Genomic DNA, 70,531 nt, shown 5'->3' on the forward strand with positions numbered 1-70,531 from the left:
CCTGGCACCTTTTCCCTGGGAGGAGTCTTCATTGGTCTGGAATTCTGGGCTGTAAAATGGCACTTTCTGGGACCAGCACGTGGCACGCACTGTCATGCTTTGCGCCCAGGGAAAAGGAGGCAACGTCTGGCTCTCAGATGCCAATGACGGGCCCCCATTAACACTAGAAATGGAACAATTGCTTTCTGTCCTGGGAGCTTTTTCCCTGGGAGGAGTCGTCATCCGTCTGAAATCCTGGGCTGAAAAAAGCAGTTTCTCTGACCTGCACGTGGCAGGAACCATCTAGTTTGCGCCCAGGGAAAAAGTGGCAGCCTTGGGTTCTCAGGTGCAAATGATGGGTCCCCGTTAACACTAGAAAAATAACAATCGCTTTCTGTCCTGGCACCTTTTCCCTGGAAGGAATTTTCGTCCGTCTGGAATTCTGGACTGAAAAACGGCACTTCCCTGGACCTGCAAGTAGAACGCACCGTCGAGCTTTGTGCCCAGGCAAAAGGTGGCAGCCTTGGGCTCTCAGGTGCCAATGATGGGGCCCCATTACCCCTACAAAAGGCACAATGGCTTTCTGTCCTGGCACCTTTTCCAAGGGAGGAATTTTCCTCCGTCTGGAATTCTGGACTGAAAAACGGCACTTCCCCGGGCCTGCAAGTGGAACGCACCGTCGAGCTTTGTGCCCAGACAAAAGATGGCCGCCTTGGGCTCTCAGGTGCCAATGATGGGGCCCCATTACCCCTAGAAAAAGAACAATCGCTTTCTGTCCTGGCACCTTTTCCCTGGGAGGAATCTTCATTGGTCTGGAATTCTGGGCTGAAAAGGGCTCTTTCCCTTACCCGCATGTGGCACGCACCGTCGAGCTTTGCGCCCAGGGAAAAGGTGGCAGCCCTGGGCTCTCAGCTGCCAATTTTGGGGCCCCATTAAGCCTAGAAAAGGCACAATCGCTTTCTGTCCTGGCACCTTTTCCCAGGGAGAAATCTTCGCTGGCCTGGAATTCTGGGATGAGAAACGGCACATTCCTGGACTTGCAAGTGGCACGCGCCGTCGACATTTGCTCCCAGGGTATAGGAGGCAGCCTTGGGCTCTCAGGTGCCAAAGATGGGGCCCCATTAATCCTTGAAAAGGCACAATGGCTTTCTCTCCTGACACCTTTTCCCAGAGAGGAATCGACTTCTGTCTGGAATTCTGGGCTGAAAAACGGCCCTTTCCCGGACCCGCACAGGGTATGCACCGTCGAGCTTTGCGCCCAGGGAAAAGGTGGCAGCCTTGGGCTCTCAAGTGTCCATTTTGGGGCCCCATTAACCCTAGAAAAGGCACAATTGCTTTCTTTCCAGGCACCTTTTCCCTGGGAGAAATCTTCATCGGCCTCGAATTCTGGGATGAGAAACAGCACATTCCTGGACCCGCAAGTGGCACCCACCGTCGAGCTTTGCGCTCAGGGAAAATGTTGCAGCCTTTAGCTCTCAGGTGTCAATGATGGAGACCCATTAACCCTAGAAAAGGAACAATCGCTTTCTGTCCTGACACCTTTTCCCAGGGAGGAATCTTCATCGGTCTGGAATTCTGGAAAGAGAAACGGCAATTTCCCGGACCCTCACGTAGCACGCATGGCCGAGCTTTGCGCCCAGGGTATAGGAGGCAACCTTGGGCTCTCAGGTGCCAATGATGGAGCCCGATTAACCCTAGAAATGGAACAATCGCTTTCTTTCCTGGGAGCCTCTTCCCTGTGAGGAGTCTTCATCCGTCTGGAATTGAGGGCTGAAAAACGGCACTTTCCCGGACAAGAAAGTGGTACGTGCCGTTGATGTTTGCGCCCACGGAAAAGGTGGCAGCCTTGAACTCTCAGGTGCCAATGATGGGGCACCATTGACCCTAGAAAAGGACAATTCGATTTCTGACCTGGCACCTTTTCCCTGGGAGGAGTCGTCATCCGTCTGGAAACCTGGGCTGAACAAAGCACTTTCTCTGACCTGCACGTGGCAGGCACCATCTAGCTTTGCGCCCAGGGAAAAGGTGGCAGCCTTGGGCTCTCAGGTGCCAATGATGGGGCCCCGTTAACACTAGAAAAATAACACTTGCTTTCTGTCCTGGCACCTTTTCCCAGGGAGGAGTCGTCATCCGTCTGGAATCCTGGGCTGAACAAAGCACTTTCTCTGACCTGCACGTGGCAGGCACCATCTAGCTTTGCGCCCAGGGAAAAGGTGGCAGCCTTGGGCTCTCAGGTGCCAATGATGGGGCCCCGTTAACACTAGAAAAATAACACTTGCTTTCTGTCCTGGCACCTTTTCCCAGGGAGGAATCTTCGTCCATCTGGAAATCTGGGTTCAAAAATGGCACTGCCCCAAACCCGCACAAGGTACACACCGTCGAGCTTTGCGCCCAGGGAAAAGGGGGCAGCCTTGGGCTCTCAGGTGCCAATGATGGTGCCCCATTACCCCTACAAAAGGCACAATGGCTTTCTGTCCTGGCACCTTTTCCCAGGGAGGAATCTTCATCGGTTTGGAATTCTGCTCTGAGAATCGGCACTTTTCTGGACCCGCAAGTGGAACGCACCATCGAGCTTTGCGTCCAGGGGAAAGGTGGCAGTCTTGGGTTCTAAGGTGCCAATGATGGGACCCCATTACCTTTACAAAAAGCACAATGGCTTTCTGTCCTGGCATCTTTTCCCTGGGAGGAGTCTTCATTGGTCTGGAATTCTGGGCTGTAAAATGGCACTTTCTGGGACCAGCACGTGGCACGCACTGTCATGCTTTGCGCCCAGGGAAAAGGAGGCAACCTCTGGCTCTCAGATGCCAATGACGGGCCCCCATTAACACTAGAAATGGAACAATCGCTTTCTGTCCTGGGAGCCTTTTCCCTGGGAGGAGTCGTCAGCCGTCTGGAATCCTGGGCTGAACAAAGCACTTTCTCTGACCCTCACGTGGCAGGCACCATCTAGCTTTGCGCCCAGGGAAGAGGTGACAGCCTTGGGCTCTCAGGGGCCAATGATGGGTCCACGTTAACACTAGATAAATAACAATCGCTTTCTGTCCTGACACCTTTTCCCAGGGAGGAATTTTCGTCCCTCTGGAATTCTGGACTGAAAAACGGCACTTCCCCGGACCTGCAAGTGGAACGCACTGTCGAGCTTTGTGCCCAGGCAAAAGGTGGCAGCCTTGGGCTCTCAGGTGCCAATGATGGGGCCCCATTACCCCTAGAAAAAGAACAATCGCTTTCTGTCCTGGCGCCTTTTTCCCAGGGAGGAATCTTCATTGGTCTGGAATTCTTGGCTGAAAAGTGCTCTTTCCCTTACCCGCATGTGGCACGCACCATCGACATTGGCGCCCAGGGAAAAGGTGGCAGCCCTGGTCTCTCAGCTGCCAATTTTGGGGCCCCATTAAGCCTAGAAAAGGCACAATCGCTTTCTGTCCTGGCACCTTTTCCCAGGGAAAAATCTTCGCTGGCCTGGAATTCTGGGATGTGAAACGGCACATTCCCGGACTTGCAAGTGGCACGCGCTGTCGACATTTGCGCCCAGGGAGAAGGTGGCAGCCTTGGGCTATCAGGTGCTAAAGATGGGGCCCCATTACCCCTAGAAAAGGCACAATGGCTTTCTGTCCTGACACCTTTTCCCAGAGAGGAATCGACTTCTGTCTGGAATTCTGGGCTGAAAAACGGCCCTTTCCCGGACCCGCACAGGGTATGCACCGTCGAGCTTTGCACCCAGGGAAAAGGTGGCAGCCTTGGGCTCACAGGTGTCAATGATGGGGCCCAATTAGCATTACAAAATACACAATGGCTTTGTCTCCTGGTACCTTTTCCTTCTGAGGAATCTTCATAGGTCTGGAATTCTGGGCTGAAAAATGGCACTTTCCCGGACCCGCACGTGGAACGCTCCGTCGAGCTTTGCGCCCAGGCAAAAGGTGGCAGCCTTGGGCTCTCAGGTGTCAATTTTGGGGCCCCATTAACCCTAGAAAAGGCACAATTGCTTTCCGTCCTGGCACCTTTTCCCTGGGAGAAATCTTCATCGGCCTCGATTTCTGGGATGAGAAACAGCACATTCCTGGACCCGCAAGTGGCACGCACCGTCGAGCTTTGCGCTCAGGGAAAAGGTTGCAGCCTTGGGCTCTCAGGTGTCAATGATGGAGCCCCATTAACCCTAAAAAAGGAACAATCGCTTTCTGTCCTGACACCTTTTCCCAGGGAGGAATCTTCATCGGTCTGGAATTCTGGAATGAGAAAGGGCAATTTCCCGGACCCTCACGTAGCACGCATGGTCGAGCTTTGCGCCCAGGGTATAGGAGGCAACCTTGGGCTCTCAGGTGCCTATTATGGGGCCCGATTAACCCTAGAAATGGAAGAATCGCTTTCTGTCCTGGGAGCCTCTTCCCTGTGAGGAGTCTTCATCCGTCTGGAATTGAGGGCTGAAAAACGGCACTTTCCCGGACAAGAAAGTGGTACGCGCCGTTGATGTTTGCGCCCACGGAAAAGGTGGCAGCCTTGAAGTCTGAGGTGCCAATGATTGGGCACCATTGACCCTAGAAAAGGACAATTCGATTTCTGATTTGGCACCTTTTCCCTGGGAGGTGTCTTCGTCCGTCTGGAATTCTGGGCAGAAAAATGGCACTTCCCCGGACCCGCAAGTGGCACGCGCCGTCGACATTTGCGCCCAGGCAAAAGGTGGCAGCTTTGGGCTCTCAGGTGCCAATGATGGGGCCCCGTTAACATTAGAAAAATAACACTTGCTTTCTGTCCTGGCACCTTTTCCCAGAGAGGAATCTTCGTCCGTCTGGAATTCTGGGTTCAAAAATGGCACTGCCCCAAACCCGCACAAGGTACACACTGTAGAGCTTTGCGCCCAGGGAAAAGGGGGCTTCCTTGGGCTCTCAGGTGCCAATGATGGTGCCCCATTACCCCTACAAAAGGCACAATGGCTTTCTGTCCTGGCACCCTGTCCCAGGGAGGAATCTTCATCGGTTTGGATTTCTGGTCTGAGAATCGGCACTTTCCTGGACCCGCAAGTGGAACGCACCATCGAGCTTTGCGTCCAGGGGAAAGGTGGCAGTCTTGGGTTCTCAGGTGCCAATGATGGGACCCCATTACCTTTACAGAAAGCACAATGGCTTTCTGTCCTGGCACCTTTTCCCTGGGAGGAGTCTTCATTGGTCTGGAATTCTGGGCTGTAAAATGGCACTTTCTGGGACCAGCACGTGGCACGCACTGTCGTGCTTTGCGCCCAGGGAAAAGGAGGCAACCTCTGGCTCTCAGATGCCAATGACGGGCCCCCATTAACACTAGAAATGGAACAATCGCTTTCTGTCCTGGGAGCCTTTTCCCTGGGAGGAGACGTCATCCGTCTGGAATCCTGGGCTGAACAAAGCACTTTCTCTGACCTGCACGTGGCAGGCACCATCTAGCTTTGCGCCCAGGGAAAAGGTGGCAGCCTTGGGCTCTCAGGTGCCAATGATGGGTCCCCGTTAACACTAGATAAATAACAATCGCTTTCTGTCCTGGCACCTTTTCCCAGGGAGGAATTTTCGTCCGTCTGGAATTCTGGGCTGAAAAACGGCACTTCCCCGGACCTGCAAGTGGAACGCACTGTCGAGCTTTGTGCCCAGGCAAAAGGTGGTAGCCTTGGGCTCTCAGGTGCCAATGATGGGGCCCCATTACCCCTAGAAAAAGAACAATCGCTTTCTGTCCTGGCGCCTTTTTCCCAGGGAGGAATCTTCATTGGTCTGGAATTCTGGGCTGAAAACGGCTCTTTCCCTTACCCGCATGTGGCACGCACCGTCGACATTGGCGCCCAGGGAAAAGGTGGCAGCCCTGGGCTCTCAGCTGCCAATTTTGGGGCCCCATTAAGCCTAGAAAAGGCACAATCGCTTTCTGTCCTGGCCCCTTTTCCCAGGGAGAAATCTTCGCTGGCCTGGAATTCTGGGATGAGAAACGGCACATTCCCGGACTTGCAAGTGGCACGCGCCGTCGACATTTGCGCCCAGGGAAAAGGTGGCAGCCTTGGGCTCTCAGGTGCCAAAGATGGGGCCCCATTACCCCTAGAAAAGGCACAATGGCTTTCTGTCCTGACACCTATTCCCAGAGAGGAATCGACTTTAGTATGGAATTCTGGGCTGAAAAACGGCAATTTCCCCGACCCGCACAGGGTATGCACCGTCGAGCTTTGCACCCAGGGAAAAGGTGGCAGCCTTGGGCTCTCAGGGGCCAATGATGGGTCCTCGTTAACACTAGATAAATAACAATCGCTTTCTGTCCTGACACCTTTTCCCTGGGAGGAATTTTCGTCCCTCTGGAATTCTGGGCTGAAAAACGGCACTTCCCCGGACCTGCAAGTGGAACGCACTGTCGAGCTTTGTGCCCAGGCAAAAGGTGGCAGCCTTGGGCTGTCAGGTGCCAATGATGGGGCCCCATTACCCCTACAAAAGGTACAATGGCTTTCAGTCCTGGCACCTTTTCCCAGGGAGGAATCTTCATCGGTTTGGAATTCTGGTCTGAGAACCGGCACTTTCCTGGACCCGCAAGTGGAACGCACCATCGAGCTTTGCGTCCAGGGGAAAGGTGGCAGTCTTGGGTTCTAAGGTGCCAATGATGGGACCCCATTACCTTTACAGAAAGCACAATGGCTTTCTGTCCTGGCACCTTTTCCCTGGGAGGAGTCTTCATTGGTCTGGAATTCTGGGCTGTAAAATGGCACTTTCTGGGACAAGCACGTGGCACGCACTGTCGTGCTTTGCGCCCAGGGAAAAGGAGGCAACCTCTGGCTCTCAGATGCCAATGACGGGCCCCCATTAACACTAGAAATGGAACAATCGCTTTCTGTCCTGGGAGCCTTTTCCCTGGGAGGAGACGTCATCCGTCTGGAATCCTGGGCTGAACAAAGCACTTTCTCTGACCTGCACGTGGCAGGCACCATCTAGCTTTGCGCCCAGGGAAAAGGTGGCAGCCTTGGGCTCTCAGGTGCCAATGATGGGTCCCCTTTAACACTAGATAAATAACAATCGCTTTCTGTCCTGGCACCTTTTCCCTGGGAGGAATTTTCGTCCGTCTGGAATTCTGGGCTGAAAAACGGCACTTCCCCGGACCTGCAAGTGGAACGCACTGTCGAGCTTTGTGCCCAGGCAAAAGGTGGTAGCCTTGGGCTCTCAGGTGCCAATGATGGGGCCCCATTACCCCTAGAAAAAGAACAATCGCTTTCTGTCCTGGCACCTTTTTCCCAGGGAGGAATCTTCATTGGTCTGGAATTCTGGGCTGAAAACGGCTCTTTCCCTTTCCTGCATGTGGCACGCACCCTCGAGCCTTGCGCCCAGGGAAAAGGTGGCAGCCCTGGGCTCTCAGCTGCCAATTGTGGGGCCCCATTAAGCCTAGAAAAGGCACAATGGCTTTCTGTCCTGGCCCCTTTTCCCAGGGAGAAATATTCGCTGGCCTGGAATTCTGGGATGAGAAACGGCACATTCCCGGACTTGCAAGTGGCACGCGCCGTCGACATTTGCGCCCAGGGAAAAGGTGGCAGCCTTGGGCTCTCAGGTGACAAAGATGGGGCCCCATTACCCCTAGAAAAGGCACAATGGCTTTCTGTCCTGACACCTTTTCCCAGAGAGGAATCGACTTCTGTCTGGAATTCTGGGCGGAAAAATGGCAATTTCCCCGACCCGCACAGGGTATGCACCGTCGAGCTTTGCACCCAGGGAAAAGGTGGCAGCCTTGGGCTCTCAGGTGCCAATGATGGGGCCCAATTAGCATTACAAAATACACAATGGCTTTGTCTCCTGGTACCTTTTCCCTCTGAGGAATCTTCATAGGTCTGGAATTCTGGGCTGAAAAATGGCACTTTCCCGGACCCGCACGTGGAACGCTCCGTCGAGCTTTGCGCCCAGGCAAAAGGTGGCAGCCTTGGGCTCTCAGGTGTCCATTTTGGGGCCCCATTAACCCTAGAAAAGGCACAGTTGCTTTCTGTCCAGGCACCTTTTCCCTGGGAGAAATCTTCATCGGCCTCGAATTCTGGGATGAGAAACAGCACATTCCTGGACCCGCAAGTGGCACGCACCGTCGAGCTTTGCGCTCAGGGAAAAGGTTGCAGCCTTCGGCTCTCAGGTGTCAATGATGGAGCCCCATTAACCCTAGAAAAGGAACAATCGCTTTCTGTCCTGACACCTTTTCCCAGGGAGGAATCTTCATCGGTCTGGAATTCTGGAATGAGAAATGGCAATTTCCCGGACCCTCACGTAGCACGCATGGTCGAGCTTTGCGCCCAGGGTATAGGAGGCAACCTTGGGCTCTCAGGTGCCAATGATGGAGCCCAATTAACCCTAGAAATGGAAGAATCGCTTTCTTTCCTGGGAGCCTCTTCCCTGTGAGGAGTCTTCATCCGTCTGGAATTGAGGGCTGAAAAACGGCACTTTCCCGGACAAGAAAGTGGTACGCGCCGTTGATGTTTGCGCCCACGGAAAAGGTGGCAGCCTTGAACTCTGAGGTGCCAATGATGGGGCACCATTGACCCTAGAAAAGGACAATTCGATTTCTGACCTGGCACCATTTCCCTGGGAGGTGTCTTCGTCCGTCTGGAATTCTGGGCTGAAAAATGGCACTTCCTCGGACCCGCAAGTGGCACGCGCCGTCGACATTTGCGCCCAGGCAAAAGGTGGCAGCCTTGGGCTCTCAGGTGCCAATGATGGGGCCCCATTAACATTAGAAAAATAACACTTGCTTTCTGTCCTGGCACCTTTTCCCTGGGAGGAGTCGTCATCCGTCTGGAATCCTGGGCTGAACAAAGCACTTTCTCTGACCTGCACGTGGCAGGCACCATCTAGCTTTGCGCCCAGGGAAAAGGTGGCAGCCTTGGGCTCTCAGGTGCCAATGATGGGGCCCCGTTAACACTAGAAAAATAACACTTGCTTTCTGTCCTGACACCTTTTCCCAGGGAGGAATCTTCGTCTGTCTGGAAATCTGGGTTCAAAAATGGCACTGCCCCAAACCCGCACAAGGTACACACCGTCGAGCTTTGCGCCCAGGGAAAAGGGGGCAGCCTTGGGCTCTCAGGTGCCAATGATGGTGCCCCATTACCCCTACAAAAGGCACAATGGCTTTCTGTCCTGGCACCTTTTCCCAGGGAGGAATCTTCATCGGTTTGGAATTCTGCTCTGAGAATCGGCACTTTTCTGGACCCGCAAGTGGAACGCACCATCGAGCTTTGCGTCCAGGGGAAAGGTGGCAGTCTTGGGTTCTAAGGTGCCAATGATGGGACCCCATTACCTTTACAAAAAGCACAATGGCTTTCTGTCCTGGCATCTTTTCTCTGGGAGGAGTCTTCATTGGTCTGGAATTCTGGGCTGTAAAATGGCACTTTCTGGGACCAGCACGTGGCACGCACTGTCATGCTTTGCGCCCAGGGAAAAGGAGGAAACCCCTGGCTCTCAGATGCCAATGACGGGCCCCCATTAACACTAGAAATGGAACAATCGCTTTCTGTCCTGGGAGCCTTTTTCCTGGGAGAAGTCGTCAGCCGTCTGGAATCCGGGGCTGAACAAAGCACTTTCTCTGACCTGCACGTGGCAGGCACCATCTAGCTTTGCGCCCAGGGAAGAGGTGACAGCCTTGAGCTCTCAGGGGCCAATGATGGGTCCTCGTTAACACTAGATAAATAACAATCGCTTTCTGTCCTGACACCTTTTCCCAGGGAGGAATTTTCGTCCGTCTGGAATTCTGGACTGAAAAACGGCACTTCCCCGGACCTGCAAGTGGAACGCACCGTCGAGCTTTGTGCCCAGGCAAAAGGTGGCAGCCTTGGGCTCTCAGGTGCCAATGATGGGGCCCCATTACCCCTAGAAAAAGAACAATCGCTTTCTGTCCTGGCGCCTTTTTCCCAGGGAGGAATCTTCATTGGTCTGGAATTCTGGGCTGAAAACGGCTCTTTCCCTTACCCGCATGTGGCACGCACCGTCGACATTGGCGCCCAGGGAAAAGGTGGCAGCCCTGGGCTCTCAGCTGCCAATTTTGGGGCCCCATTAAGCCTAGAAAAGGCACAATCGCTTTCTGTCCTGGCACCTTTTCCCAGGGAAAAATCTTCGCTGGCCTGGAATTCTGGGATGTGAAACGGCACATTCCCGGACTTGCAAGTGGCACGCGCTGTCGACATTTGCGCCCAGGGAGAAGGTGGCAGCCTTGGGCTCTCAGGTGCTAAAGATGGGGCCCCATTACCCCTCGAAAAGGCACAATGGCTTTCTGTCCTGACACCTTTTCCCAGAGAGGAATCGACTTCTGTCTGGAATTCTGGGCTGAAAAACGGCCCTTTCCCGGACCCGCACAGGGTATGCACCGTCGAGCTTTGCACCCAGGGAAAAGGTGGCAGCCTTGGGCTCACAGGTGTCAATGATGGGGCCCAATTAGCATTACAAAATACACAATGGCTTTGTCTCCTGGTACCTTTTCCTTCTGAGGAATCTTCATAGGTCTGGAATTCTGGGCTGAAAAATGGCACTTTCCCGGACCCACACGTGGAACGCTCCGTCGAGCTTTGCGCCCAGGGAAAAGGTTGCAGCCTTGGGCTCTCAGGTGTCAATTTTGGGGCCCCATTAACCCTAGAAAAGGCACAATTGCTTTCTGTCCTGGCACCTTTTCCCTGGGAGAAATCTTCATCGGCCTCGAATTCTGGGATGAGAAACAGCACATTCCTGGACCCGCAAGTGGCACGCACCGTCAAGCTTTGCGCTCAGGGAAAAGGTTGCAGCCTTCGGCTCTCAGGTGTCAATGATGGAGCCCCATTAACCCTAGAAAAGGAATAATCGCTTTCTGTCCTGACACCTTTTCCCAGGGAGGAATCTTCATCGGTCTGGAATTCTGGAATGAGAAATGGCAATTTCCCGGACCCTCACATAGCACGCATGGTCCAGCTTTGCGCCCAGGGTATAGGGGGCAACCTTGGGCTCTCAGGTGCCAATGATGGAGCCCGATTAACCCTAGAAATGGAACAATCGCTTTCTTTCCTGGGAGCCTCTTCCCTGTGAGGAGTCTTCATCCGTCTGGAATTGAGGGCTGAAAAACGGCACTTTCCCGGACAAGAAAGTGGTACGCGCCGTTGATGTTTGCGCCCACGGAAAAGGTGGCAGCCTTGAACTCTGAGGTGCCAATGATGGGGCACCATTGACCCTAGAAAAGGACAATTCGATTTCTGACCTGGCACCTTTTCCCTGGGAGGTGTCTTCGTCCGTCTGGAATTCTGGGCTGAAAAATGGCACTTCCCCGGACCCGTAAGTGGCACGCGCCGTCGACATTTGCGCCCAGGCAAAAGGTGGCAGCCTTGGGCTCTCAGGTGCCAATGAAGGGGCCCCGTTAACACTAGAAAAATAACACTTGCTTTCTGTCCTGGCACCTTTTCCCAGAGAGGAATCTTCGTCCGTCTGGAATTCTGGGTTCAAAAATGGCACTGCCCCAAACCCGCACAAGGTACACACCATCGAGCTTTGCACCCAGGGAAAAGGGGGCAGCCTTGGGCTCTCAGGTGCCAATGATGGGGCCCCATTACCTTTACAAAAAGCACAATGGCTTTCTGTCCTTCTACCTTTTCCCTGGGAGGAGTCTTCATTGGTCTGGAATTCTGGGCTGTAAAATGGCACTTTCTGGGACCAGCACATGGCACGCACTGTCGTGCTCTGCGCCCAGGGAAAAGGAGGCAACTTCTGGCTCTCAGATGCCAATGACGGGCCCCCATTAACACTAGAAATGGAACAATCGCATTCTGTCCTGGGAGCCTTTTCCCTGGGAGGAGACGTCATCCGTCTGGAATCCTGGGCTAAACAAAGGTCTTTCTCTGACCTGCACGTGGCAGGCACCATCTAGCTTTGCACCCAGGGAAGTGGTGGCAGCCTTGGGCTTTCAGGTGCCAACTATGGGTCCCCGTTAACACTAGATAAATAACAATCGCTTTCTGTCCTGGCACCTTTTCCCAGGGAGGAATTTTCCTCCGTCTGGAATTCTGGACTGAAAAACGGCACTTCCCCGGACCTGCAAGTGGAACGCACAGTCGAGCTTTGTGCCCAGGCAAAAGATGGCAGCCTTGGGCTCTCAGGTTCCAATGATGGTGCCCCATTACCCCTAGAAAAAGAACAATCGCTTTCTGTCCTGGCACCTTTTCCCTGGGAGGAATCTTCATTGGTCTGGAATTCTGGGCTGAAAAGGGCTCTTTCCCTTACCCGCATGTGGCACACACCGTCGAGCTTTGCGCCCAGGGAAAAGGTGGCAGCCCTGGGCTCTCAGCTGCCAATTTTGGGGCCCCATTAACCCTAGAAAAGGCACAAGCGCTTTCTGTCCTGGCACCTTTTCCCAGGGAGAAATCTTCGCTGGCCTGGAATTCTGGGATGAGAAACGGCACATTCCCGGACTTGCAAGTTGTATGCGCCGTCGACATTTGCGCCCAGGAAAAAGGTGGCAGCCTTGGGCTCTCAGGTGCTAAAGATGGGGCCCCATTACCCCTAGAAAAGGCACAATGGCTTTCTGTCCTGACACCTTTTCCCAGAGAGGAATCGACTTCCGTCTGGAATTCTGGGCTGAAAAACCGCCCTTTCCCGGACCCTCACAGGGTATGCACCGTCGAGCTTTGCAACCAGGGAAAAGGTGGCAGCCTTGGGCTCACAGGTGCCAATGATGGGGCCCAATTAGCATTACAAAATACACAATGGCTTTGTCTCCTGGTACCTTTTCCCTCTGAGGAATCTTCATAGGTCTGGAATTCTGGGCTGAAAAATGGCACTTTCCCGGACCCGCACGTGGAACGCTCCGTCAAGCTTTGCGCCCAGTGAAAAGGTGGCAGCCTTGGGCTCTCAGGTGTTCATTTTGGGGCCCCATTAACCCTGGAAAAGGCACAATTGCTTTCTGTCCTGGCACCTTTTCCCTGGGAGAAATCTTCATCGGCCTCGAATTCTGTGATGAGAAACAGCACATTCCCTTACCCGCAAGTGGCACGCACCATCGAGCTTTGCGCTCAGGGAAAAGGTTGCAGCCTTAGGCTCTCAGGTGTCAATGATGGAGCCCCATTAACCCTAGAAAAGGCACAATCGCTTTCTGTCCTGGCACCTTTTCCCAGGGAGAAATCTTCGCTGGCCTGGAATTCTGGGATGAGAAACGGCACATTCCCGGACTTGCAAGTGGCACGCGCCGTTGACATTTGCGCCCAGGAAAAAGGTGGCAGCCTTGGGCTCTCAGGTGACAAAGATGGGGCCCCATTACCCCTAGAAAAGGCACAATGACTTTCTGTCCTGACACCTTTTCCCAGAGAGAAATCGACTTCCGTCTGGAATTCTGGGCTGAAAAACGGCCCTTTCCCGGACCCGCACAGGGTATGCACCGTCGAGCTTTGCACCCAGGGAAAAGGTGGCAGCCTTGGGCTCTTAGGTGCCAATGATGGGGCCCAATTAGCATTACAAAATACACAATGACTTTGTCTCCTGGTACCTTTTCCCTCTGAGGAATCTTCATAGGTCTGGAATTCTGGGCTGAAAAATGGCACTTTCCCGGACCGGCACGTGGAATGCTACATCGAGTTTTGTGCCCAGGGAAAAGGTGGCAGCCTTGGGCTCTCAGGTGCCAATGACGGTGCCCCGTTAACACTAGAAAAATAACACTTGCTTTCTGTCCTGGCACCTTTTCCCTGGGAGGAATTTTCGTCCGTCTGGAATTCTGGGCTGAAAAACGGCACTTCCCCGGAACTGCAAGTGGAACGCACTGTCGAGCTTTGTGCCCAGGCAAAAGGTGGCAGCCTTGGGCTCTCAGGTGCCAATGATGGGGCCCCATTACCCCTAGAAAAAGAACAATCGCTTTCTGTCCTGGCACCTTTTCCCTGGGAGGAATCTTCATTGGTCTGGAATTCTGGGCTGAAAAGGGCTCTTTCCCTTACCCGCATGTGGCACGCACCGTCGAGCTTTGCGCCCAGGGAAAAGGTGGCAGCCCTGGGCTCTCAGCTGCCAATTTTGGGGCCCCATTAACCCTAGAAAAGGCACAAGCGCTTTCTGTCCTGGCACCTTTTCCCAGGGAGAAATCTTCGCTGGCCTGGAATTCTGGGATGAGAAACGGCACATTCCCGGACTTGCAAGTGGCACGCGCCGTCGACATTTGCGCCCAGGGAAAAGGTGGCAGCCTTGGGCTCTCAGGTGCCAAAGATGAGGTCCCATTACCCCTAGAATAGGCACAATGTCTTTCTGTCCTGGCACCTTTTCCCTGGGACAAATCTTCATCAGCCACGAATTCTGGGATGAGAAACAGCTCATTCCTGGACCCGCACAGGGCATGCACCGTCGAGCTTTGCACTCCGGGAAAAGGTTGCAGCCTTCGGCTCTCAGGTGTCAATGATGGGTCCCCATTACTCCTAGAAAAGGAAAAATCCATTCCTGTCCTGGCACCTTTTCCCAGGGAGAAATCTTCGCTGGCCTGGAATTCTGGCATGAGAAACGGCACATTCCCGGACTTGCAAGTGGCACGCGCCGTCGACATTTGCGCCCAGGGTAAAGGTGGCAGCCTTGGGCTCTCAGGTGCCAAAGATGGGGCCACATTACCCCTAGAAAAGGCACAATGGCTTTCTGTCCTGACACCTTTTCCCAGAGGGGAATCGACTTCCGTCTGGAATTCTGGGCTGAAAAACGGCCCTTTCCCGGACCCGCACAGGGTATGCACCGTCGAGCTTTGCACCCAGGGAAAAGGTGGCAGCCTTGGGCTCTCAGGTGCCAATGATGGGGCCCAATTAGCATTACAAAATACACAATGGCTTTGTCTCCTGGTACCTTTTCCTTCTGAGGAATCTTCATAGGTCTGGAATTCTGGGCTGAAAAATGGCACTTTCCCGGACCCGCACGTGGAACGCTCCGTCGAGCTTTGCGCCCAGGGAAAAGGTGGCAGCCTTGGGCTCTCAGGTGTCAATTTTGGGGCCCCATTACCCTTACAAAAGGCACAATTGCTTTCTGCCCTGGCACCTTTTCCCTTGGAGAAATCTTCATCGGCCTCAAATTCTGGGATGAGAAACAGCACATTCCTGGACCCGCAAGTGGCACGCACCGTCGAGCTTTGCGCTCAGGGAAAAGGTGGCAGTTTTGGGCTCTCAGGTGTCAATGATGGAGCCCCATTAACCCTAGAAAAGAAACAATCGCTTTCTGTCCTGACACCTTTTCCCAGGGAGGAATCTTCATCGGTCTGGAATTCTGGAATGAGAAAGGGCAATTTCCCGGACCCTCACGTAGCACGCATGGTCGAGCTTTGAGCCCAGGGTATAGGAGGCAACCTTGGGCTCTCAGGTGCCAATGATGGGGCCCGATTAACCCTAGAAATGGAACAATCGCTTTCTGTCCTGGGAGCCTCTTCCCTGTGAGGAGTCTTCATCCGTCTGGAATTGAGGGCTTAAAAACGGCACTTTCCCGGACAAGAAAGTGGTACGCGCCGTTGATGTTTGCGCCCACGGAAAAGGTGGCAGCCTTGAAGTCTGAGGTGCCAATGATGGGGCACCATTGACCCTAGAAAAGGACAATTCGATTTCTGACCTGGCACCTTTTCCCTGGGAGGTGTCTTCGTCCATCTGGAATTCTGGGCTGAAAAATGGCACTTCCCCGGACCCGCAAGTGGCACGCGCCGTCGACATTTGCACCCAGGCAAAAGGTGGCAGCCTTGGGCTCTCAGGTGCCAATGATGGGGCCCCGTTAACACTAGAAAAATAACACTTGCTTTCTGTCCTGCCACCTTTTCCCAGGGAGGAATCTTCGTCCGTCTGGAAATCTGGGTTGAAAAATGGCACTGCCCCAAACCCGCACAAGGTACACACTGTCGAGCTTTGCGCCCAGGGAAAAGGGGGCAGCCTTGGGCTCTCAGGTGCCAATGATGGGGCCACATTACCCCTACAAAAGGCACAATGGCTTTCTGTCCTGGCAACTTTTCCCAGGGAGGAATCTTCATCGGTTTGGATTTCTGGTCTGAGAATCAGCATTTCCTGGACCCGCAAGTGGAACGCACCATCGAGCTTTGCGTCCAGGGAAAAGGTGGCAGTCTTGGGCTCTCAGGTGCCAATGATGGGGCCCCATTACCTTTACAAAAAGCACAATGGCTTTCTGTCCTTCTACCTTTTCCCTGGGAGGAGTCTTCATTGGTCTGGAATTCTGGGCTGTAAAATGGCACTTTCTGGGACCAGCACGTGGCACGCACTGTCGTGCTTAGCACCCAGGGAAAAGGAGGCAACCTCTGGCTCTCAGATGCCAATGACGGGCCCCCATTAACACTAGAAATGGAACAATCGCTTTCTGTCCTGGGAGCCTTTTCCCTGGGAGGAGTCATCATCCGTCTGGCATCCTGGGCTGAACAAAGCACTTTCTCTGACCTGCACGTGGCAGGCCCCATCTAGCTTTGAGCCCAGGGAAAATGTGGCAGCCTTGGGCTCTCAGGTGCCAATGATGGGGCCCCATTAACACTAGAAAAATAACACTTGCTTTCTCTCCTGGCACCTTTTCCCAGGGAGGAATCTTCGTCCGTCTGGAATTCTGGACTGAAAAACGGCACTTCCCCCGACCCTGCAAGTGGAACGCACCGTCGAGCTTTGTGCCCAGGCAAAAGATGACAGCCTTGGGCTCTCGGGTGCCAATGATGGTGCCCCATTACCGCTAGAAAAAGAACAATGGCTTTCTGTCCTGGAACCTTTTCCCTGGGAGGAATCTTCATTGGTCTGGAATTCTGGGCTGAAAACGGCTCTTTCCCTTACCCGCATGTGGCACGCACCGTCGAGCTTTGCGCCCAGGGAAAACGTGGCAGCCCTGGGCTCTCAGCTGCTAATTGTGGGGCCCCATTAACCCTAGAAAAGGCACAATCGCTTTCTGTCCTGGCACCTTTTCCCAGGGAGAAATCTTCGCTGGCCTGGAATTCTGGGATGAGAAACGGCATCTTCTCAGACTTGCAAGTGGCACGCGCTATCGACATTTGCGCCCAGGGAAAAGGTGGCAGCCTTGGGCTCTCAGGTGCCAAAGATGGGACCCCATTACGCCTAGAAAAGGCACAATGGCTTTCTGTCCTGACACCTTTTCCCAGAGAGGAATCGACTTCCGTCTGGAATTCTGGGCTGAAAAACGGCCCTTTCCCGGACCCGCACAGGGTATGCACCGTCGAGCTTTGCACCCAGGGTATAGGAAGAAACCTTGGGCTCTCAGGTGCCAATGATGGGGCCCGATTAACCCTAGAAATGGAACAATCGCTTTCTGTCCTGGGAGGAATCTTCCCTGTGAGAAGTCTTCATCCGTCTGGAATTGAGGGCTGAAAAACGGCACTTTCCCGGACAAGAAAGTGGTAAGCGCCGTTGATGTTGCGCCCACGGAAAAGGTGGCAGCCTTGAACTCTCAGGTGCCAACGATGGGTCCCCGTTAACACTAGATAAATATCAATCGCTTTCTGTCCTGGCACCTTTTCCCAGGGAGAAATCTTCGCTGGCCTGGAATTCTGGGATGAGAAACAGCACATTCCTGGACCCGCAAGTGGCACGCACCGTCGAGCTTTGCGCTCAGGGAAAAGGTTGCAGCCTTCGGCTCTCAGGTGTCAATGATGGAGCCCCATTAACCCTAGAAAAGAAACAATCGCTTTCTGTCCTGACACCTTTTCCCAGGGAGGAATCTTCATCGGTCTGGAATTCTGGAATGAGAAACGGCAATTTCCCGGACCCTCACGTAGCACGCATTGTCGAGCTTTGCGCCCAGGGTATAGGAGGCAACCTTGGGCTCTCAGGTGCCAATGATGGAGCCCGATTAACCCTAGAAATGGAAGAATCGCTTTCTTTCCTGGGAGCCTCTTCCCTGTGAGGAGTCTTCATCCGTCTGGAATTGAGGGCTGAAAAATGGCACTTTCCCAGACAAGAAAGTGGTACGCGCCGTTGATGTTTGCGCCCACGGAAAAGGTGGCAGCCTTGAACTCTGAGGTGCCAATGATGGGGCACCATTGACCCTAGAAAAGGACAATTCGATTTCTGACCTGGCACCTTTTCCCTGGGAGGTGTCTTCGTCCGTCTGGAATTCTGGGCTGAAAAATGGCACTTCCCCGGACCCGCAAGTGGCACGCGCCATCGACATTTGCGCCCAGGCAAAAGGTGGCAGCCTTGGGCTCTCAGGTGCCAATGATGGGGCCCCGTTAACACTAGAAAAATAACACTTGCTTTCTGTCCTGGCACCTTTTCCTTGGGAGGAATCTTCGTCCGTCTGGAAATCTGGGTTCAAAAATGGCACTGGCCCAAACCCGCACAAGGTACACACCGTCGAGCTTTGCGCCCAGGGAAAATGGGGCAGCCTTGGGCTCTCAGCTGCCAATGATGGTGCCCCATTACCCCTACAAAAGGCACAACAGCTTTCTGTCCTGGCACCTTTTCCCAGGGAGGAATCTTCATCGGTTTGGAATTCTGGTCTGAGAATCGGCACTTTCCTGGACCCGCAAGTGGAACGCACCATCGAGCTTTGCGTCCAGGGAAAAGGTGGCAGTCTTGGGCTCTCAGGTGCCAATGATGGGGCCCCATTACCTTTACAAAAAGCACAATGGCTTTCTGTCCTGGCACCTTTTCCCTGGGAGGAGTCTTCATTGGTCTGGAATTCTGGGCTGTAAAATGGCACTTTCTGGGACCAGCACGTGGCACGCACTGTCGTGCTTTGCGCCCAGGGAAAAGGAGGCAACCTCTGGCTCTCAGATGCCAATGACGGGCCCCCATTAACACTAGAAATGGACCAATCGCTTTCTGTCCTGGGAGCCTTTTCCCTGGAAGGAGTCGTCATCCATCTGGAATCCTTGGCTGAACAAAGCATTTTCTCTGACCTGCACGTGGCAGGCATCATCTAGCTTTGCACCCAGGGAAAAGGTGGCAGCCTTGGGCTCTCAGGTGCCAATGATGGGTCCCCGTTAACACTAGATAAATAACAATGGCTTTCTGTCCTGGCACCTTTTCCCTGGGAGGAATTTTCGTCCGTCTGGAATTCTGGACTGAAAAACGGCACTTCCCTGGACCTGCAAGTGGAACGCACCGTCGAGCTTTGTGCCCAGGGAAAAGGTGACAGCCTTGGGCTCTCAGGTGCCAATGATGGGGCCCCATTAACCCTAGAAAAAGAACAATCGCTTTCTGTCCTGGCACCTTTTCCCTGGGAGGAGTCTTCATTGGTCTGGAATTCTGGGCTGAAAAGGGCTCTTTCCCTTACCCGCATGTGGCACGCACCGTCGAGCTTTGCGCCCAGGGAAAAGGTGGCAGCCCTGGGCTCTCAGCTGCCAATTGTGGGGCCCCATTAACCCTAGAAAAGGCACAATGGCTTTCTGTCCTGGCACCTTTTCCCAGGGAGAAATCTTCGCTGGCCTGGAATTCTGGGATGAGAAACGGCACATTCCCGGACTTGCAAGTGGCACGCGCCGTCGACATTTGCGCCCAGGGAAAAGGTGGCAGCCTTGGGCTCTCAGGTGCCAAAGATGAGGTCCCATTACCCCTAGAAAAGGCACAATGGCTTTCTGTCCTGACACCTTTTCCCAGAGAGGAATCGACTACCGTCTGGAATTCTGCGCTGAAAAACGGCCCTTTCCCGGACCCGCACAGGGTATGCACCGTCGAGCTTTGCACCCAGGGAAAAGGTGGCAGCCTTGGGCTCTCAGGTGCCAATGATGGGGCCCAATTAGCATTACAAAATACACAATGACTTTCTCTCCTGGTACCTTTTCCCTCTGAGGAATCTTCATAGGTCTGGAATTCTGGGCTGAAAAATGGCACTTTCCCGGACCCGCACGTGGAACGCTCCTTCGAGCTTTGCACTCAGGGAGAAGGTTGCAGCCTTCGGTTCTCAGGTGTCAATGATGGAGCCCCATTAACCCTAGAAATGGAACAATCGCTTTCTGTCCTGGGAGCCTCTTCCCTCTGAGAAGTCTTCATCCGTCTGGAATTGAGGGCTGAAAAACGGCACTTTCCCGGACAAGAAAGTGGTAAGCGCCGTTGATGTTTGCGCCCACGGAAAAGGTTGTAGCCTTGAACTCTGAGGTGCCAACGATGGGTCCCCGTTAACACTAGATAAATATCAATCGCTTTCTGTCCTGGCACCTTGTCCCTGGGAGGTGTCTTCGTCCGTCTGGAATTCTGGGCTGAAAAATGGCACTTCCCCGGACCTGCAAGTGGAACGCACCGTCGAGCTTTGTGCCCAGGTAAAAGGTGGCAGCCTTGGGCTCTCAGGTGCCAATGATGGGGCCCCATTACCTTTACAAAAAGCACAATGGCTTTCTGTCCTGGCACCTTTTTCCCTGGGAGGAGTCTTCATTGGTCTGGAATTCTGAGCTGTAAAATGGCACTTTCTGGGACCAGCACGTGGCACGCACTGTCGTGCTTAGCACCCAGGGAAAAGGAGGCAACCTCTGGCTCTCAGATGCCAATGACGGGCCCCCATTAACACTAGAAATGGAACAATCGCTTTCTGTCCTGGGAGCCTTTTCCCTGGGAGGAATCATCATCCGTCTGGAATCCTGGGCTGAACAAAGCACTTTCTCTGACCTGCACGTGGCAGGCACCATCTAGCTTTGAGCCCAGGGAAAACGTGGCAGCCTTGGGCTCTCAGGTGCCAATGATGGGGCCCCATTAACACTAGAAAAATAACACTTGCTTTCTCTCCTGGCACCTTTTCCCAGGGAGGAATCTTCGTCCGTCTGGAATTCTGGACTGAAAAACGGCACTTCCCCGGACCTGCAAGTGGAACGCACCGTCGAGCTTTGTGCCCAGGCAAAAGGTGACAGCCTTGGGCTCTCGGGTGCCAATGATGGTGCCCCATTACCCCTAGAAAAAGAACAATGGCTTTCTGTCCTGGCACTTTTCCCTGGGAGGAATCTTCATTGGTCTGGAATTCTGGGCTGAAAACGGCTCTTTCCATTACCCGCATGTGGCACGCACCGTCGAGCTTTGCGCCCAGGGAAAAGGTGGCAGCCCTGGGCTCTCAGCTGCCAATTGTGGGGCCCCATTAACCCTAGAAAAGGCACAATCGCTTTCTGTCCTGGCACCTTTTCCCAGGGAGAAATCTTCGCTGGCCTGGAATTCTGGGATGAGAAACGGCACATTCCCGGACTTGCAAGTGGCAAGCGACGTCGACATTTGCGCCCAGGGAAAAGGTGGCAGCCTTGGGCTCTCAGGTGCCAAAGATGCGGCCCCATTACGCCTAGAAAAGGCACAATGGCTTTCTGTCCTGACACCTTTTCCCAGAGAGGAATCGACTTCCGTCTGGAATTCTGGGCTGAAAAACGGCCCTTTCCCGGACCCGCACAGGGTATGCACCGTCGAGCTTTGCACCCAGGGTATAGGAAGAAACCTTGGGCTCTCAGGTGCCAATGATGGGGCCCGATTAACCCTAGAAATGGAACAATCGCTTTCTGTCCTGGGAGCCTCTTCCCTGTGAGAAGTCTTCATCCGTCTGGAATTGAGGGCTGAAAAACGGCACTTTCCCGGACAAGAAAGTGGTAAGCGCCGTTGATGTTTGCGCCCACGGAAAAGGTGGCAGCCTTGAACTCTCAGGTGCCAACGATGGGTCCCCGTTAACACTAGATAAATATCAATCGCTTTCTGTCCTGGCACCTTGTCCCTGGGAGGTGTCTTCGTCCGTCTGGAATTCTGGGCTGAAAAACGGCACATCCCCGGACCTGCAAGTGGAACGCACCGTCGAGCTTTGTGCCCAGGTAAAAGGTGGCAGCCTTGGGCTCTCAGGTGCCAATGATGGGGCCCCATTACCCCTAGAAAAAGAACAATCGCTTTCTGTTCTGGCACCTTTTCCCTGGGAGGAATCTTCATTGGTCTGGAATTCTGGGCTGAAAGCGGCTCTTTCCCCTACCCGCGTGTGGCACGCACCGTCGAGCTTTGCGCCCAGGGAAAAGGTGGCAGCCCTGGGCTCTCAGCTGCCAATTTTGGGACCCCATTAACCCTAGAAAAGGCACAATGGCTTTCTGTCCTGGCACCTTTTCCCAGGGAGAAATCTTCGCTGGCCTGGAATTCTGGGATGAGAAACGGCACATTCCCAGACTTGCAAGCGGCACGCGCCGTCGACATTGGCGCCCAGGGAAAAGGTGGCAGCCTTGGGCTCTCAGGTGCCAAAGATGAGGCCCCATTACCCCTAGAAAAGGCACAATGTCTTTCTGTCCTGACACCTTTTCCCAGGGAGGAATCGACTTCCGTCTGGAATTCTGGGCTGAAAAACGGCCCTTTCCCGGACCCGCACAGGGTATGCACCGTCGAGCTTTGCACCCAGGGAAAAGGTGGCAGCCTTGGGCTCTCAGGTGCCAATGATGGGGCCCAATTAGCATTACAAAATACACAATGGCTTTGTCTCCTGGTACCTTTTCCCTCTGAGGAATCTTCATTGGTCTGGAATTCGGGGCTGAAAAATGGCACTTTCCTGGACCCGCACATGGAACGCTCCGTCGAGCTTTGCGCCCAGGGAAAAGGTGGCAGCCTTGGGCTCTCAGGTGTCAATTTTGGGTCCCCATTAACCCTAGAAAAGGCACAATTTCTTTCTGTCCAGGCACCTTTTCCCTGGGAGAAATCTTCATCGGCCTCGAATTCTGTGATGAGAAACAGCACATTCCTGGACCCGCAAGTGGCACGCACCGTCGAGCTTTGCGCTCAGGGAAAAGGTTGCAGCCTTCGGCTCTCAGGTGTCAATGATGGAGCCCCATTAACCCTAGAAAAGGAACAATCGCTTTCTGTCCTGAAACCTTTTCCCAGGGAGGAATCTTCATCGGTCTGGAATTCTGGAATGAGAAACGGCAATTTCCCGGACCCTCACGTAGCACGCATTGTCAAGCTTTGCGCCCAGGGTATAGGAGGCAACCTTGGGCTCTCAGGTGCCAATGATGGAGCCCGATTAACCCTAGAAATGGAACAATCGCTTTCTTTCCTGGGAGCCTCTTCCCTGTGAGGAGTCTTCATCCGTCTGGAATTGAGGGCTGAAAAATGGCACTTTCCCAGACAAGAAAGTGGTACGCGCTGTTGATGTTTGCGCCCACGGAAATGGTGGCAGCCTTGAAGTCTGAGGTGCCAATGATGGGGCACCATTGACCCTAGAAAAGGACAATTATACTTCTGACCTGGCACCTTTTCCCTGGGAGGTGTCTTCGTCCGTCTGGAATTCTGGGCTGAAAAATGGCACTTCCCCGGACCCGCAAGTGGCACGCGCCGTCGACATTTGCGCCCAGGCAAAAGGTGGCAGCCTTGGGCTCTCAGGTGCCAATGATGGGGCCCCGTTAACACTAGAAAAATAACACTTGCTTTCTGTCCTGCCACCTTTTCCCAGGGAGGAATCTTCGTCCGTCTGGAAATCTGGGTTCAAAAATGGCACTGGCCCAAACCCGCACAAGGTACACACCGTCGAGCTTTGCGCCCAGGGAAAATGGGGCAGCCTTGGGCTCTCAGCTGCCAATGATGGTGCCCCATTACCCCTACAAAAGGCACAATGGCTTTCTGTCCTGGCACCTTTTCCCAGGGAGGAATCTTCATCGGTTTGGAATTCTGGTCTGAGAATCGGCAATTTCCTGGACCCGCAAGTGGAACGCACCATCGAGCTTTGCACCCAGGGAAAAGGTGGCAGTCTTGGGCTCTCAGGTGCCAATGATGGGGCCCCATTACCTTTACAAAAAGCACAATGGCTTTCTGTCCTGGCACCTTTTCCCTGGGAGGAGTTTTCATTGGTCTGGAATTCTGGGCTGTAAAATGGAACTTTCTAGGACCAGCACGTGGCACGCACTGTCGTGCTTTGGGCCCAGGGAAAAGGAGGCAACCTCTGGCTCTCAGATGCCAATGACGGGCCCCCATTAACACTAGAAATGGAACAATCGCTTTCTGTCCTGGGAGCCTTTTCCCTGGAAGGAGTCGTCATCCGTCTGGAATCCTTGGCTGAACAAAGCATTTTCTCTGACCTGCAAGTGGCAGGCATCATCTAGCTTTGCGCCCAGGGAAAAGGTGGCAGCCTTGGGCTCTCAGGTGCAAATGATGGGTCCCCGTTAACACTAGATAAATAACAATGGCTTTCTGTCCTGGCACCTTTTCCCAGGGAGGAATTTTCGTCCGTCTGGAATTCTGGGCTGAAAATGGCTCTTTCCCTTACCCACATGTGGCACGCACCGTCGAGCTTTGCGCCCAGGGAAAAGGTTGCAGCCTTGGGCTCTCAGCTGCCAATTGTGAGGCCCCATTAACCCTAGAAAAGGCACAATGGCTTTCTGTCCTGGCACCTTTTCCCAGGGAGAAATCTTCGCTGGCCTGGAATTCTGGGATGAGAAACGGCACATTCCCGGACTTGCAAGTGGCACGCGCCGTCGACATTTGCGCCCAGGGAAAAGGTGGCAGCCTTGGGCTCTCAGGTGCCAAAGATGGGACCCCATTACCCCTAGAAAAGGCACAATGGCTTTCTGTCCTGACACCTTTTCCCAGAGAGGAATCGACTTCCGTCTGGAATTCTGGGCTGAAAAACGGCCCTTTCCCGGACCCGCACAGGGTATGCACCGTCGAGCTTTGCACCCAGGGAAAAGGTGGCAGCCTTGGGCTCTCAGGTGCCAATGATGGGGCCCAATTAGCATTACAAAATACACAATGACTTTGTCTCCTGGTAGCTTTTCCCTCTGAGGAATCTTCATAGGTCTGGAATTCTGTGCTGAACAAAGCACTTTCTCTGACCTGCACGTGGTAGGCACCATCTGGCTTTGCGCCCAGGGAAAAGGTGGCAGCCTTGGGCTCTCAGGTGCCAATGATGGGTCCCCGTTAACACTAGATAAATAACAATGGCTTTCTGTCCTGGCACCTTTTCCCTGGGAGGAATTTTCATCCGTCTGGAATTCTGGACTGAAAAACGGCACTTCTCTGGACCTGCAAGTGGAACGCACCGTCGAGCTTTGTGCCCAGGCAAAAGGTGGCAGCCTTCGGCTCTCAGGTGCCAATGATGGGGCCCCATTAACCCTAGAAAAAGAACAATCGCTTTCTGTCCTGGCACCTTTTCCCTGGGAGGAATTTTCGTCTGTCTGGAATTCTGGACTGAAAAACGGTACTTCCATTTCTAGTATTAATGCGGGCCCGTCATTGGAATCTGAGAGCCAGAGGATTGCCTCCTTTTCCCTGGGCGCAAAGCACGACAGTGCGTGCCACGTGCTGGGCCCAGAAAGTGCCATTTTACAGCCCAGAATTCCAGACCAATGAAGACTCCTCCCAGGGAAAAGGTGCCAGGATAGAAAGCCATTGTGCTTTTTGTAAAGGTAATGGGGCCCCATTATTGGCACCTGAGAGCCCAAGACTGCCACCTTTTCCCTGGACACAAAGCTCGATGGTGCGTTCCACTTGCGGGTCCAGGAAAGTGCTGATTCTCAGACCAGAATTCCAAACCGATGAAGATTCCTCCCTGGGAAAAGGTGCCAGGACAGAAAGCCATTGTGCCTTTTGTAGGGGTAATGGGGCACCATCATTGGCACCTGAGAGCCCAAGGCTGCCCCCTTTTCCCTGGGCGCAAAGCTCGACGGTGTGTACCTTGTGCGGGTTTGGGGCAGTGCCATTTTTGAACCCAGATTTCCAGACGGACGAAGATTCCTCCCTGGGGAAAGGAGCCAGGATAGAAAGCAAGTGTTAACAAGGCCCCATCATTGGCACCTGAGAGCCCAAGGCTGCCACCTTTTGCCTGGGCACAAATGTCGACGGCACGTGCCACTTGCGGGTCCGGGGAAGTGCCATTTTTCAGCCCAGAATTCCAGATGGACGAAGACACCTCCCAGGGAAAAGGTGCCAGGGCAGATATCGAATTGTCGTTTTCTAGGGTCAATGATGCCCCATCTTTGGCACCTCAGAGTTCAAGGCTGCCACCTTTTCCGTGGGCGCAAACATCAACGGCGCGTACCACTTTCTTGTCCGGGAAAGTGCCGTTTTTCAGCCCTCAATTCCAGACGGATGAAGACTCCTCACAGGGAAGAGGCTCCCAGGACAGAAAGCGATTGTTCCATTTCTAGGGTTAATCAGGCCCCATCATTGGCACCTGAGAGCCCAAGTTGCCTCCTATACCCTGGGCGCAAAGCTCGACCATGCGTGCTACGTGAGGGTCCGGGAAATTGCCGTTTCTCATTCCAGAATTCCAGACCGATGAAGATTCCTCCCTGGGAAAAGGTGTCAGGATAGAAAGCGATTGTTCCTTTTCTAAGGTTAATGGAGCTTCATCATTGACACCTGAGAGCCGAAGGCTGCAACCTTTTCCCTGAGCGCAAAGCTCGACGGTGCGTGCCACTTGTGGGTCCAGGAATGTGCTGTTTCTCATCCCAGAATTCGAGGCCGATGAAGATTTCTCCCAGGGAAAAGGTGCCTGGACAGAAAGAAATTGTGCCTTTTCTAGGGTTAATGGGGCCCCAAAATTGACACCTGAGAGCCCAAGGCTGCCAACTTTTCCCTGGGCGCAAACCTGGACGGAGCGTTCAACTTGCGGGTCCCGGACAGTGCCATTTTTCAGCCCAGAATTCCAGACCTATGAAGATTCCTCAGAGGGAAAAGGTACCAGGAGACAAAGCCATTGTGTATCTTGTAATGCTAATTGGGCCCCATCATTGGCACCTGAGAGCCCAAGGCTGCCACCTTTTCCCTGGGTGCAAAGCTCGAGGGTGCATACCCTGTGCGGGTCCGGGAAAGGGCCGTTTTTCAGCCCAGAATTCCAGACGGAAGTCGATTCCTCTCTGGGAAAAGGTCTCATGACAGAAAGCCATTGTGCCTTTTCTAGGGGTAATGGGGCCCCATCTTTGGCACCTGAGAACCCAAGGCTGCCACCTTTTCCCTGGGCGCAAAGCTCGACGGTGCGTTCCACTTGCAGGTCCGGGGAAGTGCCGTTTTTCAGTCCAGAATTCCAGACGGACGAAAATTCCTCCCTGGGAAAAGGTGCCAGGACAGAAAGCGATTGTTATTTATCTAGTGTTAACGGGGACCCATCATTGGCACCTGAGAGCCCAAGGCTGCCACCTTTACCCTGGGTGCAAAGCTAGATGGTGCCTGCCACGTGCAGGTCAGAGAAAGTGCTTTGTTCAGCCCAGGATTCCAGACGGATGACGTCTCCTCCCAGGGAAAAGGTGCCAGGACAGAAAGCCATTGTGCTTTTTGTAAAGGTAATGGGGCCCCATCATTGGCACCCGAGAGCCCAAGGCTGCAACCTTTTCCCTGGACGCAAAGCTCGACGGAGCGTTCCACTTGCGGGTCCAGGAAAGTGCCGATTCTCAGACCAGAATTCCAAACCGATGAAGATTCCTCCCTGGGAAAAGGTGCCAGGACAGAAAGCCATTCTGCCTTTTGTACCTTTTGTAGGGGTAATGGGGCACCATCATTGGCACCTGAGAGCCCAAGGCTGCCCCCATTTCCCTGGGCGCGAAGCTCGAGGGTGTGTACCTTGTGCGGGTTTGGGGCAGTGCCATTTTTGAACCCAGATTTCCAGACGGACGAAGATTCCTCCCTGGGAAAAGGTGCCAGGACAGAAAGCAAGTGTTATTTTTCTAGTGTTAACGGGGCCCCATCATTGGCACCTGAGAGCCCAAGGCTGCCACCTTTTCCCAGGGCGCAAAGCTAGATGCTGCCTGCCACGTGCAGGTCAGAGAAAGTGCTTTGTTCAGCCCAGGATTCCAGACGGATGACGACTCCTCCCAGGGAAAAGACTCCCAGGACAGAAAGCGATTGTTCCATTTCTAGTGTTAATGGGGGCCCGTCATTGGCATCTGAGAGCCAGAGGTTGCCTCCTTTTCCCTGGGCGCAAAGCACGACAGTGCGTGCCACATGCTGGTCCCAGAAAGTGCCATTTTACAGCCCAGAATTCCAGACCAATGAAGACTCCTCCCAGGGAAAAGGTGCCAGGACAGAAAGCCATTGTTTTTTTTGTAAAGGTAATGGGGCCCCATCATTGGCACCTGAGAGCCCAAGACTGCCACCTTTTCCCTGGGTGCAAAGCTCGATGGTGCGTTCCACTTGCGGGTCCAGGAAAGTGCCGATTCTCAGAGCAGAATTCCAAACCGATGAAGATTCCTCCCTGGGAAAAGGTGCCAGGACAGAAAGCCATTGTACATTTTGTAGGGGTAATGGGGCACCATCATTGGCAGCTGAGAGCACAAGGCTGCCCCCTTTTCCCTGGGCGCAAAGCTCGACGGTGTGTTACTTGTGCGGGTTTGGGGCAGAGCCATTTTTGAACCCAGATTTCCAGACGGACGAAGATTCCTCCCTGGGAAAAGGTGCCAGGACAGAAAGCAAGTGTTATTTTTCTAGTGTTAACGGGGCCCCGTCATTGGCACCTGAGAGCCCAAAGCTGCCACCTTTTGCCTGGGCTCAAATGTCGACGGCGCGTGCCACTTGCAGGTCTGGGGAAATGCCATTTTTCAGCCCAGAATTCCAGACGGACGAAGACACCACCCAGGGAAAAGGTGCCAGGTCAGAAATCGAATTGTCCTTTTCTAGGGTCAATGATGCCCCATCAGTGGCACCTGAGAGTTCAAGGCTGCCACCTTTTCCGTGGGCGCAAACATCAACGGCGCATACCACTTTCTTGTCTGGGAAAGTGCCATTTTTCAGCCCTCAATTCCAGACGGATGAAGACTCCTCACAGGGAAGAGGCTCCCAGGAAAGAAAGCGATTGTTCCATTTCTAGGGTTAATCGGGCCCCATCATTGGCACCTGAGAGCCCAAGTTGCCTCCTATACCCTGGGCGCAAAGCTCGACCATGCGTGCTACGTGAGGGTCCGGGAAATTGCCGCTTCTCATTCCAGAATTCCAGACCGATGAAGATTCCTCCCTGGGAAAAGGTGTCAGGACAGGAATGGATTTCTCCTTTTCTAGGAGTAATGGGGACCCATCATTTGCACCTGAGAGCCGAAGGCTGCAACCTTTTCCCTGAGCGCAAAGCTCGACGGTGCGTGCCACTTGCGGGTCCAGGAATGTGCTGTTTCTCATCCCAGAATTCGAGGCCGATGAAGATTTCTCCCAGGGAAAAGGTGCCTGGACAGAAAGCAATTGTGCCTTTTCTAGGCTTAATGGGGCCCCAAAATTGGCAGCTGAGAGCCCAGGGCTGCCACCTTTTCCCTGGGCGCCAATGTCGACGGTGCGTGCCACATGCGGGTAAGGGAAAGAGCCGTTTTCAGCCCAGAATTCCAGACCAATGAAGATTCCTCCCTCGGAAAAAGGTGACAGGACAGAAAGCAATTGTTCTTTTTCTAGGGGTAATGGGGCCCCATCACTGGAACCTGAGAGCCCAAGGCTGCCACCTTTTCCCTGGGCGCAAAGCTCGAAGGTGCGTTAAACTTGCGGGTCCAGGAAAGTGCCGATTCTCAGACCAGAATTCCAAACCGATGAAGATTCCTCCCTGGAAAAGGTGCCAGGACAGAAAGCCATTGTGCTTTTTGTAAAGGTAATGATGCCCCATCATTGGCACCTGAGAGCCCAAGGCTGCAACCTTTTCCCTGGACGCAAAGCTCGACGGTGCGTTCCACTTGCGGGTCCAGGAAAGTGTTGATTCTCAGACCAGAATTCCAAACCGATGAAGATTCCTCCCTGGGAAAAGGTGCCAGGACAGAAAGCCATTGTACCTTTTGTAGGGGTAATGGGGCACCATCATTGGCAGTTGAGAGCCCAAGGCTGCCCCCTTTTCCCTGGGCGCAAAGCTCGACGGTGTGTTACTTGTGCGGGTTTGGGGCAGAGCCATTTTTGAACCCAGATTTCCAGACGGACGAAGATTCCTCCCTGGGAAAAGGTGCCAGGACAGAAAGCAAGTGTTATTTTTCTAGTGTTAACGGGGCCCCATCATTGGCACCTGAGAGCCCAAAGCTACCACCTTTTGCCTGGGCTCAAATGTCGACGGCGCGTGCCACTTGTGGGTCCGGGGAAGTGCCATTTTTCAGCCCAGAATTCCAGACGGACGAAGACACCTCCCAGGGAAAAGGTGCCAGGTCAGAAATCGAATTGTCCTTTTCTAGGGTCAATGATGCCCCATCAGTGGCACCTGAGAGTTCAAGGCTGCCACCTTTTCCGTGGGCGCAAACATCAACGGCGCGTACCACTTTCTTGTCTGGGAAAGTGCCATTTTTCAGCCCTCAATTCCAGACGGATGAAGACTCCTCACAGGGAAGAGGCTCCCAGGAAAGAAAGCGATTGTTCCATTTCTAGGGTTAATCGGGCCCCATCATTGGCACCTGATAGCCCAAGTTACCTCCTATACCCTGGGCGCAAAGCTCGACCATGCGTGCTACGTGAGGGTCCGGGAAATTGCCGTTTCTCATTCCAGAATTCCAGACCGATGAAGATTCCTCCCTGGGAAAAGGTGTCAGGACAGGAATGGATTTCTCCTTTTCTAGGAGTAATGGGGACCCATCATTTGCACCTGAGAGCCGAAGGCTGCAACCTTTTCCCTGAGCGCAAAGCTCGACGGTGCGTGCCACTTGCGGGTCCAGGAATGTGCTGTTTCTCATCCCAGAAATCGAGGCCGATGAAGATTTCTCCCAGGGAAAAGGTGCCTGGACAGAAAGCAATTGTGCCTTTTCTAGGGTTAATGGGGCCCCAAAACTGACACCTGAGAGCCCAAGGCTGCCACCTTTTCCCTGGGCGCAAAGCTCGACAGAGCGTTCCACGTGCCGGTCCGGGAAAGTGCCATTGTACAGCCCAGAATTCCAGACCTATGAAGATTCCTCAGAGGGAAAAGGTACCAGGAGACAAAGCCATTGTGTATTTTGTAATGCTAATTGGGCCCCATCATTGGCACCTGAGAGCCCGGGGCTGCCACCTTTTCCCTGGGTGCAAAGCTCGACGGTGCATACCCTGTGCGAGTCCGGGAAAGGGCCGTTTTTCAGCCCAGGATTCCAGACGGAAGTCGATTCCTCTCTGGGAAAAGGTGTCATGACAGAAAGCCATTGTGCCTTTTCTAGGGGTAATGGGGCCCCATCTTTGGCACCTGAGAGCCCAAGGCTGCCACCTTTTCCCTGGGCGCAAATGTCGACGGCGCGTGCCACTTGCAAGTCCGGGAATGTGCCGTTTCTCATCCCAGAATTCCAGGCCAGCGAAGATTTCTCCCTGGGAAAAGGTGCCAGGACAGAAAGCGATTGTGCCTTTTCTAGGGTTAATGGGGCCCCAAAATTGGCAGCTGAGAGCCCAGGGCTGCCACCTTTTCCCTGGGCGCAAAGCTCGACGGTGCGTGCCACATGCGGGTAAGGGAAAGAGCCCTTTTCAGCCCAGAATTCCAGACCAATGAAGATTCCTCCCAGGGAAAAGGTGCCAGGACAGAAAGCGATTGTTCTTTTTCTAGGGGTAATGGGGCCCCATCATTGGCACCTGAGAGCCCAAGGCTGCCACCTTTTGCCTGGGCACAAAGCTCGACGGTGCGTTCCACTTGCAGGTCCAGGGAAGTGCCGTTTTTCAGTCCAGAATTCCAGACGGACGAAAATTCCTCCCAGGGAAAAGGTGCCAGGACAGAAAGCAAGTGTTATTTTTCTAGTGTTAACGAGGACCCATCATTGGCACCTGAGAGCCCAAGGCTCTCACCTCTACCCTGGGCGCAAAGCTAGATGGTGCCTGCCACGTGCAGGTCAGAGAAAGTGCTTTGTTCAGCCCAGGATTCCAGACGGATGACGACTCCTCCCAGGGAAAGTGCTCCCAGGACAGAAAGCGATTGTTCCATTTCTAGTGTTAATGGGGGCCCGTCATTGGCATCTGAGAGCCAGACGTTGCCTCCTTTTCCCTGGGCGCAAAGCACGACAGTGCGTGCCACATGCTGGTCCCAGAAAGTGCCATTTTACAGCCCAGAATTCCAGACCAATGAAGACTCCTCCCAGGGAAAAGGTGCCAGGACAGAAAGCCATTGTGCTTTTTGTAAAGGTAATGGGGTCCCATCATTGGCACCTGAGAACCCAAGACTGCCACCTTTTCCCTGGACGCAAAGCTCGATGGTGCGTTCCACTTGCGGGTCCAGGAAAGTGCCGATTCTCAGAGCAGAATTCCAAACCGATGAAGATTCCTCCCTGGGAAAAGGTGCCAGGACAGAAAGCCATTGTGCCTTTTGTAGGGGTAATGGGGCCCCATCATTGGCAGCTGAGAGCCCAGGGCTGCCACCTTTTCTCAGGGCGCAAAGCTCGTCGATGCGTGTCATATGCGGGTAAGGGAAAGAGCCGTTTTCAGCCCAAAATTTCAGACCAATGAAGATTCCTCCCAGGGAAAAGGTGCCAGGACAGAAAGCCATTGCTCTTTTACTAGGGGTAATGGGGCCCCATCATTGGCACCTGAGAGCCCAAGGCTGCCACCTTTAGCCTGGGCACAAAGCTCGACGGTGCATTCCACTTGCAGGTCCGGGGAAGTGCCGTTTTTCAGTCCAGAATTCCAGACGGACGAAAATTCCTCCCTGGGAAAAGGTGCCAGGACAGAAAGCGATTGTTATTTATCTAGTGTTAACGGGGACCCATCGTTGACACCTGAGAGCCCAAGGCTGGCACCTTTTCCTTGGGTGCAAAGCTAGATGGTGCCTGCCACGTGCAGGTCAGAGAAAGTGCTTTGTTCAGCCCAGGATTCCAGACGGATGACGACTCCTCCCAGGGAAAAGACTGCCAGGACAGAAAGCGATTGTTCCATTTCTAGTGTTAATGGGGGCCCGTCATTGGCATCTGAGAGCCAGAGGTTGCCTCCTTTTCCCTGGGCACAAAGCACGACAGTGCGTGCCATGTGCTGGTCCCAGAAAGTGCCATTTTACAGCCCAGAATTCCAGACCAATGAAGACTCCTCCCAGGGAAAAGGTGCCAGGACAGAAAGCCACTGTGCTTTTTGTAAAGATAATGGGGCCCCATCATTGGCACCTGAGAGCCCAAGACTGCCACCTTTTCCCTGGACGCAAAGCTCGATGGTGCGTTCCACTTGCGGGTCCAGGAAAGTGCCGATTCTCAGAGCAGAATTCCAAACCGATGAAGATTCCTCCCTGGGAAAAGGTGCCAGGACAGAAAGCCATTGTGCCTTTTGTAGGGGTAATGGGGCACCATCATTGGCAGCTGAGAGCCCAAGGCTGCCACCTTTTCCCTGGGCGCAAATCTCGACGGTGTGTAAATTGTGCGGGTTTGGGGCAGTTCCATTTTTGAAGCCAGATTTCCAGACGGACGAAGATTCCTCCCTGGGAAAAGGTGCCAGGACAGAAAGCAAGTGTTATTTTTCTAGTGTTAACGGGGCCCCATCATTGGCACCTGAGAGCCCAAGGCTGCCACCTTTTGCCTGGGCACAAATGTCGACGGCACGTGCCACTTGCGGGTCTGGGGAAGTGCCATTTTTCAGCCCAGAATTCCAGACGGACGAAGATTCCTCCCTGGGAAAAGGTGCCAGGACAGAAAGCAAGTGTTATTTTTCTAGTGTTAACGGGGCCCCATCATTGGCACCTGAGAGCCCACGGCTGCCACCTTTTCCCTGGGCACAAAGCTTGATGTTGCCTGCCACGTGCAGGTCAGAGAAAGTGCTTTGTTCAGCCCAGGATTCCAGACAGATGACGACTCCTCCCAGGGAAAAGGCTCCCAGGACAGAAAGCGATTGTTCCATTTCTAGTGTTAATGGGGGCCCGTCATTGGCATCTGAGAGCCAGAGGTTGCCTCCTTTACCCTGGGCGCAAAGCACGACAGTGCCTGCCACGTGCTGGTCCCAGAAAATGCCATTTTACAGCCCAGATTTCCAGACCAATGAAGACTCCTCCCAGGGAAAAGGTGCAGGGACAGAAAGCCATTGTGCTTTTTGTAAAGGTAATGGGGCCCCATTATTGGCACCTGAGAGTCCAAGACTGCCACTTTTTCCCTGGGTGCAAAGCTCGATGGTGCGTTCCACTTGCGGGTCCAGGAAAGTGCCGATTCTCAGACCAGAATTCCAAACCGATGAAGATTCCTCCCTGGGAAAAGGTGCCAGGACAGAAAGCCATTGTGCCTTTTGTATGGGTTAATGGGGCACCATCATTGGCACCTGAGAGCTCAAGGCTGCCCCCTTTTCCCTGGGCGCAAAGCTCGATGGTGTGTACCTTGTGCGGGTTTGGGCAGTGCCATTTTTGAACCCAGATTTCCAGACGGACGAAGATTCCTCCCTGGGAAAAGGTGCCAGGAAAGAAAGAAAATGTTATTTTTCTAGTGTTAACAGGGACCCATCATTGGCACCTGAGAGCCCAAGGCTGCCACCTTTTGCCTGGGCACAAAGCTTGATGGTGCCTGCCACATGCCGGTCAGAGAAAGTGCTTTGTTCAGCCTAGGATTCCAGACAGGTGACGACTCCTCCCAGGGAAAGGGCTCCCAGGACAGAAAGCGATTGTTCCATTTCTAGTGTTAATGGGGGCCCGTCATTGGCATCTGAGAGCCAGAGGTTGCCGCCTTTTCCCTGGGCGCAAAGCACGACAGTGCGTGCCACGTGCTGGTCCCAGAAAGTGCCATTTTACAGCCCAGAATTCCAGACCAATGAAGACTCCTCCCAGGGAAAAGGTGCCAGGACAGAAAGCCATTGTGCTTTTTGTAAAGGTAATGGGGCCCCATCATTGGCACCTGAGAGCCCAAGACTGCCACCTTTTCCCTGGACGCAAAACTCGACCATGCGTTCAACTTGCGGGTCCAGGAAGGTGCCGATTCTCAGACCAGAATTCCAAACCGATGAAGATTCCTCCCTGGGAAAAGGTGCCAGGACAGAAAGCCATTGTGCCTTATGTAGGGGTAATGGGGCCCCATCATTGGCACCTCAGAGTCCAAGGCTGCCACCTTTTCCCTGGACGCAAAGCTCGATGGTGCGTTCCACTTGCGGGTCGAGGAAAGTGCCGACTCTCAGACCAGAATTCCAAACTGATGAAGATTCCTCCCTGGGAAAAGGTGCCAGGACAGAAAGCCATTGTGCCTTTTGTAGGGGTAATGGGGCACCATCATTGGCAGCTGAGAGCCCAAGGCTGCCCCCTTTTCCCTGGGCGCAAAGCTCGACGGTGCGTACCTTGTGCGGGTTTGGGGCAGTGCCATTTTGAACCCAGATTTCCAGACGGACAAAGATTCCTCCCTGGGAAAAGATGCTAGGACAGAAAGCAAGTGTTATTTTTCTAGTGTTAACGGGGCCCCATCATTGGCACCTGAGAGCCCAAGGCTGCCACCTTTTCCCTGGACGCAAAGCTCGACGGAGCGTTCCACTTGCGGGTCCAGGAAAGTGCCGATTCTCAGAGCAGAATTCCAAACCGATGAAGATTCCTCCCTGGGAAAAGGTGCCAGGACAGAAAGCCATTGTACCTTTTGTAGGGGTAATGGGGCACCATCATTGGCACCTGAGAGCCCAAGGCTGCCCCCTTTTCCCTGGGCGCAAAGCTCGAGGGTGTGTACCTTGTGCAGGTTTGGGGCAGTGCCATTTTTGAACCCAGATTTCCAGACGGACGAAGATTCCTCCCTGGGAAAAGGTGCCAGGACAGAAAGCAAGTGTTATTTTTCTAGTGTTAACGGGGCCCCATCATTGGCACCTGAGAGCCCAAGGCTGCCACCTTTTCCCAGGGCGCAAAGCTAGATGCTGCCTGCCACGTGCAGGTCAGAGAAAGTGCTTTGTTCAGCCCAGGATTCCAGACGGATGATGACTCCTCCCAGGGAAAAGACTCCCAGGACAGAAAGCGATTGTTCCATTTCTAGTGTTAATGGGGGCCCGTCATTGGCATCTGAGAGCCAGAGGTTGCCTCCTTTTCCCTGGGCGCAAAGCACGACAGTGCGTGCCACATGCTGGTCCCAGAAAGTGCCATTTTACAGCCCAGAATTCCAGACCAATGAAGACTCCTCCCAGGGAAAAGGTGCCAGGACAGAAAGCCATTGTTTTTTTTGTAAAGGTAATGGGGCCCCATCATTGGCACCTGAGAGCCCAAGACTGCCACCTTTTCCCTGGGTGCAAAGCTCGATGGTGCGTTCCACTTGCGGCTCCAGGAAAGTGCCGATTCTCAGAGCAGAATTCCAAACCGATGAAGATTCCTCCCTGGGAAAAGGTGCCAGGACAGAAAGCCATTGTACCTTTTGTAGGGGTAATGGGGCACCATCATTGGCAGCTGAGAGCACAAGGCTGCCCCCTTTTCCCTGGGCGCAAAGCTCGACGGTGTGTTACTTGTGCGGGTTTGGGGCAGAGCCATTTTTGAACCCAGATTTCCAGACGGACGAAGATTCCTCCCTGGGAAAAGGTGCCAGGACAGAAAGCAAGTGTTATTTTTCTAGTGTTAATGGGGCCCCATCATTGGCACCTGAGAGCCCAAAGCTGCCACCTTTTGCCTGGGCGCAAATGTCGACGGCGCGTGCCACTTGCGGTTCCGGGGAAGTGCCATTTTTCAGCCCAGAATTCCAGACGGACGAAGACACCTCCCAGGGAAAAGGTGCCAGGTCAGAAATCGAATTGTTCTTTTCTAGGGTCAATGGTACCCCATCATTGGCACCTCAGAGTTCAAGGCTGCCACCTTTTCGGTGGGCGCAAACATCAACGGCGCGTACCACTTTCTTGTCCGGGAAAGTGCCGTTTTTCAGCCCTCAATTCCAGACGGATGAAGACTCCTCACAGGGAAGAGGCTCCCAGGAAAGAAAGCGATTGTTCCATTTCTAGGGTTAATCGGGCTCCATCATTGGCACCTGAGAGCCCAAGGTTGCCTCCTATACCCTGGGCGCAAAGCTCGACCATGCGTGCTACGTGAGGGTCCGGGAAATTGCCCTTTCTCATTCCAGAATTCCAGACCGATGAAGATTCCTCCCTGCGAAAAGGTAGAAGGACAGAAAGCGATTGTTCCTTTTCTAGGGTTAATGGGGCTCCATCATTGACACCTGAGAGCCCAAGGCTGCAACCTTTTCCCTGAGCGCAAAGCTCGACGGTGCGTGCCACTTGCGGGTCCAGGAATGTGCTGTTTCTCATCCCAGAATTCGAGGCCGATGAAGATTTCTCCCAGGGAAAAGGTGCCAGGACAGAAAGCAATTGTGCCTTTTCTAGGCTTAATGGGGCCCCAAAATGGACACCTGAGAGCCCAAGGCTGCCACCTTTTCCCTGGGCGCAAAGCTCGACGGAGCGTTCCACGTGCGGGTCCAGGAAAGTGCCATTTTTCAGCCCAGAATTCCAGACGTATGAAGATTCCTCCCAGGGAAAAGGTACCAGGAGACAAAGCCATTGTGTATTTTGTAATGCTAATTGGGCCCCATCATTGGCACCTGAGAGCCCAAGGCTGCCACCTTTTCCCTGGGTGCAAAGCTCGACGGTGCATACCCTGTGCGGGTCCGGGAAAGGGCCGTTTTTCAGCGCAGAATTCCAGAGGGAAGTCGATTCCTCTCTGGGAAAAGGTGTCAGGACAGAAAGCCATTGTGCCTTTTCTAGGGGTAATGGGACCTCATCTTTGGCACCTGAGAGCCCAAGGCTGCCACCTTTTCCCTGGGCGCAAATGTCGACGGCGCGTGCCACTTACAAGTCCGGGAATGTGCCGTTTCTCATCCCAGAATTCCAGGCCAGCGAAGATTTCTCCCTGGGAAAAGGTGCCAGGACAGACAGCGATTGTGCCTTTTCTAGGGTTAATGGGGACCCAAAATTGGCAGCTGAGAGCCCAGGGCTGCCACCTTTTCCCTGGGCGCAAAGCTCGACGGTGCGTGCCACATGCGGGTAAGGGAAAGAGCCGTTTTCAGCCCAGAATTCCATACGCAGGAAATTCCTCCCAGGGAAATGTGCCAGGACAGAAAGCGATTATTATTTATCTAGTGTTAACGGGGACCCATTGTTGGCACCTGAGAGCCCAAGGCTGCCACCTTTACCCTGGGCGCAAAGCTAGAAGGTGCCTGCACGTGCAGATCGGAGAAAGTGCTTTGTTCAGCCAAGGATTCCAGACGGATGACGACTCCTCCCAGGGAAAAGGCTCCCAGGACAGAAAGCCGTTGTGCTTTTTGTAAAGGTAATGGGGCTCCATCATTGACACCTGAGAGCCGAAGGCTGCAACCTTTTCCCTGAGCGCAAAGCTCAACGGTGCGTGCCACTTGCGGGTCCAGGAATGTGCTGTTTCTCATCCCAGAATTCGAGGCCGATGAAGATTTCTCCCTGGGAAAAGGTGCCAGGGCAGAAAGCAATTGTGCCTTTTCTAGGGTTAATGGGGCCCCAAAATTGACACCTGAGAGCCTAAGGCTGCCACCTTTTCCCTGGGCACAAAGCTCGACGGAGCGTTCCACGTGCCGGTCCGGGAAAGTGCCATTTTTCAGCCCAGAATTCCAGACCTATGAGGATTCCTCAGAGGGAAAAGGTACCAGGAGACAAAGCCATTGTGTATTTTGTAATGCTAATTGGGCCCCATCATTGGCACCTGAGAGCCCAAGGTTGCCTCCTATACCCTGGGCGCAAAGCTCGACCATGCGTGCTACGTGAGGGTCCGGGAAATTGCCCTTTCTCATTCCAGAATTCCAGACCGATGAAGATTCCTCCCTGCGAAAAGGTAGAAGGACAGAAAGCGATTGTTCCTTTTCTAGGGTTAATGGGGCTCCATCATTGACACCTGAGAGCCCAAGGCTGCAACCTTTTCCCTGAGCGCAAAGCTCAACGGTGCGTGCCACTTGCGGGTCCAGGAATGTGCTGTTTCTCATCCCAGAATTCGAGGCCGATGAAGATTTCTCCCAGGGAAAAGGTGCCAGGACAGAAAGCAATTGTGCCTTTTCTAGGGTTAATGGGGCCCCAAAATGGACACCTGAGAGCCCAAGGCTGCCACCTTTTCCCTGGGCGCAAAGCTCGACGGAGCGTTCCACGTGCGGGTCCAGGAAAGTGCCATTTTTCAGCCCAGAATTCCAGACGTATGAAGATTCCTCAGAGGGAAAAGGTACCAGGAGACAAAGCCATTGTGTATTTTGTAATGCTAATTGGGCCCCATCATTGGCACCTGAGAGCCCAAGGCTGCCACCTTTTCCCTGGGTGCAAAGCTCGACGGTGCATACCCTGTGCGGGTCCGGGAAAGGGCCGTTTTTCAGCGCAGAATTCCAGAGGGAAGTCGATTCCTCTCTGGGAAAAGGTGTCAGGACAGAAAGCCATTGTGCCTTTTCTAGGGGTAATGGGACCTCATCTTTGGCACCTGAGAGCCCAAGGCTGCCACCTTTTCCCTGGGCGCAAATGTCGACGGCGCGTGCCACTTACAAGTCCGGGAATGTGCCGTTTCTCATCCCAGAATTCCAGGCCAGCGAAGATTTCTCCCTGGGAAAAGGTGCCAGGACAGACAGCGATTGTGCCTTTTCTAGGGTTAATGGGGACCCAAAATTGGCAGCTGAGAGCCCAGGGCTGCCACCTTTTCCCTGGGCGCAAAGCTCGACGGTGCGTGCCACATGCGGGTAAGGGAAAGAGCCGTTTTCAGCCCAGAATTCCATACGCAGGAAATTCCTCCCAGGGAAATGTGCCAGGACAGAAAGCGATTATTATTTATCTAGTGTTAACGGGGACCCATTGTTGGCACCTGAGAGCCCAAGGCTGCCACCTTTACCCTGGGCGCAAAGCTAGAAGGTGCCTGCACGTGCAGATCGGAGAAAGTGCTTTGTTCAGCCAAGGATTCCAGACGGATGACGAATCCTCCCAGGGAAAAGGCTCCCAGGACAGAAAGCCGTTGTGCTTTTTGTAAAGGTAATGGGGCTCCATCATTGACACCTGAGAGCCGAAGGCTGCAACCTTTTCCCTGAGCGCAAAGCTCAACGGTGCGTGCCACTTGCGGGTCCAGGAATGTGCTGTTTCTCATCCCAGAATTCGAGGCCGATGAAGATTTCTCCCTGGGAAAAGGTGCCAGGGCAGAAAGCAATTGTGCCTTTTCTAGGGTTAATGGGGCCCCAAAATTGACACCTGAGAGCCTAAGGCTGCCACCTTTTCCCTGGGCACAAAGCTCGACGGAGCGTTCCACGTGCCGGTCCGGGAAAGTGCCATTTTTCAGCCCAGAATTCCAGACCTATGAGGATTCCTCCCAGGGAAAAGGTACCAGGAGACAAAGCCATTGTGTATTTTGTAATGCTAATTGGGCCCCATCATTGGCACCTGAGAGCCCGGGGCTGCCACCTTTTCCCTGGGTGCAAAGCTCGACGGTGCGTACCCTGTACGGGTCCGGGAAAGGGCCGTTTTTCAGCCCAGAATTCCAGACGGAAGTCGATTCCTCTCTGGGAAAAGGTGTCAGGACAGAAAGCCATTGTGCCTTTTGAAGGGGTAATGGGGCACCATCATTGGCACCTGAGAGCCCAAGGCTCTCACCTCTTCCCTGGGCGCAAAGCTAGATGGTGCCTGCCACGTGCAGGTCAGAGAAAGTGCTTTGTTCAGCCCAGGATTCCAGACGGATGACAACTCCTCCCAGGGAAAGGGCTCCCAGGACAGAAAGCGATTGTTCCATTTCTAGTGTTAATGGGGGCCCGTCATTGGCATCTGAGAGCCAGAGGTTGCCTCCTTTTCCCTGGGCGCAAAGCACGACAGTGCGTGTCACGTGCTGGTCCCAGAAAGTGCCATTTTACAGCCCAGAATTCCAGACCAATGAAGACTCCTCCCAGGGAAAAGGTGCCAGGACAGAAACCATTGTGTTTTTTGTAAAGGTAATGGGGCCCCATCATTGGCACCTGAGAGCCCAAGACTGCCACCTTTTCCCTGGGTGCAAAGCTCGATGGTGCGTTCCACTTGCGGCTCCAGGAAAGTGCCGATTCTCAGAGCAGAATTCCAAACCGATGAAGATTCCTCCCTGGGAAAAGGTGCCAGGACAGAAAGCCATTCTGCCTTTTGTAGGGGTAATGGGGCACCATCATTGGCACCTGAGAGCCCAAGGCTGCCCCCTTTTCCCTGGGCGCAAAGCTCGACAGTGTGTACCTTGTGCGGGTTTGGGGCAGTGCCATTTTTGAACCCAGATTTCCAGACGGACGACGATTCCTCACTGGGAAAAGGTGCCAGGACAGAAAGCAAGTGTTATTTTTCTAGTGTTAACGGGGCCCCATCATTGGCACCTGAGAGCCCAAGGCTGCCACCTTTTGCCTGGGCGCAAATGTCGACGGCGCGTGCCACTTGCGGGTCCGGGGAAGTGCCATTTTTCAGCCCAGAATTCCAGACGGACGAAGACACCTCCCAGGGAAAAGGTGCCAGGTCAGAAATCGAATTGTCCTTTTCTAGGGTCAATGGTGCCCCATCATTGGCACCTCAGAGTTCAAGGCTGCCACCTTTTCCGTGGGCGCAAACATCAACGGCACGTACCACTTTCTTGTCCGTGAAAGTGCCGTTTTCCAGCCCTCAATTCCAGACAGATGAAGACTCCTCACAGGGAAGAGGCTCCCAGGAAAGAAAGCGATTGTTCCATTTCTAGGGTTAATCGGGCTCCATCATTGGCACCTGAGAGCCCAAGGTTGCCTCCTATACCCTGGGCGCAAAGCTCGACCATGCGTGCTACGTGAGGGTCCGGGAAATTGCCGTTTCTCATTCCAGAATTCCAGACCGATGAAGATTCCTCCCTGGGAAAAGGTGTCAGGACAGAAAGCGATTTTTCCTTTTCTAGGGTTAATGAGGCTCCATCATTGACACCTGAGAGCCCAAGACTGCCACCTTTTCCCTGGACGCAAAGCTCGACGGTGCGTTCAACTTGCGGGTCCAGGAATGTGCTGTTTCTCATCCCAGAATTCGAGGCCAATGAAGATTTCTCCCAGGGAAAAGGTGCCTGGACAGAAAGCAATTGTGCCTTTTCTAGGGTTAATGGGGCCCCAAAATTGACACCTGAGAGCCCAAGGCTGCCACCTTTTCCCTGGGCGCAAAGCTCGACGGTGCATACCCTGTGCGGGTCCGGGAAAGGGCCGTTTTACAGCCCAGAATTCCAGACGGAAATCGATTCCTCTCTGGGAAAAGGTGTCAGGACAGAAAACCATTGTGCCTTTTCTAGGGGTAATGGGACCTCATCTTTGGCACCTGAGAGCCCAAGGCTGCCACCTTTTCCCTGGGCGCAAATGTCGATGGTGCGTGCCACTTGCAAGTCCGGGAATGTGCCGTTTCTCATGCCAGAATTCCAGGCCAGCAAAGATTTCTCCCTGGGAAAAGGTGCCAGGACAGAAAGCCATTGTGCCTTTTCTAGGGTTAATGGGGCCCAAAAATTGGCAGCTGAGAGCCCAGGGCTGCCACCTTTTCCCTGGGTGCAAAGCTCGATGGTGCGTGCCACATGCGCGTAAGGGAAGGAGCCGTTTTCAGCCCAGAATTCCAGACCAATGAAGATTCCTCCCAGGGAAAAGGTGCCAGGACAGAAAGCGATTGTTCTTTTTCTAGGGGTAATGGGGCCCCATCATTGGCACCTGAGAGCCCAAGGCTGCCACCTTTTGCCTGGGCACAAAGCTCGACGGTGCATTCCACTTGCAGGTCCGGGGAAGTGCCGTTTTTCAGCCCAGAATTCCAGATGGACGAAAATTCCTCCCAGGGAAAAGGTGCCAGGACAGAAAGCGATTATTATTTATCTAGTGTTAACGGGGACCCATTGTCGGCACCTGAGAGCCCAAGGCTGCCACCTTTACCCTGGGCGCAAAGCAAGATGGTGCCTGCCACGTGCAGGTCAGAGAAAGTGCTTTGTTCAGCCCAGGATTCCAGACGGATGACGACTCCTCCCAGGGAAAAGGCTCCCAGGACAGAAAGCGATTGTTCCATTTCTAGTGTTAATGGGGGCCCGTCATTGGCATCTGAGAGCCAGAGGTTGCCTCCTTTTCCCTGGGCGCAAAGCATGACAGTGCGTGCCACATGCTGGTCCCAGAAAGTGCCATTTTACAGCCCAGAATTCCAGACCAATGAAGACTCCTCCCAGGGAAAAGGTGCCAGGACAGAAAGCCATTGTGCTTTTTGTAAAGGGCCCCATCATTGGCACCTGAGAGCCCAAGGCTGCCACCTTTTCCCTGGACGCAAAGCTCGATGGTGCGTTCCACTTGCGGGTCCAGGAAAGTGCCGATTCTCAGAGCAGAATTCCAAACCGATGAAGATTCCTCCCTGGGAAAAGGTGCCAGGACAGAAAGCCATTCTGCCTTTTGTAGGGGTAATGGGGCACCATCATTGGCAGCTGAGAGCCCAAGGCTGCCCCCTTTTCCCTGGGCGCAAAGCTCGACTGTGTGTACCTTGTGCGGGTTTGGGGCAGTGCCATTTTGAACCCAGATTTCCAGACGGACAAAGATTCCTCCCTGGGAAAAGGTGTCAGGTCAGAAATCGAATTGTCCTTTTCTAGGGTCAATGGTGCCCCATCAGTGGCACCTGAGAGTTCAAGGCTGCCACCTTTTCTTTGGGCGCAAACATCAACGGCGCGCACCACTTTCTTGTCCGGGAAAGTGCCGTTTTTCAGCCCTCAATTCCAGACGGATGAAGACTCCTCACAGGGAAGAGGCTCCCAGGAAAGAAAGCGATTGTTCCATTTCTAGGGTTAATCGGGCCCCATCATTGGCACCTGAGAGCCCAAGTTGCCTCCTATACCCTGGGCGCAAAGCTCGACCATGCGTGCTACGTGAGGGTCCGGGAAATTTCCATTTCTCATTCCAGAATTCCAGACCGATGAAGATTCCTCCCTGGGAAAAGGTGTCAGGACAGAAAGCGATTGTTCCTTTTCTAGGGATAATGGGGCTCCATCAATGACACCTGAGAGCCGAAGGCTGCAACCTTTTCCCTGAGCGCAAAGCTCGACGGTGCGTGCCACTTGCGGGTCCAGGAATGTGCTGTTTCTCATCCCAGAATTCGAGGCCGATGAAGATTCCTCCCTGGGAAAAGGTGCCAGGACAGAAAGCAAGTGTTATTTTTCTAGTGTTAACGGGGCCCCATCATTGGCACCTGGGAGCTCAAGGCTGCCACCTTTTCCCAGGGCGCAAAGCTAGATGCTGCCTGCCACGTGCAGGTCAGAGAAAGTGCTTTGTTCAGCCCAGGATTCCAGACGGATGACGACTCCTCCCAGGGAAAAGACTCCCAGGACAGAAAGCGATTGTTCCATTTCTAGTGTTAATGGGGGCCCGTCATTGGCATCTGAGAGCCAGAGGTTGCCTCCTTTTCCCTGGGCGCAAAGCACGACAGTGCGTGCCACATGCTGGTCCCAGAAAGTGCCATTTTACAGCCCAGAATTCCAGACCAATGAAGACTCCTCCCAGGGAAAAGGTGCCAGGACAGAAAGCCATTGTTTTTTTTGTAAAGGCAATGGGGCCCCATCATTGGCACCTGAGAGCCCAAGACTGCCACCTTTTCCCTGGGTGCAAAGCTCGATGGTGCGTTCCACTTGCGGGTCCAGGAAAGTGCCGATTCTCAGAGCAGAATTCCAAACCGATGAAGATTCCTCCCTGGGAAAAGGTGCCAGGACAGAAAGCCATTGTACCTTTTGTAGGGGTAATGGGGCACCATCATTGGCAGCTGAGAGCACAAGGCTGCCCCCTTTTCCCTGGGCGCAAAGCTCGACGGTGTGTTACTTGTGCGGGTTTGGGGCAGAGCCGTTTTTGAACCCAGATTTCCAGACGGACGAAGATTCCTCCCTGGGAAAAGGTGCCAGGACAGAAAGCAAGTGTTATTTTTCTAGTGTTAACGGGGCCCCATCATTGGCATCTGAGAGCCCAAAGCTGCCACCTTTTGCCTGGGCGCAAATGTCGACGGCGCGTGCCACTTGCGGGTCCGGGGAAGTGCCATTTTTCAGCCCAGAATTCCAGACGGACGAAGACACCTCCCAGGGAAAAGGTGCCAGGTCAGAAATCGAATTGTCCTTTTCTAGGGTCAATGATGCCCCATCAGTGGCACCTGAGAGTTCAAGGCTGCCACCTTTTCCGTGGGCGCAAACATCAACGGCGCGTACCACTTTCTTGTCTGGGAAAGTGCCATTTTTCAGCCCTCAATTCCAGACGGATGAAGACTCCTCACAGGGAAGAGGCTCCCAGGAAAGAAAGCGATTGTTCCATTTCTAGGGTTAATCGGGCCCCATCATTGGCACCTGAGAGCCCAAGTTGCCTCCTATACCCTGGGCGCAAAGCTCGACCATGCGTGCTACGTGAGGGTCCGGGAAATTGCCGTTTCTCATTCCAGAATTCCAGATCGATGAAGATTCCTCCCTGGGAAAAGGTGTCAGGACAGGAATGGATTTCTCCTTTTCTAGGAGTAATGGGGACCCATCATTTGCACCTGAGAGCCGAAGGCTGCAACCTTTTCCCTGAGCGCAAAGCTCGACGGTGCGTGCCACTTTTGGGTCCAGGAATGTGCTGTTTCTCATCCCAGAATTCGAGGCCGATGAAGATTTCTCCCAGGGAAAAGGTGCCTGGACAGAAAGCAATTGTGCCTTTTCTAGGGTTAATGGGGCCCCAAAATTGACACCTGAGAGCCACAGGCTGCCACCTTTTCCCTGGGCGCAAAGCTCGACGGAGCGTTCCACGTGAGGGTCCGGGAAAGTGCCATTTTTCAGCCCAGAATTCCAGACGTATGAAGATTCCTCAGAGGGAAAAGGTACCAGGAGACAAAGCCATTGTGTATTTTGTAATGCTAATTGGGCCCCATCATTGGCACCTGAGAGCCCAAGGCTGCCACCTTTTCTCTGCGTGCAAAGCTCGACGGTGCATACCCTGTGCGGGTCCGGGAAAGGGCCGTTTTACAGCCCAGAATTCCAGAGGGAAGTCGATTCCTCTCTGGGAAAAGGTGTCATGACAGAAAGCCATTGTGCCTTTTCTAGGGGTAATGGGACCTCATCTTTGGCACCTGAGAGCCCAAGGCTGCCACCTTTTCCCTGGGCGCAAATGTCGACGGCGCGTGCCACTTGCAAGTCCGGGAATGTGCCGTTTCTCATCCCAGAATTCCAGGCCAGCGAAGATTTCTCCCTGGGAAAAGGTGCAAGGACAGAAAGCGATTGTGCCTTTTCTAGTGTTAATGGGGGCCCGTCATTGGCATCTGAGAGCCAGAGGTTGCCGCCTTTTCCCTGGGCGCAAAGCTCGACGGTGCGTGCCACATGCGGGTAAGGGAAAGAGCCGTTTTCAGCCCAGAATTCCAGACCAATGAAGATTCCTCCCAGGGAAAAGGTGCCAGGACAGAAAGCGATTGTTCTTTTTCTAGGGGTAATGGGGCCCCATCACTGGCACCTGAGAGCCCAAGGCTGCCACCTTTTCCCTGGGCGCAAAGCTCGAAGGTGCGTTAAACTTGCGGGTCCAGGAAAGTGCCGATTCTCAGAGCAGAATTCCAAACCGATGAAGATTCCTCCCTGGGAAAAGGTGCCAGGACAGAAAGCCATTGTGCTTTTTGTAAAGGTAATGGGGCCCCATCATTGGCACCTGAGAGCCCAAGGCTGCAACCTTTTCCCTGGACGCAAAGCTCGACGGTGCGTTCCACTTGCGGGTCCAGGAAAGTGCCGATTCTCAGACCAGAATTCCAAACCGATGAAGATTCCTCCCTGGGAAAAGGTGCCAGGACAGAAAGCCATTGTACCTTTTGTAGGGGTAATGGGGCACCATCATTGGCACCTGAGAGCCCAAGGCTGCCCCCATTTCCCTGGGCGCGAAGCTCGAGGGTGTGTACCTTGTGCGGGTTTGGGGCAGTGCCATTTTTGAACCCAGATTTCCAGACGGACGAAGATTCCTCCCTGGGAAAAGGTGCCAGGACAGAAAGCAAGTGTTATTTTTCTAGTGTTAACGGGGCCCCATCATTGGCACCTGAGAGCCCAAGGCTGCCACCTTTTCCCTGAGCGCAAAGCTAGATGGTGCCTGCCACGTGCAGGTCAGAGAAAGTGCTTTGTTCAGCCCAGGATTCCAGACGGATGACGACTCCTCCCAGGGAAAAGACTCCCAGGACAGAAAGCGATTGTTCCATTTCTAGTGTTAATGGGGGCCCATCATTGGCATCTGAGAGCCAGAGGTTGCCTCCTTTTCCCTGGGCGCAAAGCACGACAGTGCGTGCCACATGCTGGTCCCAGAAAGTGCCATTTTACAGCCCAGAATTCCAGACCAATGAAGACTCCTCCCAGGGAAAAGGTGCCAGGACAGAAAGCCATTGTGTTTTTTTTAAAGGTAATGGGGCCCCATCATTGGCACCTGAGAGCCCAAGACTGCCACCTTTTCCCTGGGTGCAAAGCTCGATGGTGCGTTCCACTTGCGGGTCCAGGAAAGTGCCGATTCTCAGAGCAGAATTCCAAACCGATGAAGATTCCTCCCTGGGAAAAGGTGCCAGGACAGAAAGCCATTGTGCCTTTTGTAGGGGTAATGGGGCACCATCATTGGCAGTTGAGAGCACAAGGCTGCCCCCTTTTCCCTGGGCGCAAAGCACGACGGTGTGTTACTTGTGCGGGTTTGGGGCAGAGCCATTTTTGAACCCAGATTTCCAGACGGACGAAGATTCCTCCCTGGGAAAAGGTGCCAGGACAGAAAGCAAGTGTTATTTTTCTAGTGTTAACGGGGCCCCATCATTGGCACCTGAGAGCCCAAAGCTGCCACCTTTTGCCTGGGCTCAAATGTCGACGGCGCGTGCCACTTGCGGGTCCGGGGAAGTGCCATTTTTCAGCCCAGAATTCCAGACGGACGAAGACACCTCCCAGGGAAAAGGTGCCAGGTCAGAAATCGAATTGTCCTTTTCTAGGGTCAATGATGCCCCATCAGTGGCACCTGAGAGTTCAAGGCTGCCACCTTTTCCGTGGGCGCAAACATCAACCGCGCGTACCACTTTCTTGTCTGGGAAAGTGCCATTTTTCAGCCCTCAATTCCAGACGGATGAAGACTCCTCACAGGGAAGAGGCTCCCAGGACAGAAAGCGATTGTTCCATTTTTAGTGTTAATGGGGGCCCGTCATTGGCATCTGAGAGCCAGAGGTTGCCTCCTTTTCCCTGGGCGCAAAGCACGACAGTGCGTGCCACATGCTGGTCCCAGAAAGTGCCATTTTACAGCCCAGAATTCAAGACCAATGAAGACTCCTCCCAGGGAAAAGGTGCCAGGACAGAAAGCCATTGTGCTTTTTGTAAAGGTAATGGGGTCCCATCATTGGCACCTGAACGCCCAAGGCTGCCCCCTTGTTCCTGGGAGCAAAGCTCGACGGTGTGTACCTTGTGCGGGTTTGGGGCAGTGCCATTTTTGAACCCAGAATTCCACACGGACGAAGATTCGTTACAGGGAAAAGGTGCCAGGACAGATAGCAAGTGTTATTTTTCTAGTGTTAACGGGGCCCCATCATTGGCACCTGAGAGCCCAAAGCTGCCACCTTTTGCCTGGGCTCAAATGTCGACGGCGCGTGCCACTTGCGGGTCCGGGGAAGTGCCATTTTTCAGCCCAGAATTCCAGACGGACGAAGACACCTCCCAGGGAAAAGGTGCCAGGTCAGAAATCGAATTGTCCTTTTCTAGGGTCAATGATGCCCCATCAGTGGCACCTGAGAGTTCAAGGCTGCCACCTTTTCCGTGGGCGCAAACATCAACCGCGCGTACCACTTTCTTGTCTGGGAAAGTGCCATTTTTCAGCCCTCAATTCCAGACGGATGAAGACTCCTCACAGGGAAGAGGCTCCCAGGAAAGAAAGCGATTGTTCCATTTCTAGGGTTAATCGGGCCCCATCATTGGCACCTGAGAGCCCAAGTTGCCTCCTATACCCTGGGCGCAAAGCTCGACCATGCGTGCTACGTGAGGGTCCGGGAAATTGCCGTTTCTCATTCCAGAATTCCAGACTGATGAAGATTCCTCCCTGGGAAAAGGTGTCAGGACAGGAATGGATTTCTCCTTTTCTAGGAGTAATGGGGACCCATCATTTGCACCTGAGAGCCGAAGGCTGCAACCTTTTCCCTGAGCGCAAAGCTCGACGGTGCGTGCCACTTGCGGGTCCAGGAATGTGCTGTTTCTCATCCCAGAAATCGAGGCCGATGAAGATTTCTCCCAGGGAAAAGGTGCCTGGACAGAAAGCAATTGTGCCTTTTCTAGGGTTAATGGGGCCCCAAAACTGACACCTGAGAGCCCAAGGCTGCCACCTTTTCCCTGGGCGCAAAGCTCGACGGAGCGTTCCACGTGCCGGTCCGGGAAAGTGCCATTGTACAGCCCAGAATTCCAGACCTATGAAGATTCCTCAGAGGGAAAAGGTACCAGGAGACAAAGCCATTGTGTATTTTGTAATGCTAATTGGGCCCCATCATTGGCACCTGAGAGCCCGGGGCTGCCACCTTTTCCCTGGGTGCAAAGCTCGACGGTGCATACCCTGTGCGGGTCCGGGAAAGGGCCCTTTTTCAGCCCAGGATTCCAGACGGAAGTCGATTCCTCTCTGGGAAAAGGTGTCATGACAGAAAGCCATTGTGCCTTTTCTAGGGGTAATGGGGCCCCATCTTTGGCACCTGAGAGCCCAAGGCTGCCACCTTTTCCCTGGGCGCAAATGTCGACGGCGCGTGCCACTTGCAAGTCCGGGAATGTGCCGTTTCTCATCCCAGAATTCCAGGCCAGCGAAGATTTCTCCCTGGGAAAAGGTGCCAGGACAGAAAGCGATTGTGCCTTTTCTAGGGTTAATGGGGCCCCAAAATTGGCAGCTGAGAGCCTAGGGCTGCCACCTTTTCCCTGGGCGCAAAGCTCGACGGTGCGTGCCACATGCGGGTAAGGGAACGAGCCGTTTTCAGCCCAGAATTCCAGACCAATGAAGATTCCTCCCAGGGAAAAGGTGCCAGGACAGAAAGCGATTGTTCTTTTTCTAGGGGTAATGGGGCCCCATCATTGGCACCTGAGAGCCGAAGGCTGCCACCTTTTGCCTGGGCACAAAGCTCGACGGTGCGTTCCACTTGCAGGTCCGGGGAAGTGCCGTTTTTCAGTCCAGAATTCCAGACGGACGAAAATTCCTCCCAGGGAAAAGGTGCCAGGACAGAAAGCAAGTGTTATTTATCTAGTGTTAACGAGGACCCATCATTGGCACCTGAGAGCCCAAGGCTCTCACCTCTTCCCTGGGCGCAAAGCTAGATGGTGCCTGCCACGTGCAGGTCAGAGAAAGTGCTTTGTTCAGCCCAGGATTCCAGACGGATGACGACTCCTCCCAGGGAAAGTGCTCCCAGGACAGAAAGCGATTGTTCCATTTCTAGTGTTAATGGGGGCCCGTCATTGGCATCTGAGAGCCAGAGGTTGCCTCCTTTTCCCTGGGCGCAAAGCACGACAGTGCGTGCCACATGCTGGTCCCAGAAAGTGCCATTTTACAGCCCAGAATTCAAGACCAATGAAGACTCCTCCCAGGGAAAAGGTGCCAGGACAGAAAGCCATTGTGCTTTTTTGTAAAGGTAATGGGATCCAATCATTGGCACCTGAGCGCCCAAGGCTGCCCCCTTGTTCCTGGGAGCAAAGCTCGACGGGTGTACCTTGTGCGGGTTTGGGGCAGTGCCATTTTTGAACCCAGAATACCACACGGACGAAGATTCCTCCCTGGGAAAAGGTGCCAGGACAGAAAGCAAGTGTTATTTTTCTAGTGTTAACGGGGCCCCATCATTGGCACCTGAGAGCCCAAAGCTGCCACCTTTTGCCTGGGTGCAAAGCTCGACGGTGCATTCCACTTGCAGGTCCTGGGAAGTGCCATTTTTCAGCCCAGAATTCCAGACCGACGAAAATTCCTCCCAGGGAAAAGGTGCCAGGACAGAAAGCGACTGTTATTTATCTATTGTTAACGGGGACCCATCGTTGGCACCTGAGAGCCCAAGGCTGCCACCTTTTCCCTGGGCACAAAGCTAGATGGTGCCTGCCACGTGCAGCTCAGAGAAAGTGCTTTCTTCAGCCCAGGATTCCAGACGGATGACGACTCCTCCCAGGGAAAGGGCTCCCAGGACAGAAAGCGATTGTTCCATTTCTAGTGTTAATGGGGGCCCGTCATTGGCATCTGAGAGCCAGACGTTGCCTCCTTTTCCCTGGGCGCAAAGCACGACAGTGCGTGCCACGTGCTGGTCCCAGAAAGTGCCATTTTACAGCCCGGAATTCCAGACCAATGAAGACTCCTCCCAGGGAAAAGGTGCCAGGACAGAAAGCCATTGTGCTTTTTGTAAAGGTAATGGGGCCCCATCATTGGCACCTGAGAGCCCAAGGCTGCCACCTTTTCCCTGGACGCAAAGCTCGATGGTGCGTTCCACTTGCGGGTCCAGGAAAGTGCCGATTCTCAGACCAGAATTCCAAACCGATGAAGATTCCTCCCTGGGAAAAGGTGCCAGGACAGAAAGCCATTGTGCCTTTTGTAGGGGTAATGGGGCACCATCATTGGCATCTGAGAGCCCAAGGCTGCCCCCTTTTCCCTGGTCGCAAAGCTTGACGGTGCGTTCCACTTGCGGGTCCAGGAAAGTGCCGATTCTCAGACCAGAATTCCAAACCGATGGAGATTCCTCCCTGGGAAAAGGTGCCAGGACAGAAAGCCATTGTGCCTTTTGTAGGGGTAATGGGGCACCATCATTGGCAGCTGAGAGCCCAAGGCTGCCACCTTTTCCCTGGGCGCAAATGTTGACGGTGTGTACCTTGTGCGGGTTTGGGGCAGTGCCATTTTTGAACCCAGATTTCCAGACGGACCAAGATTCCTCCCTGGGAAAAGGTGCCAGGACAGAAAGCAAATGTTATTTTTCTAGTGTTAACGGGGCCCCACCATTGGCACCTGAGAGCCCAAGGCTGCCACCTTTTCCCTGGGCGCAAATGTCGACGGCGCGTGCCACTTGCGTGTTCGGGGACGTGCCATTTTTCAGCCCAGAATTCCAGACGGACGAAGACATCTCCCAGGGAAAAGGTGCCAGGTCAGAAATCGAATTGTCCTTTCCTAGGGTCAATGGTGCCCCATCATTGGCACCTCAGACTTCAAGGCTGCCACCTTTTCCGTATGCGCAAACATCAACGGCACGTAACACTTTCTTGTCCGGGAAAGTGCCGTTTTTCAGCTCTGAATTCCAGACGGATGAAGACTCCTCACAGGGAAGAGGCTCCCAGGACAGAAAGCGATTGTTCCATTTCTAGGGTTAATCGGGCCCCATCATTGGCACATGAGAGCCCAAGGTTGCTTCCTATACCCTGGGCGCAAAGCTCGACCATGCGTGCTACGTGAGGGTCCGGGAAATTGCCGTTTCTCATTCCAGAATTCCAGACCGATGAAGATTCCTCCCTGGGAAAAGGTGTCAGGACAGAAAGCGATTGTTCCTTTTCTAGGGTTAATGAGGCTCCATCATTGACACCTGAGAGCCCAAGACTGCCACCTTTTCCCTGGACGCAAAGCTCAACGGTGCGTTCAACTTGCGGGTCCAGGAATGTGCTGTTTCTCATCCCAGAATCCGAGGCCAATGAAGATTTCTCCCAGGGAAACGGTGCCTGGACAGAAAGCCATTGTGCCTTTTCTAGGGTTAATGGGGCCCCAAAATTGACACCTGAGAGCCCAAGGCTGCCACCTTTTCCCTGGGCGCAAAGCTCGACGGTGCATACCCTGTGCGGGTCCGGGAAAGGGCCGTTTTACAGCCCAGAATTCCAGACGGAAGTCGATTCCTCTCTGGGAAAAGGTGCCAGGACAGAAAGCCATTGTGCTTTTTGTAAAGGTAATGGGGCCCCATCATTGGCACCTGAGAGCCCAAGGCTGCAACCTTTTCCCTGGACGCAAAGCCCGACGGTGCGTTCCACTTGCGGGTCCAGGAAAGTGCCGATTCTCAGACCAGAATTCCAAACCGATGAAGATTCCTCCCTGGGAAAAGGTGCCAGGACAGAAAGCCATTGTACCTTTTGTAGGGGTAATGGGGCACCATCATTGGCAGTTGAGAGCACAAGGCTGCCCCCTTTTCCCTGGGCGCAAAGCTCGACGGTGTGTTACTTGTGCGGGTTTGGGGCAGAGCCATTTTTGAACCCAGATTTCCAGACGGACGAAGATTCCTCCCTGGGAAAAGGTGGCAGGACAGAAAGCAAGTGTTATTTTTCTAGTGTTAACGGGGCCCCATCATTGGCACCTGAGAGCCCAAAGCTGCCACCTTTTGCCTGGGCTCAAATGTCGACGGCGCGTGCCACTTGCGGGTCCGGGGAAGTGCCATTTTTCAGCCCAGAATTCCAGACGGACGAAGACACCTCCCAGGGAAAAGGTGCCAGGTCAGAAATCGAATTGTCCTTTTCTAGGGTCAATGATGCCCCATCAGTGGCACCTGAGAGTTCAAGGCTGCCACCTTTTCCGTGGGCGCAAACATCAACGGCGCGTACCACTTTCTTGTCTGGGAAAGTGCCATTTTTCAGCCCTCAATTCCAGACGGATGAAGACTCCTCACAGGGAAGAGGCTCCCAGGAAAGAAAGCGATTGTTCCATTTCTAGGGTTAATCGGGCCCCATCATTGGCACCTGAGAGCCCAAGTTGCCTCCTATACCCTGGGCGCAAAGCTCGACCATGCGTGCTACGTGAGGGTCCGGGAAATTGCCGTTTCTCATTCCAGAATTCCAGACCGATGAAGATTCCTCCCTGGGAAAAGGTGTCAGGACAGGAATGGATTTCTCCTTCTCTAGGAGTAATGGGGACCCATCATTTGCACCTGAGAGCCGAAGGCTGCAACCTTTTCCCTGAGCGCAAAGCTCGACAGTGTGTGCCACTTGCGGGTCCAGGAATGTGCTGTTTCTCATCCCAGAAATCGAGGCCGATGAAGATTTCTCCCAGGGAAAAGGTGCCTGGACAGAAAGCAATTGTGCCTTTTCTAGGGTTAATGGGGCCCAAAACTGACACCTGAGAGCCCAAGGCTGCCACCTTTTCCCTGGGCGCAAAGCTCGACGGAGCGTTCCACGTGCGGGTCCGGGAAAGTGCCATTGTACAGCCCAGAATTCCAGACGTATGAAGATTCCTCAGAGGGAAAAGGTACCAGGAGACAAAGCCATTGTGTATTTTGTAATGCTAATTGGGCCCCATCATTGGCACCTGAGAGCCCGGGGCTGCCACCTTTTCCCTGGGTGCAAAGCTCGACGGTGCATACCCTGTGCGAGTCCGGGAAAGGGCTGTTTTTCAGCCCAGGATTCCAGACGGAAGTCGATTCCTCTCTGGGAAAAGGTGTCATGACAGAAAGCCATTGTGCCTTTTCTAGGGGTAATGGGGCCCCATCTTTGGCACCTGAGAGCCCAAGGCTGCCACCTTTTCCCTGGGCGCAAATGTCGACGGCGCGTGCCACTTGCAAGTCCGGGAATGTGCCGTTTCTCATCCCAGAATTCCAGGCCAGCGAAGATTTCTCCCTGGGAAAAGGTGCCAGGACAGAAAGCGATTGTGCCTTTTCTAGGGTTAATGGGGCCCCAAAATTGGCAGCTGAGAGCCCAGGGCTGCCACCTTTTCCCTGGGCGCAAAGCTCGACGGTGCGTGCCACATGCGGGTAAGGGAAAGAGCCCTTTTCAGCCCAGAATTCCAGACCAATGAAGATTCCTCCCTGGGAAAAAGGTGCCAGGACAGAAAGCGATTGTTCTTTTTCTAGGGGTAATGGGGCCCCATCATTGGCACCTGAGAGCCCAAGGCTGCCACCTTTTGCCTGGGCACAAAGCTCGACGGTGCGTTCCACTTGCAGGTCCGGGGAAGTGCCGTTTTTCAGTCCAGAATTCCAGACGGACGAAAATTCCTCCCAGGGAAAAGGTGCCAGGACAGAAAGCAAGTGTTATTTATCTAGTGTTAACGAGGACCCATCATTGGCACCTGAGAGCCCAAGGCTCTCACCTCTTCCCTGGGCGCAAAGCTAGATGGTGCCTGCCACGTGCAGGTCAGAGAAAGTGCTTTGTTCAGCCCAGGATTCCAGACGGATGACGACTCCTCCCAGGGAAAGTGCTCCCAGGACAGAAAGCGATTGTTCCATTTCTAGGGTTAATGGGGGCCCGTCATTGGCATCTGAGAGCCAGAGCTTGCCTCCTTTTCCCTGGGCGCAAAGCACGACAGTGCGTGCCACGTGCTGGTCCCAGAAAGTGCCATTTTACAGCCCAGAATTCCAGACCAATGAAGACTCCTCCCAGGGAAAAGGTGCCAGGACAGAAAGCCATTGTGCTTTTTGTAAAGGTAATGGGGCCCCATCATTGGCACCTGAGAGCCCAAGACTGCCACCTTTTCCCTGGACGCAAAGCTCGATGGTGCGTTCCACTTGCGGCTCCAGGAAAGCGCCGATTCTCAGACCAGAATTCCAAACCGATGAAGATTCCTCCCTGGGAAAAGGTGCCAGGACAGAAAGCCATTCTGCCTTTTGTAGGGGTAATGGGGCACCATCATTGGCAGCTGAGAGCCCAAGGCTGCCCCCTTTTCCCTGGGCGCAAAGCTCGACGGTGTGTACCTTGTGCGGGTTTGGGGCAGTGCCATTTTTGAACCCAGATTTCCAGACCGATGACGATTCCTCCCTGGGAAAAGGTGCCAGGACAGAAAGCAAGTGTTATTTTTCTAGTGTTAACGGGGCCCCATCATTGGCACCTGAGAGCCCAAGGCTGCCACCTTTTGCCTGGGCGCAAATGTCGACGGCGCGTGCCACTTGCGGGTCCGGGGAAGTGCCATTTTTCAGCCCAGAATTCCAGACGGACGAAGACACCTCCCAGGGAAAAGGTGCCAGGTCAGAAATCGAATTGTCCTTTTCTAGGGTCAATGGTGCCCCATCATTGGCACCTGAGAGTTCAAGGCTGCCACCTTTTCGGTGGGCGCAAACATCAACGGCGCGTACCACTTTCTTGTCTGGGAAAGTGCCGTTTTCCAGCCCTCAATTCCAGACAGATGAAGACTCCTCACAGGGAAGAGGCTCCCAGGAAAGAAAGCGATTGTTCCATTTCTAGGGTTAATCGGGCCCCATCATTGGCACCTGAGAGCCCAAGGCTGCCACCTTATCCCTGGGCACAAAACTAGATGGTTCCTGCCACGTGGAGGTCAGAGAAAGTGCTTTGTTCAGCCCAGGATTCCAGACGGATGTCGACTCCTCCCAGGGAAAAGGCTCCCAGGACAGAAAGCGATTGTTCCATTTCTAGTGTTAATGGGGGCCCGTCATTGGCATCTGAGAGCCAGAGGTTGCCTCCTTTCCCTGGGCGCAAAGCACGACAGTGCGTGTCACGTGCTGGTCCCAGAAAGTGCCATTTTACAGCCCAGAATTCCAGACCAATGAAGACTCCTCCCAGGGAAAAGGTGCCAGGACAGAAAACCATTGTGTTTTTTGTAAAGGTAATGGGGCCCCATCATTGGCACCTGAGAGCCCAAGACTGCCACCTTTTCCCTGGACGCAAAGCTCGATGGTGCGTTCCACTTGCGGGTCCAGGAAAGTGCCGATTCTCAGACCAGAATTCCAAACCGATGAAGATTCCTCCCTGGGAAAAGGTGCCAGGACAGAAAGCCATTGTGCCTTTTGTAGGGGTAATGGGGCAACATCATTGGCAGCTGAGAGCCCAAGGCTGCCCCCTTTTCCTTGGGCGCAAAGCTCGACGGTGTGTACCTTGTGCGGGTTTCGGGCAGTGCCATTTTTGAACCCAGATTTCCAGACGAACGAAGATTCCTCCCTGGGAAAAGGTGCCAGGACAGAAAGCAAGTGTTATTTTTCTAGTGTTAATGGGGCCCCATCATTGGCACCTGAGAGCCCAAGGCTGCCACCTTTTGCCTGGGCGCAAATGTCGACGGCGCGTGCCACTTGCGGGTCCGGGCAAGTGCCGTTTTTCAGCCCTCAATTCCAGACGGATGAAGACTCCTCACAGGGAAGAGGCTCCCAGGAAAGAAAGCGATTGTTCCATTTCTAGGGTTAATCGGGCTCCATCATTGGCACCTGAGAGCCCAAGGTTGCCTCCTATACCCTGGGCGCAAAGCTCGACCATGCGTGCTACGTGAGGGTCCGGGAAATTGCCGTTTCTCATTCCAGAATTCCAGACCAATGAAGATTCCTCCCTGGGAAAAGGTAGAAGGACAGAAAGCGATTGTTCCTTTTCTAGGGTTAATGGGGCTCCATCATTGACACCTGAGAGCCCAAGGCTGCAACCTTTTCCCTGAGCGCAAAGCTCGACGGTGCGTGCCACTTGCGGGTCCAGGAATGTGCTGTTTCTCATCCCAGAAATCATGGCCGATGAAGATTTCTCCCAGGGAAAAGGTGCCTGGACAGAAAGCAATTGTGCCTTTTCTAGGGTTAATGGGGCCCCAAAATTGACACCTGAGAGCCCAAGGCTGCCACCTTTTCCCTGGGCGCAAAGCTCGACGGAGCGTTCCACGTGCCGGTCCGGGAAAGTGCCATTTTTCAGCCCAGAATTCCAGACCTATGAAGATTCCTCAGAGGGAAAAGGTACCAGGAGGCAAAGCCATTGTGTATTTTGTAATGCTAATTGGGCCCCATCATTGGCACCTGAGAGTCCAAGGCTGCCACCTTTTCCCTGGGTGCAAAGCTCGACGGTGCATACTCTGTGCGGGTCCGGGAAAGGGACGTTTTTCAGCCCAGAATTCCACAAGGAAGTCGATTCCTCTCTGGGAAAAGGTGTCAGGACAGAAAGCCATTCTGCCTTTTCTAGGGGTAATGGGACCTCATCTTTGGCACCTGAGAGCCCCAGGCTGCCACCTTTTCCCTGAGCGCAAAGCTAGATGGTGCTTGCCACGTGCAGGTCAGAGAAAGACCTTTGTTCAGCCCAGGATTCCAGACGGATGTCGACTCCTCCCAGGGAAAAGGCTCCCAGGACAGAAAGCGATTGTTCCATTTCTAGTGTTAATGGGGGCCCGTCATTGGCATCTGAGAGCCAGAGGTTGCCTCCTTTTCCCTGGACTCAAAGCACGACAGTGCGTGCCACGTGCTGGTCCTAGAAAGTGCCATTTTACAGCCCAGAATTCCAGACCAATGAAGACTCCTCCCAGGGAAAAGGTGCCAGGACAGAAAGCCATTGTGCTTTTTGTAAAGGTAATGGGGCCCCATCATTGGCACCTGAGAGCCCAAGACTGCCACCTTTTCCCTGGACGCAAAGCTCGATGGTGCGTTCCACTTGCGGGTCCAGGAAAGTGCCGATTCTCAGAGCAGAATTCCAAACCGATGAAGATTCCTCCCCGGGAAAAGGTGCCAGGACAGAAAGCCATTGTGCCTTTTCTAGGGGTAATGGGGCACCATCACTGGCAGCTGAGAGCCCAAGGCTGCCCCCTTTTCCCTGGGCGCAAAGCTCGACGGTGTGTACCTTGTGCGGGTTTCGGGCAGTGCCATTTTTGAACCCAGATTTCCAGACGGACGAAGATTCCTCCCTGGGAAAAGGTGGCAGGACAGAAAGCAAGTGTTATTTTTCTAGTGTTAACGGGGCCCCATCATTGGCACCTGAGAGCCCAAGGCTGCCACCTTTTGCCTGGGCGCAAATGTCGACGGCGCGTGCCACTTGCGGGTCCGGGGAAGTGCCATTTTTCAGCCCAGAATTCCAGACGGACGAAGACACCTCCCAGGGAAAAGGTGCCAGGTCAGAAATCGAATTGTCCTTTTCTAGGGTCAATGGTGCCCCATCATTGGCACCTGAGAGTTCAAGGCTGCCACCTTTTCGGTGGGCGCAAACATCAATGGCGCGTACCACTTTCTTGTCCGGGAAAGTGCCGTTTTTCAGCCCTCAATTCCAGACGGATGAAGACTCCTCACAGGGAAGAGGCTCCCAGGAAAGAAAGCGATTGTTCCATTTCTAGGGTTAATCAGGCTCCATCATTGACACCTGAGAGCCCAAGGTTGCCTCCTATACCTTGGGCGCAAAGCTCGACCATGCGTGCTATGTGAGGGTCCGGGAAATTGCCCTTTCTCATTCCAGAATTCCAGACCGATGAAGATTCCTCCCTGGGAAAAGGTGTCAGGACAGAAAGCGATTGTTCCTTTTCTAGGGTTAATGGGGCTCCATCATTGACACCTGAGAGCCGAAGGCTGCAACCTTTTCCCTGAGCGCAAAGCTCGACGGTGCGTGCCACTTGCGGGTCCAGGAATGTGCTGTTTCTCATCCCAGAAATCATGGCCGATGAAGATTTCTCCCAGGGAAAAGGTGCCTGGACAGAAAGCAATTGTCCCTTTTCTAGGGTTAATGGGGCCCCAAAATTGACACCTGAGAGCCCAAGGCTGCCACCTTTTCCCTGGGCGCAAAGCTCGACGGAGCGTTCCACGTGCCGGTCCGGGAAAGTGCCATTTTTCAGCCCAGAATTCCAGACGTATGAAGATTCCTCAGAGGGAAAAGGTACCAGGAGGCAAAGCCATTGTGTATTTTGTAATGCTAATTGGGCCCCATCATTGGCACCTGAGAGTCCAAGGCTGCCACCTTTTCCCTGGGTGCAAAGCTCGACGGTGCATACTCTGTGCGGGTCCGGGAAAGGGACGTTTTTCAGCCCAGAATTCCACAAGGAAGTCGATTCCTCTCTGGGAAAAGGTGTCAGGACAGAAAGCCATTCTGCCTTTTCTAGGGGTAATGGGACCTCATCTTTGGCACCTGAGAGCCCCAGGCTGCCACCTTTTCCCTGGGCGCAAAGCTAGATGGTGCTTGCCACGTGCAGGTCAGAGAAAGACCTTTGTTCAGCCCAGGATTCCAGACGGATGTCGACTCCTCCCAGGGAAAAGGCTCCCAGGACAGAAAGCGATTGTTCCATTTCTAGTGTTAATGGGGGCCCGTCATTGGCATCTGAGAGCCAGAGGTTGCCTCCTTTTCCCTGGACTCAAAGCACGACAGTGCGTGCCACGTGCTGGTCCTAGAAAGTGCCATTTTACAGCCCAGAATTCCAGACCAATGAAGACTCCTCCCAGGGAAAAGGTGCCAGGACAGAAAGCCATTGTGCTTTTTGTAAAGGTAATGGGGCCCCATCATTGGCACCTGAGAGCCCAAGACTGCCACCTTTTCCCTGGACGCAAAGCTCGATGGTGCGTTCCACTTGCGGGTCCAGGAAAGTGCCGATTCTCAGAGCAGAATTCCAAACCGATGAAGATTCCTCCCCGGGAAAAGGTGCCAGGACAGAAAGCCATTGTGCCTTTTCTAGGGGTAATGGGGCACCATCACTGGCAGCTGAGAGCCCAAGGCTGCCCCCTTTTCCCTGGGCGCAAAGCTCGACGGTGTGTACCTTGTGCGGGTTTGGGGCAGTGCCATTTTTGAACCCAGATTTCCAGACGGACGAAGATTCCTCCCTGGGAAAAGGTGGCAGGACAGAAAGCAAGTGTTATTTTTCTAGTGTTAACGGGGCCCCATCATTGGCACCTGAGAGCCCAAGGCTGCCACCTTTTGCCTGGGCGCAAATGTCGACGGCGCGTGCCACTTGCGGGTCCGGGGAAGTGCCATTTTTCAGCCCAGAATTCCAGACGGACGAAGACACCTCCCAGGGAAAAGGTGCCAGGTCAGAAATCGAATTGTCCTTTTCTAGGGTCAATGGTGCCCCATCATTGGCACCTGAGAGTTCAAGGCTGCCACCTTTTCGGTGGGCGCAAACATCAATGGCGCGTACCACTTTCTTGTCCGGGAAAGTGCCGTTTTTCAGCCCTCAATTCCAGACGGATGAAGACTCCTCACAGGGAAGAGGCTCCCAGGAAAGAAAGCGATTGTTCCATTTCTAGGGTTAATCAGGCTCCATCATTGACACCTGAGAGCCCAAGGTTGCCTCCTATACCTTGGGCGCAAAGCTCGACCATGCGTGCTATGTGAGGGTCCGGGAAATTGCCCTTTCTCATTCCAGAATTCCAGACCGATGAAGATTCCTCCCTGGGAAAAGGTGTCAGGACAGAAAGCGATTGTTCCTTTTCTAGGGTTAATGGGGCTCCATCATTGACACCTGAGAGCCCAAGGCTGCAACCTTTTCCCTGAGCGCAAAGCTCGACGGTGCGTGCCACTTGCGGGTCCAGGAATGTGCTGTTTCTCATCCCAGAATTCGAGGCCGATGAAGATTTCTCCCTGGGAAAAGATGCCAGGGCAGAAAGCAATTGTGCCTTTTCAAAGGTTAATGGGGCCCCAAAATTGACACCTGAGAGCCCAAGGCTTCCACCTTTTCCCTGGGCGCAAAGCTCGACGGAGTCTTCCACGTGCAGGTTCGGGAAGGTGCCATTTTTCAGCCCAGAATTCCAGACGTATGAAGATTCCTCAGAGGGAAAAGGTACCAGGAGACAAAGCCATTGTGTATTTTGTAATGCTAATTGGGCTCCATCATTGGCACCTGAGAGCCCAAGGTTGCCTCCTATACCCTGGGCGCAAAGCTCGACCATGCGTGCTACGTGAGGGTCCGGGAAATTGCCGTTTCTCATTCCAGAATTCCAGACCAATGAAGATTCCTCCCTGGGAAAAGGTGTCAGGACAGAAAGCAATTGTTTCTTCTCTAGGGTTAATGGGGCTCCATCATTGACACCTGAGAGCCCAAGGCTGCAACCTTTTCCCTGAGCGCAAAGCTCAACGGTGCGTGTCACTTGCGGGTCCAGGAATGTGCTGTTTCTCATCCCAGAATTCGAGGCCGATTAAGATTTCTCCCAGGGAAAAGGTGCCAGGACAGAAAGCAATTGTGCCTTTTCTAGGGTTAATGGAGCCCCAAAACTGACACCTGAGAGCCCAAGGCTGCCACCTTTTCCCTGGGCGCAAAGCTCGACGGTGCATACCCTGTGCCGGTCCGGGAAAGGGCCGTTTTTCAGCCCAGGATTCCAGACGGAAGTCGATTCCTCTCTGGGAAAAGGTGTCAGGACAGAAAGCCGTTGTGCCTTTTCTAGGGTTAATGGGACCTCATCTTTGGCACCTGAGAGCCCAAGGCTGCCACCTTTTCCCTGGGCGCAAATGTCGACGGCGCGTGCCACTTGCAAGTCCGGGAATGTGCCGTTTCTCATCCCAGAATTCCAGGCCAGCGAAGATTTCTCCCAGGGAAAAGGTGCCAGGACAGAAAGCGATTGTGCCTTTTCTAGGCTTAATGGGGCCCGAAAATTGGCAGCTGAGAGCCCAGGGCTTCCACCTTTTCCCTGGGCGCAAAGCTCGACGGTGCGTGCCACATGCAGTTAAGGGAAAGAGCCGTTTTCAGCCCAGAATTCCAGACCAATGAAGATTCCTCCCTGGGAAAAGGCGCCAGGACAGAAAGCGATTGTTCTTTTTCTAGGGGTAATGAGGCCCCATCATTGGCACCTGAGAGCCCAAGGCTGCCACCTTTTCCCTGGGCGCAAAGCTAGATGGTGCCTGCCACGTGCAGGTCAGAGAAAGTGCTTTGTTCAGCCCAGGATTCCAGACGGATGACGACTCCTCCCAGGGAAAAGGCTCCCAGGACAGAAAGCGATTGTTCCATTTCTAGTGTTAATGGGGACCCTTCATTGGCATCTGAGAGCCAGAGCTTGCCTCCTTTTCCCTGGGCGCAAAGCACGACAGTGCGTGCCACGTGCTGGTCCCAGAAAGTGCAATTTTACAGCCCAGAATTCCAGACCAATGAAGAGTCCTCCCAGGGAAAAGGTGCCAGGAGAGAAAGCCATTGTGTTTTTTGTAAAGGTAATGGGGCCCCATCATTGGCACCTGAGAGCAAAAGGCTGCCACCTTTTCCCTGGACGCAAAGCTCGATGGTGCGTTCCACTTGCGGGTCCAGGAAAGTGCCGATTCTCAGACCAGAAATCCAAACCGATGAAGATTCCTCCCTGGGAAAAGGTGCCAGGACAGAAAGCAAGTGGTTTTTTTCTAGTGTTAACGGGGCCCCATCATTGGCAGCTGAGAGCCCAAGGCTGCCACCTTTTCCCTGGGCGCAAATGTCGATGGCGCATGCCACTTGCGGGTCCGGGGAAGTGCCATTTTTCAGCCCAGAATTCCAGACGGACGAAGACACCTCCCAGGGAAAAGGTGCCAGGTCAGAAATCGAATTGTCCTTTTCTAGGGTCAATGGTGCCCCATCATTGGCACCTCAGAGTTCAAGGCTGCCACCTTTTCCGTGGGCGCAAACATCAACGGCACGTACCACTTTCTTGTCCGGGAAAGTGCCGTTTTTCAGCCCTCAATTCCAGACGGATGAAGACTCCTCACAGGGAAGAGGCTCCCAGGAAAGAAAGCGATTGTTCCATTTCTAGGGTTAATCGGGCTCCATCAGTGACACCTGAGAGCCCAAGGTTGCCTCCTATACCTTGGGCGCAAAGCTCGACCATGCGTGCTACGTGAGGGTCCGGGAAATTGCCCTTTCTCATTCCAGAATTCCAGACCGATGAAGATTCCTCCCTGGGAAAAGGTGTCAGGACAGAAAGCGATTGTTCCTTTTCTAGGGTTAATGGGGCTCCATCATTGACACCTGAGAGCCCAAGGCTGCAACCTTTTCCCTGAGCGCAAAGCTCGACGGTGCGTGCCACTTGCGGGTCCAGGAATGTGCTGTTTCTCATCCCAGAATTCGAGGCCCATGAAGATTTCTCCCTGGGAAAAGATGCCAGGACAGAAAGCAATTGTGCCTTTTCAAAGGTTAATGGGGCCCCAAAATTGACACCTGAGAGCCCAAGGCTGCCACCTTTTCCCTGGGCGCAAAGCTCGACGGAGCCTTCCACGTGCAGGTCCGGGAAAGTTCCATTTTTCAGCCCAGAATTCCAGACGTATGAAGATTCCTCAGAGGGAAAAGGTACCAGGAGACAAAGCCATTGTGTATTTTGTAATACTAATTGGGCCCCATCATTGGCACCTGAGAGTCCAAGACTGTCACCTTTTCCCTGGGTGCAAAGCTCGACGGTGCATACCCTGTGCGGGTCCGGGAAAGGGCCGTTTTTCAGCCCAGGATTCCAGACGGAAGTCGATTCCTCTCTGGGAAAAGGTGTCAGGACAGAAAGCCATTGTGCCTTTTCTAGGGGTAATGGGACCTCATCTTTGGCACCTGAGAGCCCAAGGCTGCCACCTTTTCCCTGGCCGCAAATGTCGACGGCGCGTGCCACTTGCAAGTCCGGGAATGTGCCGTTTCTCATGCCAGAATTCCAGGCCAGCGAAGATTTCTCCCTGGGAAAAGGTGCCAGGACAGAAAGCGATTGTGCCTTTTCTAGGGTTAATGGGGCCCCAAAATTGGCAGCTGAGAGCCCAGGGCTGCCACCTTTTCCCTGGGTGCAAAGCTCGATGGTGCGTGCCACATGCGGGTAAGGGAAAGAGCCGTTTTCATCCCAGAATTCCAGACCAATGAAGATTCCTCCCAGGGAAAAGGTGCCAGGACAGAAAGCGATTGTTCTTTTTCTAGGGATAATGGGGCCCGATTATTGGCACCTGAGAGCCCAAGGCTGCCACCTTTTGCCTGGACACAAAGCTCGACAGTGCGTTCCACTTGCAGGTCCGGGGAAGTGCCGTTTTTCAGCCCAGAATTCCAGATGGACGAAAATTACTCCCAGGGAAAAGGTGCCAGGAGAGAAAGCGATTATTATTTATCTAGTGTTAACGGGGACCCATCATTGGCACCTGAGAGCCCAAGGCTGCCACCTTTTCCCTGGGCGCAAAGCTAGATGGTGTCTGCCACGTGCAGGTCAGAGAAAGTGCTTTGTTCAGCCAAGGATTCCAGACGGCTGACGACTCCTCCCTGGGAAAAGGTTCCCAGGACAGAAAGCGATTGTTCCATTTCTATTGTTATTAGGGGCCCGTCATTGGCATCTGAGAGCCAGAGGTTGCCTCCTTTTCCCTGGGCGCAAAGCACGACAGTGCGTGCCACGTGCTGGTCCCAGAAAGTGCCATTTTACAGCCCAGAATTCCAGACCAATGAAGAGTCCTCCCAGGGAAAAGGTGCCAGGACAGAAAGCCATTGTGCTTTTTGTAAAGGTAATGGGGCCCCATCATTGGCACCTGAGAGCCCAAGACTGCCACCTTTTCCCTGGACGCAAAGCTCGATGGTGCGTTCCACTTGCGGGTCCAGGAAAGTGCCGATTCTCAGAGCAGAATTCCAAACCGATGAAGATTCCTCCCTGGGAAAAGGTGCCAGGACAGAAAGCCATTGTGCCTTTTCTAGGGGTAACGGGACCCCATCATTGGCACCTGAGAGCCCAAGGCTGCCACCTTTTGCCTGGGCGCAAATGTCGACGGCGCGTGCCACCTGCAGGTCCGGGGAAGTGCCATTTTTCAGCCCAGGATTCCAGACGGACGAAGACACCTCCCAGGGAAAAGGTGCCAGGTCAGAAATCGAATTGTCCTTTTCTAGGGTCAATGGTGCCCCATCATTGGCACCTCAGAGTTCAAGGCTGCCACCTTTTCCGTGGGCGCAAACATCAACGGCACGTACCACTTTCTTGTCCGGAAAAGTGCCGTTTTTCAGCCCTCAATTCCAGAGGGATGAAGACTCCTCACAGGGAAGAGGCTCCCAGGAAAGAAAGCGATTCTTCCATTTCTAGGGTTAATCGGGCTCCATCATTGGCACCTGAGAGCCCAAGGTTGCCTCCTATACCCTGGGCGCAAAGCTCGACCATGCGTGCTACGTGAGGGTCCGGGAAATTGCCCTTTCTCATTCCAGAATTCCAGACCGATGAAGATTCCTCCCTGGGAAAAGGTGTCAGGACAGAAAGCAATTGTTTCTTCTCTAGGGTTAATGGGGCTCCATCATTGACACCTGAGAGCCCAAGGCTGCAACCTTTTCCCTGAGCGCAAAGCTCGACGGTGCGTGCCACTTGCGGGTCCAGGAATGTGCTGTTTCTCATCCCAGAATTCGAGGCCGATGAAGATTTCTCCCAGGGAAAAGGTGCCTGGACAGAAAGCAATTGTGCCTTTTCTAGGGTTAATGGGGCCCCAAAATTGACACCTGAGAGCCCAAGGCTGCCACCTTTTCCCTGGGCGCAAAGCTCGACGGAGCGTTCCACGTGCCGGTCCGGGAAAGTGCCATTTTTCAGCCCAGAATTCCAGACCTATGAAGATTCCTCAGAGGGAAAAGGTACCAGGAGGCAAAGCCATTGTGTATTTTGTAATGCTAATTGGGCCCCATCATTGGCACCTGAGAGTCCAAGGCTGCCACCTTTTCCCTGGGTGCAAAGCTCGACGGTGCATACCCTGTGCGGGTCCGGGAAAGGGTCGTTTTTCAGCCCAGAATTCCAGACGGAAGTCGATTCCTCTCTGGGAAAAGGTGTCAGGACAGAAAGCCATTGTGCCTTTTCTAGGGGTAATGGGACCTCATCTTTGGCACCTGAGAGCCCAAGGCTGCCACCTTTTCCCTGGGCGCAAAGCTAGATGGTGCCTGCCACGTGCAGGTCAGAGAAAGACCTTTGTTCAGCCCAGGATTCCAGACTGATGACGACTCCTCCCAGGGAAAAGGCTCCCAGGACAGAAAGCGATTGTTCCATTTCTAGTGTTAATGGGGGCCCGTCATTGGCATCTGAGAGCCAGAGGTTGCCTCCTTTTCCCTGGGCGCAAAGCACGACAGTGCGTGCCACGTGCTGGTCCTAGAAAGTGCCATTTTACAGCCCAGAATTCCAGACCAATGAAGACTCCTCCCAGGGAAAAGGTGCCAGGACAGAAAGCCATTGTGCTTTTTGTAAAGGTAATGGGGCCCCATCATTGGCACCTGAGAGCCCAAGACTGCCACCTTTTCCCTGGACGCAAAGCTCGATGGTGCGTTCCACTTGCGGGTCCAGGAAAGTGCCGATTCTCAGAGCAGAATTCCAAACCGATGAAGATTCCTCCCTGGGAAAAGGTGCCAGGACAGAAAGCCATTGTGCCTTTTCTAGGGGTAATGGGGCACCATCATTGGCACCTGAGAGCCCAAGGCTGCCCCCTTTTCCCTGGGCGCAAAGCTCGACGGTGTGTACCTTGTGTGGGTTTGGGGCACTGCCATTTTTGAACCCAGATTTCCAGACGGACGAAGATTCCTCCCTGGGAAAAGGTGGCAGGACAGAAAGCAAGTGTTATTTTTCTAGTGTTAACAAGGCCCCATCATTGGCACCTGAGAGCCCAAGGCTGCCACCTTTTGCCTGGGCGCAAATGTCGACGGCGCGTGCCACTTGCGGGTCCGGGGAAGTGCCATTTTTCAGCCCAGAATTCCAGACGGACGAAGACACCTCCCAGGGAAAAGGTGCCAGGTCAGAAAGCGAATTGTCCTTTTCTAGGGTCAATGGTGCCCCATCATTGGCACTCAGAGTTCAAGGCTGCCACCTTTTCCGTGGGCGCAAACATCAACGGCACGTACCACTTTCTTGTCCGGGAAAGTGCCGTTTTTCAGCCCTCAATTCCAGACGGATGAAGACTCCTCACAGGGAAGAGGCTCCCAGGAAAGAAAGCGATTGCTCCATTTCTAGGGTTAATCGGGCTCCATCATTGACACCTGAGAGCCCAAGGTTGCCTCCTATACCTTGGGCGCAAAGCTCGACCATGCGTGCTACGTGAGGGTCCGGGAAATTGCCGTTTCTCATTCCAGAATTCCAGACCGATGAAGATTCCTCCCTGGGAAAAGGTGTCAGGACAGAAAGCGATTGTTCCTTTTCTAGGGTTAATGGGGCTCCATCTTTGACACCTGAGAGCCCAAGGCTGCAACCTTTTCCCTAAGCGCAAAGCTCGACGGTGCGTGCCACTTGCGGGTCCAGGAATGTGCTGTTTCTCATCCCAGAATTCGAGGCCGATGAAGATTTCTCCCTGGGAAAAGATGCCAGGGCAGAAAGCAATTGTGCCTTTTCTAGGGTTAATGGGGCCCCAAAATTGACACCTGAGAGCCCAAGGCTGCCACCTTTTCCCTGGGCGCAAAGCTCGACGGAGGCTTCCACGTGCAGGTTCGGGAAAGTGCCATTTTTCAGCCCAGAATTCCAGACCTATGAAGATTCCTCAGAGGGAAAAGGTACCAGGAGACAAAGCCATTCTGTATTTTGTGATGCTAATTGGGCTCCATCATTGGCACCTGAGAGCCCAAGGTTGCCTCCTATACCCTGGGTGCAAAGCTCGACCATGCGTGCTACGTGAGGGTCCGGGAAATTGCCGTTTCTCATTCCAGAATTCCAGACCGATGAAGATTCCTCCCTGGGAAAAGGTGTCAGGACAGAAAGCAATTGTTTCTTCTCTAGGGTTAATGGGGCTCCATCATTGACACCTGAGAGCCCAAGGCTGCAACCTTTTCCCTGAGCGCAAAGCTCAACGGTGCGTGGCACTTACGGGTCCAGGAATGTGCTGTTTCTCATCCCAGAATTCGAGGCCGATGAAGATTTCTCCCAGGGAAAAGGTGCCTGGACAGAAAGCAATTGTGCCTTTTCTAGGGTTAATGGAGCCCCAAAACTGACACCTGAGAGCCCAGGGCTGCCACCTTTTCCCTGGGCGCAAAGCTCGACGGAGCGTTCCACGTGCGGGTCCGGGAAAGTTTCATTTTTCAGCCCAGAATTCCAGACGTATGAAGATTCCTCAGAGGGAAAAGGTACCAGGAGACAAAGCCATTGTGTATTTTGTAATGCTAATTGGGCCCCATCATTGGCACCTGAGAGTCCAAGGCTGCCACCTTTTCCCTGGGTGCAAAGCTCGACGGTGCATACCCTGTGCCGGTCCGGGAAAGGGCCGTTTTTCAGCCCAGGATTCCAGACGGAAGTCGATTCCTCTCTGGGAAAAGGTGTCAGGACAGAAAGCCGTTGTGCCTTTTCTAGGGTTAATGGGACCTCATCTTTGGCACCTGAGAGCCCAAGGCTGCCACCTTTTCCCTGGGCGCAAATGTCGACGGCGCGTGCCACTTGCAAGTCCGGGAATGTGCCGTTTCTCATCCCAGAATTCCAGGCCAGCGAAGATTTCTCCCAGGGAAAAGGTGCCAGGACAGAAAGCGATTGTGCCTTTTCTAGGGTTAATGGGGCCCCAAAACTGGCAGCTGGGAGCCCAGGGCTGCCACCTTTTCCCTGGGCGCAAAGCTCGACGGTGCGTGCCACATGCAGTTAAGGGAAAGAGCCGTTTTCAGCCCAGAATTCCAGACCAATGAAGATTCCTCCCTGGGAAAAGGTGCCAGGACAGAAAGCGATTGTTCTTTTTCTAGGGGTAATGGGGCCCCATCATTGGCACCTGAGAGCCCAAGGCTGCCACCTTTTGCCTGGGCGCAAATGTCGATGGTGCCTGCCACGTGCAGGTCAGAGAAAGTGCTTTGTTCAGCCCAGGATTCCAGACGGATGACGACTCCTCCCAGGGAAAAGGCTCCCAGGACAGAAAGCGATTGTTCCATTTCTAGTGTTAATGGGGGCCCGTCATTGGCATCTGAGAGCCAGAGCTTGCCTCCTTTTCCCTGGGCGCAAAGCACGACAGTGCGTGCCACGTGCTGGTCCCAGAAAGTGCAATTTTACAGCCCAGAATTCCAGACCAATGAAGACTCCTCCCAGGGAAAAGGTGCCAGGACAGAAAGCCATTGTGTTTTTTGTAAAGGTAATGGGGCCCCATCATTGGCACCTGAGAGCAAAAGGCTGCCACCTTTTCCCTGGACGCAAAGCTCGATGGTGCGTTCCACTTGCGGGTCCAGGAAAGTGCCGATTCTCAGACCAGAAATCCAAACCGATGAAGATTCCTCCCTGGGAAAAGGTGCCAGGACAGAAAGCAAGTGGTTTTTTTCTAGTGTTAACGGGGCCCCATCATTGGCAGCTGAGAGCCCAAGGCTGCCACCTTTTGCCTGGGCGCAAATGTCGATGGCGCATGCCACTTGCGGGTCCGGGGAAGTGCCATTTTTCAGCCCAGAATTCCAGACGGACGAAGACACCTCCCAGGGAAAAGGTGCCAGGTCAGAAATCGAATTGTCCTTTTCTAGGGTCAATGGTGCCCCATCATTGGCACCTGAGAGTTCAAGGCTGCCACCTTTTCCGTGGGCGCAAACATCAACGGCACGTACCACTTTCTTGTCTGGGAAAGTGCCGTTTTTCAGCCCTCAATTCCAGACGGATGAAGACTCCTCACAGGGAAGAGGCTCCCAGGAAAGAAAGCGATTGTTCCATTTCTAGGGTTAATCGGGCTCCATCAGTGACACCTGAGAGCCCAAGGTTGCCTCCTATACCTTGGGCGCAAAGCTCGACCATGCGTGCTACGTGAGGGTCCGAGAAAATTGCCCTTTCTCATTCCAGAATTCCAGACCGATGAAGATTCCTCCCTGGGAAAAGGTGTCAGGACAGAAAGCGATTGTTCCTTTTCTAGGGTTAATGGGGCTCCATCATTGACACCTGAGAGCCCAAGGCTGCAACCTTTTCCCTGAGCGCAAAGCTCGACGGTGCGTGCCACTTGCGGGTCCAGGAATGTGCTGTTTCTCATCCCAGAATTCGAGGCCGATGAAGATTTCTCCCAGGGAAAAGATGCCAGGACAGAAAGCAATTGTGCCTTTTCAAAGGTTAATGGGGCCCCAAAATTGACACCTGAGAGCCCAAGGCTGCCACCTGTTCCCTGGGCGCAAAGCTCGACGGAGCCTTCCACGTGCTGGTCCGGGAAAGTTCCATTTTTCAGCCCAGAATTCCAGACGTATGAAGATTCCTCAGAGGGAAAAGGTACCAGGAGACAAAGCCATTGTGTATTTTGTAATACTAATTGGGCCCCATCATTGGCACCTGAGAGTCCAAGACTGCCACCTTTTCCCTGGGTGCAAAGCTCGACGGTGCATACCCTGTGCGGGTCCGGGAAAGGGTCGTTTTTCAGCCCAGGATTCCAGACGGAAGTCGATTCCTCTCTGGGAAAAGGTGTCAGGACAGAAAGCCATTGTGCCTTTTCTAGGGGTAATGGGACCTCATCTTTGGCACCTGAGAGCCCAAGGCTGCCACCTTTTCCCTGGGCGCAAATGTCGACGGCGCGTGCCACTTGCAAGTCCGGGAATGTGCCGTTTCTCATGCCAGAATTCCAGGCCAGCGAAGATTTCTCCCTGGGAAAAGGTGCCAGGACAGAAAGCG

The sequence above is a fragment of the Pithys albifrons genome, chromosome 10, assembly GCF_047495875.1.
Source record: "Pithys albifrons albifrons isolate INPA30051 chromosome 10, PitAlb_v1, whole genome shotgun sequence".
Classification (NCBI taxonomy): domain Eukaryota; kingdom Metazoa; phylum Chordata; class Aves; order Passeriformes; family Thamnophilidae; genus Pithys; species Pithys albifrons.